This window comes from Arachis hypogaea, chromosome 20 (genome assembly GCF_003086295.3).
Source record: "Arachis hypogaea cultivar Tifrunner chromosome 20, arahy.Tifrunner.gnm2.J5K5, whole genome shotgun sequence".
In the NCBI taxonomy this organism is placed as follows: domain Eukaryota; kingdom Viridiplantae; phylum Streptophyta; class Magnoliopsida; order Fabales; family Fabaceae; genus Arachis; species Arachis hypogaea.
This window is the reverse complement of record NC_092055.1, coordinates 12,299,110-12,371,198: the sequence shown is the minus strand read 5'-3', so window position 1 is coordinate 12,371,198 and position 72,089 is coordinate 12,299,110. Positions and strand designations below refer to the sequence as shown.

The 72,089-nt window shown below is 37.6% G+C and overlaps 3 protein-coding genes and 2 non-coding genes across 6 annotated transcripts in view; 4 read left to right on the top strand and 1 right to left on the bottom strand.

The window, feature by feature from the left end:
- Nucleotides 1-24,115: 24,115 nt before the first annotated feature.
- On the bottom strand, nucleotides 24,116-24,223 carry LOC112788651 (small nucleolar RNA R71). Its single transcript, XR_003196008.1, has one exon. It is a non-coding gene; the product is annotated as a small nucleolar RNA R71 (small nucleolar RNA).
- Nucleotides 24,224-34,128: 9,905 nt separating this feature from the next.
- LOC112785441 (uncharacterized) lies at nucleotides 34,129-35,135 on the top strand. Its single transcript, XM_025828906.1, has 2 exons — nucleotides 34,129-34,532; nucleotides 34,796-35,135. Exons 1-2 carry the CDS (start codon nucleotides 34,129-34,131, stop codon nucleotides 35,133-35,135), a joined length of 744 nt encoding a protein of 247 aa, XP_025684691.1.
- Nucleotides 35,136-42,185: 7,050 nt separating this feature from the next.
- LOC112788537 (small nucleolar RNA R71) lies at nucleotides 42,186-42,293 on the top strand. Its single transcript, XR_003195897.1, has one exon. It is a non-coding gene; the product is annotated as a small nucleolar RNA R71 (small nucleolar RNA).
- Nucleotides 42,294-52,107: 9,814 nt separating this feature from the next.
- LOC140182946 (nuclear intron maturase 1, mitochondrial-like) lies at nucleotides 52,108-52,945 on the top strand. The gene is made up of 2 exons (XM_072230926.1): nucleotides 52,108-52,341; nucleotides 52,457-52,945. The coding sequence occupies exons 1-2, from the start codon at nucleotides 52,108-52,110 to the stop codon at nucleotides 52,943-52,945; spliced, it is 723 nt and encodes a 240-aa protein (XP_072087027.1).
- Nucleotides 52,946-70,849: 17,904 nt separating this feature from the next.
- Nucleotides 70,850-72,089, top strand: part of LOC112783008 (protein ANTAGONIST OF LIKE HETEROCHROMATIN PROTEIN 1-like) — a 7,838-nt gene continuing 6,598 nt past the window's right edge. The window contains exon 1 of one of the 2 annotated variants that reach the window (XM_072229574.1): nucleotides 70,850-72,089. This exon is cut by the window's right edge and continues 1,407 nt beyond it. The gene's annotated coding sequence lies outside the window, so the exon portion shown is untranslated. The other variant, XM_025825727.3, reaches the window with a different exon arrangement.

Genomic DNA, 72,089 nt, shown 5'->3' with positions numbered 1-72,089 from the left:
CATATTCTCCTAAATTTTAATTATCTGGATTTAATGGGATACGTGACATATAATCCTTTTATTTTTGGGTAATTAGAGTTTTTGTGGCATATAAACTGGAATTTGATCATGTAGCTTCTAATTGGAATTAATTGACCAAGGAATTGGCTGTTAATGAATTTTAGAGGAGACTATAAAGGTCTAAGGAATTAGGGTCTAGTCACATATAGTTTGCCATAAATTAAATCCTACATAATTAAAATAGTTAGTAAGAAAAGTAAATCCGGAAAAATAGATAACTCTGAAGCCTTAACTGCTATCTCCAATTTATTTACTTACCTTTCTTCAATATTTTTTATATTGTTTAATGTCTTTTATATTGCCCAAACATTACTTTCTGTTTGCCTAACTAAGTCTATCAAACACTATTGTTGCTTAATCCATCAATCCTCGTGGGATCGACCCTTACTCACGTAAGGTATTACTTGATACGACCCGGTACACTTGCCGGTTAGTCTGTGGTTAGAAAATCCGCACCAAATTTTTGGCGCCGTTGCCGAAAATTGATAATGATGAACAACTATTCGTTGTTTGATTGCTTAAATTAGATAATTTTTACTTTAATTAGATTTTTTTTTCAATTTTTAATTGTTCTTTTTTTTTCTTTATTTCCGTTCACCCCTCCCCTACCCCGTTTTTCTTCTTCTTTCTTTTACTGTCGTTTCTTTTTTATATTTCTTTTCGTTGTGTTTTCTTTTTAAATTTTTTTTTCTTCTTTTCCGTTCAGCATCCCCCTCCCCTTTTTCGTTTTCTGTTTCTTTTCTTTTATTAGTTAGTTTTAAATAAATAAAAAAATAAAAAAATATAATTAAAACAAATAATAAATTTTAAATAAATAAATAGTACTAATATTTTTCTTAAATTTTAAAATTAAGTTTGGTGTTTTTTAGTTAGTTTTATTTTAATTTTTTTTATTTTAATTTTTAGAATTTTGTTCTTTTTTCTTTGCTTTCCTGTTTACTATATGGTGCGTTTAATTCTGTTTGGTGTTTTGTGCTAAGGAAAAATAATGGAGAGGAATCACATGGGTTACTACTCACATCCAAGTAATAATTCATATGATTGTGGATGGAGGAACTACCCGAATTTTGGTTGGAAAAGTCAAAATCAAAGAAACTTCAATGCTCCATGTTCCAACTATCAAGAACCACCATCTTCATATTCATATCAAGAACCACCACCTCTCTATCCATATCAAAAACCATCAACTTTCTACCCATATCAAGAGCCACTATCTCCCTATTTATATCAAGAACCATCATCTTTTTACTCTTATCAAGAATCATCATCTCCTTCTTACCCATATCAAGAGCCACCTCCTTCTTATTCATCTCAAATACCATCAGATCTTGAGCTTCTCATGAAAGAATTCTTACATGATATAAAGACGAGTGTCAAAAATATAGAGAAACATGTGCAGTCGATTATCAAGTCACAAGAAGAAGAGCAAGCAAATTCCTTTCCAAGAGATATAATACAAGATCCTATAGAAGAAAGTGAGAAAATCAATCAAAGGAGTTCATACTCCAGTGAATTAGAGAACTTTTCATCCTCACATATGGAAGAAGAGGAAAATACAAAAACAAAGGAGGAAGATGCACCAACAAAGGAGGAAGATGCACAAACAAAAGAGGTTACAAGGGATGAAAACAATTATGGGAATTTACACTCCAATGAAGCAGAGAGTGGCATAGAGGGTGAGTTGATTGTACCACCACTTTAAGAAGTTCTTGATGAAGGATACACTCTAACCATCACACAACACCCACATGTTGAAATCAAAGAAGTGAAGATAACCAAGGGAAGCATTGAAAAGGGGATTGTGACTGATGAGCGGATAATTTATACGCTTTTTGACATTGTTTTTACATAGTTTTTAGTATGATTTAGTTAGTTTTTAGTATATTTTTATTAGTTTTTAAATAAAAATCACATTTCTAGACTTTACTATGAGTTTGTGTGTTTTTCTGTGATTTCAGGTAATTTCTGGCTGAAATTGAGGGACTTGAGCAAAAATCAGATTCAGAGGCTGAAGAAAGACTACAGATGCTGTTGGATTCTGACCTCCCTGCACTTAAAGTGGATTTTCTGGAGCTACAGAAGTCCAAATGGCACGCTCTTAATTTCGTTGGAAAGTAGACATCCAGAGCTTTCCAGCAATATATAATAGTTCATACTTTACCCGAGTTTAGACGATGCAAACTGGCGTTCAACGCCAGCTTTCTACCCTATTCTGGAGTTAAACACCAGAAACAGGTTGCAAAGCAGAGTTAAATGCCAGAAACAGGTTACAAACTGGCGTTTAACTCCAAGGAAGATCTCTACACGTGAAAGCTTCAATGCTCAGCCCAAGCACACACCAAGTGGGCCCGGAAGTAGATTTCTGCATCATTTACTCATTTCTGTAAACCATAGTTACTAGTTTAGTATAAAAACTACTTTTAGTGATTTATTTCACATCTTTTGATCATTTTTAGATCTCTAGACCTCCATGGGAGGCTGGCCACTCGGCCATGTCTACCCTATTTTCACTTATGTATTTTCAACGGTGGAGTTTCTACACCACATAGATTAAGGTGTGGAGCTCTGCTGTTCCTCATGAATTAATGCAAAGTACTATTATTTTTCTATTCAATTCAAGCTTATTCTTATTCTAAGATATTCATTCGCACCCAAGAATATGATGAATGTGATGATTATGTGACGCTCATCACCATTCTCACTTATGAACGCGTGCCTGACAAACACTTCCGTTCTACATGAAAGCAAGCTTGAATGCATATCTCTTAGCCTCCTGATTTATGATCAGAGTCTTCGTGGTATAGGCTAGAATTATTGGCGGCCATTCTTGAGATCCGGAAAGTCTAAACCTTGTCTGTGGTATTCCGAGTAGGATCTGGAAAGGGATGGCTGTGACGAGCTTCAAACTCGCGAGTACTGGGCATAGTGACAGATGCAAAAGGATTACTGAATCCTATTCCAGCAGGATCGAGAACCGACAGATGATTAGCCGTGCGATGATAGCGCATTTTGGACCATTTTCACTGAGAGGACGGGATGTAGCCATTGACAACAGTGATTCCCAACATACAGCTTGCCATGGAAAGGAGTATGAGTGATTGGATGAAAGCAGCAGGAAAGCAGAGGTTCAGAAGGAACAAAAGCATCTCCATACGCTTATCTGAAATTCTCACCAATGAATTACATAAGTATTCACCATTACTGTTCCGAGGGTTACCTGAAACTGGAGGTCGATCTCGGATGAGATCTTCTGTACTGGTCGGAGATGGCGTGTCCGGCTGGCTGGTGGTGGCCGGAGCTGTTGTGTCTGACTTGTTGGACTTGCTGCACTGCTGATCCTTCGCCACCGAAGGGTGGGGGGTACCTGCAAGAGACTCCGATGCTTAAGTTAGCACGGGTATTAAGCAGGTTTTATGTAGAATCAGAGTATGAGTTATACCTGGGTGCTCCAGTGTATTTATAGTAGTTGTAGAGTGACCTTTTTAGATAAGATAAGTTAGTTATCTTATCTTATCTTATCTTTTTGAGTTGAGGTCAGCTTATCTTCAAGGGAACCGCCTTTATCTCTATAGGCTTGGATTGCCTCTGGATTTGGGTCGTGTTCCTCTATTTGGGGCCCTTTATTGGGCTTTCCTGTCGATTTGGCCGAGCTCTTTAGGAGAGGTCGGGTAGTCTGACCCGAAGAGGTCGGTCGCTTTGTCGCCAATCATCCCGGGTCGGGTAACTCGACCCAGGGTATGAACAGTGCCCCTGCTTGAGCTCGATCTTTTTGTTGAGGTCGAGTCTTTGATTTCGATCGTTCTCTGTTGAAGCCGAACTCAAGCATTTTGTCGATTTCTTCCCTTTGTAGAATCTTTTGAATGTAAAACGTTTTTTTCTAAAGGCGCGCGCTTTTGTATTAGCGCTTTGTCCTGGGGAACGTGCGAGGGTTTAATGCCCTAATTAATTAGTATTAATTTCCCCGTTTTTCCTTTGGCTCTTTATTTTGATTTTCGAAAACTCAGAAACGGTTTCTCTTCTTTGCTCCTTCATAACTTCTTCACCATTTTCCTCCGTTTTTCTCGTTCTCTATTTTTCGCCTACGTTTCTTCCTTCGTTGCGGCGTCGTTTGGCAATTCTTAGGACAACTTTCATTTTTACATCTCCTTTTTTCCTTTGCAGCTTTTCTCTTCTCCAGGTGAGTTCCATTCGTACTTTCTTTCTCTTTCGCTACTTTAGATTTTGTGATTAAGTTGCGATTTTGCTCTGAGGGAAGTTTGGATCTTTCTGCTTTTACTGTGCCTGGTTTACTATCGTAATGCGTGCTCCGAAGTTTCTTCATCCTTTTGTATGAATCTTTTTGTCTTTCCTATTGCTTTATCGTGCTTAGGGCTTCTGTATGTTATTTCTCGTTTGTGCTTTTGATGATAATTTGTTTGATTCTGGAAAAAAGGCTGTGTCTTTGATGATTTCTGTTTTGGTATGCTCGGTGTTGGTGCTTGTTCTTTGCTGACGATTTTTTGCTTGACTTTGAAAAGGTTTGCGCCTTTCTGCTTGGCCATTTCTGACAAACTGTAGAAATAGCGCTTTCCTCTGATAAACTGTATGAGAGTGGACCTTTTGCATTTTCGCTTTCTTTCTAGATCATATTTTGATGAGTGCTTGGATGTAGGCCGTAGAAATAACTTGAAAACCTTGCTTGTTTACTGCCTCCAAGGGATGCCCCAAGACTTTTTTGTCATGAGTCTTGGGGTTTTCCCTTTTTTGTTTATCCGCCCGTCGAGATGTTTTGCCCCCTGTCCGAGATGTTTTTAAGTAATCCGTTCTTCTTTTCTTTTTGTAGGATTTAGTTGACCTCATGTCTTCCCGAAATAACATTGTAGAGATGCCTTCCCAGGTCCCTGCGGGTATGGCCGATTGGGTGGATTCCATGGTTCTCATGTGTGTCTCGCTAGTTGATTCTGAGTTTTGTGCTCAGCTTAGGCAGTTTCATAGTGTCTGTAGTGATTCTAGTGATGAGAAGAACTACGAGCTTGTTCCTCCTTCTTCTGACGAGAGAGTCTGCTTCTCGACTCGATTGTTGACAATCGCCCCTTCTTTTATGCTTACGATTTTTTCTTTGGTCAACTGGGTATTACCCTTCCTTTTACTCCATTTGAAACCGACCTGTTATGGTCTTGTAATGTTGCCCCTTCTCAACTTCACCCCAACTCCTGGGGTTTCATAAAAATTTTCCAATTGCTGTGCGATGGTTTTGGTATTCCTGCTTCCCAATCTCTCTTTTTCTATCTGTTTGTCTTGACTAAGCCCGGTGTGGTAAAAAAGAAGTCGGCCTGGGTCTCCTTTCGTTCTACCCAGGGGAAAAAGGTTTTTTCCATGTTTGACGAGTTGTTCCGTGATATTAAAAACTACTTTTTTAAGGTCCGAGCTGTTGAAGGAGCTCGACCCTTTTTTCTAGATGAGAATGACGAACCTGCTTTTCCCTTGGAATGGCAAAAAGATGTGAGGGTCTCCAGGTATTCGTGGGAAATGTTGGATGAGGCTGAGCAAGCCTTTGTGACTATCTTGGAAGAACGCTGGGGTCAACCTCCCCATCTTGACACAAAGAAATTTTTAACCAATCCTGCTCTTCTTCAAACTGAACTGGGTATCTTGTGTTTCTTTTATTATTTTGTTTATGTTGCTTGTAGCTGTCTTTTTCGACTTATCCAACTTGTAGCTGAGTTTTCTGTTTTGTTTGCAGAGGCCATGAAGAATAATGAATCCATGAAAGCTTATAAGAGGGCGCAGAGGGCGACTGCTGCCAGAAATGCTGCTGCCCAGGCGGCTGGGGAGGGATCCTCCCAAGTGCGCGAGAAGCCATCAGTGCAGAGTTCCGCCGGGGTGAAGAAGGTGATCCCTACACCCCGAGTTCGTTTGGCAGATCCTCACGTCACCTCTGCTGCTCCTTCTGTTGCTCTTCCCAATAAAAAACAAAAGACTGCTGAGCCCTTTGACCTCGATGCTCCAGATTTTAATGCTATTGAGTTCGTGGATCAACAAATCGGTCCTTACGGCACTCTCTCCATGGACGATGTGGCCATCCTCCATCACTTGGAATTCATGGCCTGAAATCATGTGAAGATGGCGTACATGTCGGCTGCCATATATCGGACTGCTCAGAATCTCCCTCTCCACGCTACTAAAGCATTTATGGAGGAGGCAAAACAGGAGTTTGATCGAATGAAGGAGCTGAAGGAGGAGCTCGAGGCGAAGGTTGCCAAGCTGGAGAAGGACTTGAAGAATGAGGAGGCGAGTTCCCAGTCACTGGCGGCTTCTTTGAGATTGGCTGAGGACGCAGTCCTGATGCACAAGGATAGTTATGTTACCTCTTATCGAGAGGTGCTGCGCCTGAGGGAGGAGCTCGACCATGCCCGGGAAGATTATTCTGAGCTTCAGGGTCATCTCGTTGGCAGGGTGATTGCTGCTTACGAGAACTTGAAGGACCAAGTTCGGGTCATTGCTCCCGAGGCCGACCTCACCCTTTTTAGCCTGGATAATATTGTCAGGGATGGCAAGATTGTCCCTGATGATGAGGGTGATGATGATGATGTCGTTCCTCCTGTGTCTTCTACCAAAGTGCCGACCTCTTCGGTTCCCCCTGCTGTGCCTGACCCAGATTGCCAGATCTTGAATCGGGAGGATGGAACTGTGGATACTGTTCCGATCCAGACTCGCCCTCCTTCTCCTTGTCCTGATGCTGCCAAGAAAGCTCCTGATGCTTGTTGATCTTTTCTTAAAATTTTGTGTAGTTGGCCCGGCTTGTGGGCTTTTTAGAACTCTTTTATTTATTTGCTGATACTTCTTAGTTGCTTATCTAGCAACTTTTTATTTTGAAAAACAAACAATAGCCCGCTATCTTTTTGATAGTAGTCTTTGGTGGCCTTTCGAGGCCTTATAACTCTGTAAAAAGTAGTCTTTTGACTAGGCATCTTTTCTGTTTTCTGCTGATGTCGAAATCTTGTGGCTCGACCTTCTTAGGTTGTTTTTGTTATGTTTATTTGTAGCTTGAATCCTTGGAGGTCACTGTTGTAGGGGTCCAACTTGTTTCTTTGGTTTTCTTTGCTTTGTATGCTTTTGTTGGTCCCCTTCTAAGCTATTCTCGTAATCCTGTGTCTTGGACCTTTGCTAGGTCTCCTTCAGGGATTACTTTTATGACTTTCCAGTTGTAGGAGTCTGACTTCATTAGGTCGGTCTTTTTTAAGTTATTTGTAGTCCTCTTTATTGGATCTTTGTCAGATCTCTTTCAGGGACTTCTTTTGATAACTTTTAAGTAGTAGGAGTCCGACTTGGTTATACCGGTCTCCTTTAAGTTATTTTTGTAGTCCTCTTTCTTGGATCTTTGCCATATCTCTTTCAGGGACTATTTTGATAACTTTTAAGTAGTAGGAGTCCGACTTGGTTATACCGGTCTCCTTTAAGTTATTTTTGTAGTCCTCTTTCTTGGATCTTTGTCAGATCTCTTTCAGGGACTATTTTGATAACTTTTAAGTAGTAGGAGTCCGACTTGGTTATACCGGTCTCCTTTAAGTTATTTTTGTAGTCCTCTTTCTTGGATCTTTACCAGATCTCTTTCAGGGACTATTTTGATAACTTTTAAGTAGTAGGAGTCCGACTTGGTTATACCGGTCTCCTTTAAGTTATTTTTGTAGTCCTCTTTCTTGGATCTTTGTCAGATCTCTTTCAGGGACTATTTTGATAACTTTTAAGTAGTAGGAGTCCGACTTGGTTATACCGGTCTCCTTTAAGTTATTTTTGTAGTCCTCTTTCTTGGATCTTTGTCAGATCTCTTTTAGGGACTATTTTGATAACTTTTCATTTTGGGCTGACTTTTTCATGTCGAGCCCTTCTAAGTTAAAGTAATCCTCTTTAATAGGGTTGGCCAGACCTCTTTCCAGGGTTTACTTATAACTTGGGTTGACTTGGTCCGACTTCTCAATGTCGGCCAGTCTTTAAGTTATTATTTTAGCAATCCGTAAGACCTCGTCAGGCTCTTTTTTTAGATCACTTTCGATAACTTCTTACATTATTCTGTGTTCATCTTTGCCGATTTGTAGAAAGTGGTTTTCATCCCTAGATCGTCCTTTGGGTGAATCGCGTTTTCACCTTTATCGGACGGTTGTCTTTGTCGTGATCGTGCAGTGAAATGGTTTTTCACTTTCTGCCGATCTGTTGCTTTATAATCGGACGATGAATACTTCAGATTAATGCGTCTTGAAATCTTTGTAGAATATCTAAAATGTATTTTATTCAAAGAAAGAATGCAAATATATACATATGGGATTGTCTGAGTCTTAACTTGGTGCCTCATTAAAAAACCTTTTCAGGAAAAAGAGTGCGTCCAATGATAAGGTCTTTTATCTTTTCTAACTGTAGTACCTTCTGAGGTTGCAGGCGTGGCATGACCTGGGAAGCTCTCGTCCATCGAGTTCAAACAATTTGTAGTAGCCCTTTCCAAGTACGTCTACCACTCGGTAGGGTTCTTTCCAGTTTGCTGCCAGCTTTCCCGCTCCTGGTCGAGTTGTTCCGATATCATTTCGGATTAGGATGAGATCATTTTCTGTGAAACTTCTCGGCACTACCTTTTGATTATATCTGGAAGCCATTCGGCGTTTTAGAGCTTCTTCCCTGATCCGAGCTCTTTCTTGGATTTCGAGTAACAAGTCGAGCTCTTCTCTCTGAAGTTGGGAGTTTGCTCCCTCATTGTAGTGAACTACTCTGGGCGACCCTTCCTCAATCTCTACTGGAATCATCGCCTCTATTCCGTATGCTAATCGGAAGGGGGATTCCTTCGTGGTGGAATGTGGCGTTGTTCGATATGCCCATAGGACCTGTGGAAGCTCTTCTGCCTAGGCTCCCTTTGCATCTTGTAATCTCTGTTTTAATCCGGCCAATATGACTTTGTTAGCAGCTTCGGCCTGCCCATTGGCTTGTGGATGTTCGACGGAGGTGTACTGGTGCTTTATATTCAAGTCGGCTACTAGTTTTCTGAAGCCTGCATCTGTGAATTGAGTGCCATTGTCTGTGGTTATTGAATATGGAACCCCGAACCTTGTGACAATGTTTCTATATAAGAATTTCCGGCTTCTTTGAGCGGTGGCATTGGCCAGGGGCTCTGCCTCGATCCATTTTGTAAAGTAATCTACCCCTACTATGAGGAATTTAACTTGTCCTGATCCCTGTGGGAATGGGCCGAGAAGATCGAGTCCCCATTTTGCAAACGGCCAAGGCGAGGTCACGCTGATGAGCTCTTCTGGCGGGGCGATGTGAAAGTTGGCATGTTTCTGACATTGTGGGCATGTCTTTACAAATTCTGTGGCTTCTTTCTGTAGAGTTGGCCAATAAAATCCCGCCCGGAGTACTTTTTTGGCGAGAGCTCGTGCTCCGAGATGATTGCCACAAATACCGCCGTGTATTTCTTCTAGCACTTCCTTTGTGTTGGAGGTTGGCACACATTTTAGTAAAGGTGTTGAGATTCCTCTTTTGTACAGGATGTTGTTTATGATGGTGTAGTACTGTGCCTCCCTTTTTAACCTCTTTGCCTCCTTTTCTTCTGTGGGGAGCGTTCCTGTTCTGAGGTAGTTGGCTATAGGGGTCATCCATCCTTGGTCCTGACTTGTTATGGTCAAGACTTTTTCCTCTTCCGAGATTGATGGGTTCTGCAACATTTCCTGGATGAGGCTTCTATTATTGCCCCCTGGTTTGGTGATGGCTAGTTTTAAGAGTGCGTCAGCTCGGGCATTTTGTTCGCGGGGTATGTGGCAGATCTTATATTTCCCTATTTGTCCGAGTTGTTCCTTGGTTTTATCTAAATACTTTTTCATGGTGGGATCTTTGGCTTGGTAGCTCCCTGTTATTTGTGATGTAACCACTTGTGAATCGCTGTAAATGTTGAGTTTTTGAGCTCCGACTTCTTTAGCCAGCTTCAAACCAGCTAATAATGCTTCATATTTCGCCTGGTTGTTTGAGGCGGGGAACCCGAACTTGAGGGAGAGCTCAACTCGGGTTCCTTGGTTGCTTTCTATTATCACGCCCGCACCACTTCCAGTTTTGTTTGAAGAACCGTCCACGTAAAGATTCCATTCTGTGGGGGTTTCTAGGGCATCTGTGAATTCTGCGATAAAATCGGCCAGATACTGTGATTTAATGGCCGTCCGAGCTTCATATTGGAGGTCAAACTCTGACAACTCGACTTCCCATTGTAAAATTCTGCCTGCTAGATCTGTTTTCTGCAATATTCCTTTTATGGGCTGATTAGTTCGAACCTTAATGGTGTGAGCCTGGAAGTACGGGCGGAGTCGTCGAGACGTTAGGATAAGAGTATAGGCAAATTTTTCTATTTTCTGGTAGTTCAGTTCGGATCCCTGTAGTGCCTTGCTAATGAAATAAACGGGTTGTTGCCCATTTTCGTCTTCTCTGACTAGTGCTGAGGCTATTGCCCGACTCCCTACTGCGAGATATAATATGAGCGGTTCTCCTTCTCGTGGTTGAGATAGGATAGGTGGCCGTCCTAAGAATTCCTTGAAGTCTTTGAAGGCTTGCTCACATTCTGTCGTCCATTCGAACTGTTTTCCCTTTCTTAGAGTGGCATAGAAGGGGAGAGATCTTATCGCAGCTCTTGCTAAGAATCGGGATAGGGCGGCCAATCTCCCGTTGAGTTGTTGTATTTCTTTGACACAAGTTGGGGTCTTCATGTTGAGTATGGCTTGACATTTGTCTGGATTTGCTTCAATTCCCCTTTGTGTGAGCATGAAACCTAAGAATTTGCCTGCTTCTACTGCGAAGGTACATTTTGCGGGATTGAGTCGCATGTTGTGTTTCCTTATGGTGTCGAATACTTGAGCCAAGTCGGATAATAATGTATCTTCGGATTGTGTTTTTATCAACATGTCGTCCACATAAACTTCCATAATTTTTCCGATGTGATATGAGAAGACTTCATTCATTAGCCTTTGATAAGTAGCTCCTGCGTTCTTGAGACCGAAAGGCATCACGATGTAGCAGTAGTTTGCCTTTGGTGTTAAGAACAAGGTCTTTTCCTGATCTGGTGGGTACATGGGGATTTGGTTGTATCCTGAGTATGCGTCCATAAACGAGAGATATTTATATCCAGAGGAAGCATCTACCAGGGCGTCAATACTTGGGAGTGGGTATGGATCTTTTGGACAAGCTTTGTTGAGATCGGTGTAATCGGTGCACATCGCCACTTCCCATTTGATTTTTTCACCAAGACGACGTTGGCCAGCCATAGCGGGTATTTAACTTCTCTTATAAATCCGGCTTCGAGTAGTGCTTGTACTTTCTCTTCCACAGCCTGGGATCGCTCTGGCCCAAGCTTTCTTCGTCTCTGCTGTACCGGTCGAGATCCTGGGTAGACCGCCAACTTGTGGCACATTAGCTTAGGGTCTATGCCTGGCATGTCCGCGGCTTTCCATGCAAAGAGGTCGACATTATCTCGTAAGAATTGTATTAGCAATTCTTTTAAATCTCCTTTGAGGATTGTGCCGATATTAGTTGTTTTTTCCGAGGTGTCCCCGATCTGAATTTTTTCTATCTCGCCCTCTGGTTGGGGGCGAAGATCTTCTCGTCGTTGGACCCCGCCCAACTCGATTGCGTGGAACTCTTCTCCCTTACTTCTGAGGTTTAGGCTTTCGTTATAACAGCGACGTGCCATCTTTTGGTCAGCTTTTATCGTGGCTGTCCCTTTTGGAGTTGGGAACTTCATACATAGGTGTGTGGTCGAGACTATTGCGCCGAGTTGGTTGAGTGTTGTCGGACCTATGAGAGCATTGTAAGCTAAACTTACATCGACTACGATGTAGTCTATTTTGAGGGTCCTGGATTGGTCTCCTTTTCCGAAGGTTGTATGTAGTGATATGTATCCTAATGGTCGAACCGGGGTATCTCCTAACCCAAACAGACTGTTTGGATATGCCTTAAGTTCTTTTTCTTCTAAGCCGAGTTTGTCAAAGGCTGTTTTGAATAAGATGTCGGCAGAACTCCCTTGGTCTATTAAGGTGCGGTGTAGGTTGGCGTTTGCCAATATGATGGTGATGACCATGGGATCGTCGTGTCCTGTGATGATGCCGGACGCGTCCTCCTTAGTGAATGTTATCGCTGGGATGTTGAGTGCTTCCTCCTCTCCTTCGACATGATATACTTCTTTGAGATGCCTTTTGCGGGAAGATTTGGAGATCCCTCCTGCTGCGAATCCGCCATGTATCATGTGGACATGTCTTTCTGGTGTCCGTCGTTCTGTTCGCTCGGTATCTTCATCCCTTCGTCTTTTTCTTTGATCATCATCTCGGGTGGCCAGGAATCGATCTAATTTTCCTTCCCTTACCAATTTTTCTATGATATTTTTTAAGTCGAAGCATTCGTTGGTGGCGTGTCCTTTGACCCTATGATATTCACAATATTCCTTCCGATTTCCTCCTCCCCTTTTTCCTTTGAGGGGCCTTTGACAAACCCCATTTGTAGGGTTTATCTTGTATTAATTTTAGGGGATTTTATTACCTTTTACCCACATTTATTCAATGAAATAGCATGGTTTTATAACTTTTCCTTTAATTGTGCTTAAGAGTGAAAACATGCTTTTTAGGTCTTAAAATAGCTAAATTTAATTCACCTTGATTCTATTAGATGCCTTGATATGTTTGTTAAGTGATTTAAGGTTTAGGAGGCAAAGATTGGATCAAGGGAATGAAGAAAGAAAGCATGAAAAGTTGGAGAACTCATGAAGAAATGAAAGAACCGGAAAGCTGTCAAGCCGACCTCTTTGCACTTAAACGACCATAACTTGAGCTACAGAGGTCCAAATGATGCGGTTCCAGTTGCGTTGGAAAGCTAACATCTGGGGCTTCGAAACGATATAAGATTTGCCATAGTTGCATCGCACATAGGGGCGCGCACGCGCACGGTATGCGGACGCGCCGATGGTGGCACATGACCCACTTAATGCAAACGTGGCCAGCGATTTTAGAAGCCTTGTGGGCCCAATCCAACTCATTTCTGATGCTATTTAAGCCAAGGATTGAAGGGGAATCAACATACTTTTCATACCTTTACATACTTGTCATCATTAGTCATAGTTTTAGCTTAGTTTAGTAGTGAGAGTTAGTTTCTAGAGAGAGAAGCTCTCACTTCTCTCTAGAATTAGGATTAGGATTAGGTTTAGTTCTTAGATCTAGGTTTTAATCTTTGCTTTCTTCCACTTCTATCTCTCAATTCTTTGTTGCTACATTCATCTTCTTCTATTCTTTTGTTATAATTTTCTTTATGTTGTTCTTATATTTTGTTGTAGATCTAGTATTGTTCCTTCTACTTTCTTCCAATTCAATAAGAGGTAATTCATAATAATTGTTCTTCTTTGCTTTTCTATTGTTGATCTCTTGCCTTTGTAGTTGTAAATTCCTTTAATTCTTGCAATTAGTAATGTTTACTTCTATTGCACTCTATGTGTTTGTTGAAATGTCTCTTCTAGATATAGTATAGATTTTGTTCCTCTTGGACTAGGTAGAGTAATTAGTGACACTTGAGTTATCTAATTCCTTTGTTGATTGATAATTGGAGAGATTGCTAATTGGTTTGGAGTGCACTAAAGCTAGTCTTTCCTTGGGAGTTGGCTAGGACTTGTGGCTCAAGTCAATTCATCCACTTGACTTTCCTTTAATTAGTAAGGGTTAACTAAGTGGTAGCAATGAACAATTCCCATCACAATTGAGAAGGATAACTAGGATAGGACTTCTAATTTTCATACCTTGCCAAGAGCCTTTTATAGTTGTTAGTTTATTTTCATTGCCATTTACTTTTCTTGTCTCTTATCTCAAAAACCCCAAACACAACTCATAACCAATAATAAGGCACTTTATTGTAATTCCTAGGGAGAACGACCCGAGGTTTGAATACTTCGGTTTATAGATTTTAGGGGTTTGTTACTTGTGACAAACAATCTTTTGTATGAAAGGATTATTGTTTGGTTTAGGAACTATACTTGCAACGAGAATTCATTTGTGAAATTCTATACCATCAAAAATCCGTTCGTCAAAATGGCGCCGTTGCCGGGGAATTGCAATGGTGTTATGTTATTGGTTGTTGTACATATGTGAATAGTGTGAATATCTTGCTTTTTGCTTTATTTGCTAGTTGTAGAATTTTGTTTCTTTTGTTCTCTATTAGCTTTTGTTTTTATTTTATCTTTTTACCATGAATTCTCATTTTGGCTATGAGTGTGATTACAACTATGTTGTAGGTGATGGGAGCTACAATGAAGATGTGTGTCAAGGATGGGATAACCAAAGGTGGGAGGAGCCATATGCTTATGATCAATCCTCTTGGCAACAACCTCCACCAATGCACTATGAAGAAGAGCCATTCTATGATGCATATCAATCCAATGGCTATGGTGAATCTCCTTGTGACTTTCAAGAACCACCACCATATGCCTATGAGTCATATCCTCAACATGAACCTCAACCACACTCACAAGCCTATTTTCAACAAACACCTCCATATGACCATGATCCTTACTCACCATACCAACCTCCTTTTGAACCATATGAACCATACATGGAACCACAATTCCAAGATTACTACTCCCAAGAACCACCTCAATACACACCGCCACCTTACCAAGAAGAACCACCTTCCTATAATGAACTCTTTCTCCAAGACAATGAACCCTCTTATCCACCCCAATTCTCAATGGATAAAATCCTTAGCCTTATACTTCAAGGGCAAGGAGAAATGCAAAGGGAGACACTAGAATTTATGGCTACCTTGACCAAGGTAGTAAGCATTTTAGCCTCCCAATGCTTGAGCACTCAAAGCACTCCCATGGTCACATGTGGAGAACCAATTAAAGAGCATAGCATGAAGGAAAGATTGAAAACTCCGGTGGAAAAGGAGGAATGCGACTTTGTGTTAGAACAATTGGAGGAGCCTATGATTATTAAAGAAAAGGAAGAAGTGGTTGAAGACTTAGGAGATGCGGAACCTCCATGGGAAGCTAAAATCAAAGAAAATCCCTCCAAGAAGAGTAAATTTGATGTTGAGGAGGAATGTGCACAACCTCCGAGGCATATTCTATATGAAGACTTGGAGAGAATGAAGCAAGAATTGAGTTTCCTTGGCGATGAAGATCATGCATCCAATCTTCTTGGTGAAGAATCCTTTGAATTTGAAGAACCTTCTCCTAATAAATTTGAAAGTGATATGAAGGTAGATTTCTCTCAACCTCCCATTTATGACTTGAGTGATGTTGAAGAGTTAGAGGAAGTTGATGAACAAAGGATTGAAAATGAAGAAGTTTATGAAGAGGTGGAGATTGACAAGGAAGAACACAAGGGAGTAAAGCTTGCTAGCACATTGGAGATACCTCTCCCCAAGCCATCACCATCCATTCTCTCATTCAAGTGGGTAAATTCCTTATGCTCAAGCTTTATTATTCCCCTTGAATATGGTTTGCTTAGGACGGATGGTCAACTAAGACATATTTGTGGCTTTAAGAGTAAAAAGGAGATGGTTAGTGGTTTGAAATATCATTCTAGGTTCATTATGGTTGCATGTTCAAAGCTTAATTGCACGGTTTGGTATAGAGCTAGATTGTTTGGGTTTAGGAGAATGTTTGGTCACTTTATTGAGAATTCTAAGGTCATGCCACCCAAATGGAATAATGATAATCAACTTGAAGATGGGTGTGGAAATAAGATATGGGATCCGGGAATACATGAGGATCAATTTTGGGAGCCCCAAGCTTGTGAAGAACTCCATCAAGACTTGGCTCAATCCATGAAGAATCTTGGGGCACAATGGAGAACCAAGCATTGGTGGGAGTTCCAAGATGAATACAAGCACAAGCCACCTTGATGAGGAGCTCCCCATAAGTCCAACTTAAGGACAATAAACAAAAGTGCTAGGTGGGAGACAACCCACCATGGTAAAACCTTTTCATTTTCTCTTTTGTAAATATTGGTAAAATTAGCTTAATTTCATGTTTAGATTAGTTGGTAGAGTTTAATTGGTAGTTTAAGTATATTAAATAAGGTTTTATGGTGTTTTGGTAGCTGTTTGGAGGTTTGGAATGCTTGGATTGGTGCAAAAACATAGAAAAAAAAAATTTTGAAAAATAGAGCACCATCCACGCGTACGCGTACATGGCGCGTACGCGCACTTCCAGCATTTTCGACCATCCACGCGCGCGCGCCATGCGTGCGTACGCGTGGATTGAGAAGTTCCAACCTCCATACATTTCCCAGAGAGTTGTGCCTGCGCCGCGCCAACGTTATGCCTCTGGCACAAACCCCACTTGCGCACACGCGCACACGACGCGTACGCGTCACTCTCGGAATAAGCCATCCGCGCGCGCGCGGCATGCGCGCGTACGCGCGGATTTCCTTTCTTCACCACATTTCTTTTCTTCTCCTCTTTCTATTTCTTTCCTTCTCCTTTCTCCTACCCCCCATCCAACACTTCCAAACACCATTGATAACCATTTATTTTAGTTAGTTAATTAGTTAGTTAGTTAGTTGATTAGTTAGTTTTAGTTTAGTTTCCATTTTATTTTCTCTCTTTTCATCATAAGTGTTGGAGTATTGACTTTGTTTACTATACATTGCTATATCCCTTATTGCCTAAATGCTATTTTAGCATGAATGTTTTTAGATAATTTTTGTTGGATTCTATGATTGAGGTTATATTTTACTACTTGGTTTTGAATTCTTCATGCTTACCTTTTGAAAAATACCAAGTGATGAGAATTGTCTTCGAGCTTATAACTCTTTTGAATTGCATGTTGTAGCTAGCCACCATGTGATTTGAACCGTATTCTTTGATTAGGCAACCTCTTGATGGATGATGTTATGCATTTACCTTAATGCATTGTATTTCATGATTATATCCATCCATATGTTTGGCTTGAATGCTTTTATGCTTCGGTAATGCTTGTTTTACCTTACAAGTTCACTTAAAGCATCTCAAGCACACTAGGATAAGTGAAGTGCATGCTTCTTTTGTGACATAGCTTTTATGCTAATGTGTATTCTAAACCGCGCAATTTAGAATTCACACACCTAATATTTCTTAATGTCACACTAATTCACTCACCTCATTCTAGTGATTTACCTCATTCCAACAATGTATGCTTCCTTGCTTTTATATCTTCTCATCTTATGGTGTTATATTTTTGTTTTTCATAACGAATGCACCACAAGCAACCATGGAAGCGGAAGAAAGAACACATAGCAATCCGGAGAGACGCCGTACCCCCTTGCTCATCTTTGAGTGCACCGAGGACGGTGCAAACTTTTAAGTGTGGGGAGGTCGTCCGACCGTTCGGCAATCTTGGGTGACAAATTTCTAATCCCAACACTTTTGCATTTCATTTTAGGATTTTAGGATTTTTACTTGCATTTTCTTATTTTTGCATATGTATACACAATAAGCTTAGTCAAATAATGAAATTTTTCAAGATTTCTATCTATAGGGCATGTCAATTGATTTGAGTGAAAACTTTTAATAGAACTTGCTTGAATTATATATATTATGGATCATGTTTTGAGCTAAGAACACAAGCTTGTGAGATTTGAGCCTAATGATGTGGTTACATCTTATAACCACGTATTTTTCCTTCTTGTGTGCATTATTCTCTTTCTATGAATGTAATCTTTGATTTGTTTGATTCTTTATGTCCATTATTTTTTGTATTCATGCATTTATATGATTGAGGCCATCATTTCATTAGCTCACTTACCCAAATAGCCTACCTTTTATCTTCCATTATTAGCCAAATTTGAGCCTACGATTAACCCACTTGTTCTTAATTTAGCACATTACAAGCCTTAAAGCGAAAAAACAATAAATGTCCTTACTTGGATCTTTGATTAGCTTAGACTAGAGTGTGTGTATCATTCAAGTGTGGGAAACTTGGGACATTGGGGGAGTAAAAGGGTAGTTTTGTATTTTTGTTGTAAATATTGGGAATTGGGTACATGCTCATGTATTGATTAAATGTATAGACCTTATGCATTGGTACTCTTGTATATAGTTTGAAAGAAAGAAAAAAAATGAGAAAAAAATATATGAAAAGTATAGAAAAAATGGAAAAAGAAAGAAAACGAAAAAGAAAGAAATAAAAAAGGGGACAAAATGCCCCAAAGTGAAGCTCAATAAGATCAATGCATATGAGTTGTGAAATGAAAAGAAAATGCATGAGTATGTGAAAAAGTGAAAAATGGGTAGCTAGATTAGAACTTAATTGTATAGGATGTCATAGGTTAGGTGGGAAGTTTAAGCTTATCAAAGATTCAAATTTCAAGCTCACTTGACCAAATATGCATCCTACCTTGACCCTAGCCCCATTACAACCAATGAAAAGACCTCATGATAATTGTATGCATGCATGAAATAAATGTTGATTGTTAGAAGAAAAACAAATCTTGGAAAGCATGAAATAGAGGAGAATTGAGTGAATCAACCCTAAACCCTTGAGCGAATAGAGTGCAAACACACCCGGTGAGGGTTTGATGCTCAATTACATGTTTTCACCTATGATCATCATTCTTCATGCAAGTTTGTAAAAATATTTAATAGCTCAATTCAATTGTGGATTGGCATGGTTGTCAATACCTTTAGCCCTTGTGCATATATGCATCTTGGGAATTGATTTATTTTGACCAAGCACTTGCATTCATGTAGATAACTGCATATAGTTTAGGTTGCATATAGTCTATTTCCATTGAATAAATGCCATCCCTTACTTCATTCTTGGCTTAAGCATGAGGACATGCTTGGTTTAAGTGTGGGGAGATTGACAAACCCCATTTGTAGGGTTTATCTTGTATTGATTTTAGGGGATTTTATCACCTTTTACCCACATTTATTCAATGAAATAGCATGGTTTTATAACTTCTCCTTTAATTGTGCTTAAGAGTGAAAACATGCTTTTTAGGTCTTAAAATAGCTAAATTTAATTCACCTTGATTCTATTAGATGCCTTGATATGTTTGTTAAGTGATTTAAGGTTTAGGAGGCAAAGATTGGATCAAGGGAATGAAGAAAGAAAGCATGAAAAGTTGGAGAACTCATGAAGAAATGAAAGAACCGGAAAGCTGTCAAGCCGACCTCTTTGCACTTAAACGACCATAACTTGAGCTACAGAGGTCCAAATGATGCGGTTCCAGTTGCGTTGGAAAGCTAACATCTGGGGCTTTGAAACGATATAAGATTTGCCATAGTTGCATCGCGCATAGGGGCGCGCACGCGCACGGTACGCGGACGCGCCGATGGTGGCACATGACCCACTTAATGCAAACATGGCCAGCAATTTTAGAAGCCTTGTGGGCCCAATCCAACTCATTTCTGATGCTATTTAAGCCAAGGATTGAAGGGGAATCAACATACTTTTCATACCTTTACATACTTGTCATCATTAGTCATAGTTTTAGCTTAGTTTAGTAGTGAGAGTTAGTTTCTAGAGAGAGAAGCTCTCACTTCTCTCTAGAATTAGGATTAGGATTAGGTTTAGTTCTTAGATCTAGGTTTTAATCTTTGCTTTCTTCCACTTCTATCTCTCAATTCTTTGTTGCTACATTCATCTTCTTCTATTCTTTTGTTATAATTTCCTTTATGTTGTTCTTATATTTTGTTGTAGATCTAGTATTGTTCCTTCTACTTTCTTCCAATTCAATAAGAGGTAATTCATAATAATTGTTCTTCTTTGCTTTTCTATTGTTGATCTCTTGCCTTTGTAGTTGTAAATTCCTTTAATTCTTGCAATTAGTAATGTTTACTTCTATTGCACTCTATGTGTTTGTTGAAATGTCTCTTCTAGATATAGTATAGATTTTGTTCCTCTTGGCCTAGGTAGAGTAATTAGTGACACTTGAGTTATCTAATTCCTTTGTTGATTGATAATTGGAGAGATTGCTAATTGGTTTGGAGTGCACTAAAGCTAGTCTTTCCTTGGGAGTTGGCTAGGACTTGTGGCTCAAGTCAATTCATCCACTTGACTTTCCTTTAATTAGTAAGGGTTAACTAAGTGGTAGCAATGAACAATTCTCATCACAATTGAGAAGGATAACTAGGATAGGACTTCTAATTTTCATACCTTGCCAAGAGCCTTTTATAGTTGTTAGTTTATTTTCATTGCCATTTACTTTTCTTGTCTCTTATCTCAAAAACCCCAAACACAACTCATAACCAATAATAAGGCACTTTATTGTAATTCCTAGGGAGAACGACCCGAGGTTTGAATACTTCGGTTTATAGATTTTAGGGGTTTGTTACTTGTGACAAACAATCTTTTGTATGAAAGGATTATTGTTTGGTTTAGGAACTATACTTGCAACGAGAATTCATTTGTGAAATTCTATACCATCAAAAATCCGTTCGTCAGCCTTGCTGGGGGAATTTTTTCTGTATGGCAGACTTCTTTGTATATTTCGACTAGGGATGCTCTGAGGGGAGTATAATTATGGTATTTTTTAATTTTCTCCCCTTGCCGGTCTTCTTTTCGTTTATTTTCTTTGTCTTTGTCACGGTAAGAGGCCCCCGATTTTGAGGTCTCTCCTAACCGAGCGTTTTCTTCCATGTTGATGTATTTTTCTGCCCGTTCTTGCACTTCGTCTAAGGAGGTCGGGTACTTTTTTGATATAGACTGGCTGAAAGGTCCCTCTTGTAGGCCGTTGATAAGTCCCATGATGGCGGCCTCTGTGGGTAAGCTTTGTATGCCCATGCATGTTTTGTTGAATCTTTCCATGTAGCTGCGGAGGCTCTCCCGATCTCCTTGCTTGATCCCTAGTAGACTGGGAGCGTGTTTAGCTTTATCTTTCTGGATGGAGAATCTGGCGAGGAACTTTCCGGCCAAATCGTCGAAGTTTGAGATGGACTTGGGAGGTAAGCTGTCGAACCATCTGATCGCCGTCTTCGTGAGGGTTGTTGGAAAAGCTTTGCAGCGAACGGCATCTGAGGCATCGGTAAGGTACATTCTGCTTCTGAAATTGCTGAGATGATGGTTGGGATCGGTGGTGCCGTCGTACAAAATCATATCCGGTAGTTTGAAGTCTTTTGGAATTTTGGTTTTCATAATTTCTCTGGTGAATGGATCCTGTTCTTTGCGTGAGCTTTCCTCAGGAGTGACCCGAGGGGCTTTTAATTTGAGATCGGCTTCTAATTGCTATAACTTGTCTTCCAATTTTCGACGTCGCCGTATCTCTCTTTGTAGATCCTTTCTGACCTCTCGTTGTTGTTGAGTTTCTTTCTCGAGTTGCTTTAAACGGTCTTGAAGTGCGTCTATTATCCCCGGATTTGATGAGTCTTTGTCTCCGTTGGATTCCGGAGTATCCTTTAGCGTGGTGTCCGCGTTCTTGTGCGGTGTTCTGTTTTCCATATCTGAATTGTGGTCGTTGTCATGGCCATCCGCCATGGTGTTGGGATGACTTCCAGTTCCCTGGCAACGGCGCCAATGTTCCGAGGGTTACCTGAAATTGGAGGTCGATCTCGGATGAGATCTTCTGTACTGGTCAGAGATGGCGTGTCCGGCTGGCTGGTGGTGGCCGGAGCTGTTGTGTTCGACTTGTTGGACTTGCTGCATTGCTGATCCTTGGCCACCGGAGGGTGGGGGGTACCTGCAAGAGACTCCGATGCTTAAGTTAGCACGGGTATTAAGCAGGTTTTATGTAGAATCAGAGTATGAGTTATACCTGGGTGCTCCAGTGTATTTATAGTAGTTGTAGAGTGACCTTTTTAGATAAGATAAGTTAGTTATCTTATCTTATCTTATCTTTTTGAGTTGAGGTCAGCTTATCTTCAAGGGAACCGCCTTTATCTCTATAGGCTTGGATTGCCTCTGGATTTGGGTCGTGTTCCTCTATTTGGGGCCCTTTATTGGGCTTTCCTGTCGATTTGGCCGAGCTCTTTAGGAGAGGTCGGGTAGTCTGACCCGAAGAGGTTGGTCGCTTTGTCGCCAATCATCCCGGGTCGGGTAACTCGACCCAGGGTATGAACAATTACCAAGGAACGAACGATCACAATTTCGTGCACCAAGTTTTTGGCGCCGTTGCCGGAGATTGTTCGAGTTTGGACAACTGACGGTTCATCTTGTTGCTCAGATTAGGTAATTTTATTTTAATTTTAAGCTTTTTATTTCTTATTTTCGAAAAATACAAAAAAAAATTTCTTCTTTTTCGTTCTTCCCAAAGTAATTTTCGAAAAAAACAAATTAATAAATCATAAAAACAAAAAATTTTATGCTTCCTGTTTGAGTCTAGTGTCAAATTTTAAGTTTGGTGTCAATTGAATTCTTTTTAATTTTTCTAAAAATTTTTCAAAAAATCCATGCATTGAGTTGTGTTCTTCATAATCTTCAAGTTGTTCTTGATGATTTTCCTTGTTTGATCTTTACATTTTCTTGTTTTGTGTCTTTTCTTGTTTTTCATATGCATTTTTGAATTATTAGTGTCTATAGTTTAAAAATTTTTAAGTTTGGTATCTTGCATATTTTTCTTTTCTTAAAAATTTTCAAAAACATGTTCTTGATGTTCATCTTGACATTCAAAGTATTCTTGGTGTTCATCTTGACATTCAAGGTGTTCTTGCATGCATTTTTATTTTGATCTTAAATTTTTATGTGTGTTTCATTTTTGTTGTTTAATAGAAAAAGAGAAAAACATAAAAATGATATCTTTCCTTTTTTCGCTTTCCTCATTAAAAATTAAAAAAAAATAAAAAATATATCTTTCCTTGTTTTACTCATCAAATCTTTCAAATCTTTTTCAAAAATAAAATCTTTTTCATTTATTTTTACATAATTTTCGAAATTATTTTTTTAAAATTGATTTTCAAAATCTTTTTCTCATTCTTAGTTCATATTTTTGAAAATCTCACTAACATTTAATGTTTTAATTCAAAAAAATTTTTTAGATGTTACTTACCTATTAAAAAAGGTTCAATCATTGAATTTTAAAATCATATCTTTTAGTTTCTTGTTAGTCAAGTAATCAACTTTAATTTCAAAAATTAAATCTTTTTAATTTCCTTTTCAAATCTTTTTCAAATTAAATTTCAAATCATATCTTTTTCAAAAATCAATTTTCGAAATCTTTTCTAACTTCCTATCTTTTCAAATTTGATTTTCAAATCCTTTTTCAATTAACTACCTGAATTTTTGTTTGATTTTAAAAGTTTTCTATTTCAATCATATCTTTTTCAAAACCACCTAACTAATTTTCTCTCTCTAATTTTCGAAAACTCCTTCCCCCTTTTTCAAAATTCTTTTTAATTAACTAATTGTTTTAAATTTTAATTTAATTTTATTTCTCTTTTTAATTTTCCAATTCTAATTAATATTTAAAATAAAAACAAAAATATTTTTATTTTATTTTAATTAATTTTCAAATTTTTCTCTTCTCCTTCTTCTATTCTCCTCTTCTTCTACTCACATAAAGGAATCTCTATACTGTGACATAGAGGATTCCATATTTTCTGTTCTCTTCTTTTTTACATGAGCAGGAGCAAGGATAAGAACATTCTTGTTGAAGCTGATCCGGAACCTGAAAGGACTCTGAAGAGGAAGCTAAGAGAAGCTAAAACACAACACTCTGAAGAGAACTTTACTGAAATTTTCGAAAAAGAAGTAGAGATGGCCGAAACCAATAACAATGGTGGAGGTGCAAGGATGATGCTTGGTGACTTTACTACACCAAATTCCAACTTCCATGAAAGAAGCATCTCAATCCCTGCCATTGGAGCAAACAATTTTGAGCTAAAGCCTCAATTAGTTTCTCTGATGCAACAGAATTGCAAGTTTCATGGACTTCCATCAGAAGATCCTTTTCAGTTCTTAACTGAATTCTTGCAAATCTGTGATACTGTTAAGACCAATGGGGCTGATCCCGAGGTCTACAGGCTTATGCTTTTCCCGTTTGCTGTAAGAGACAGAGCTAGAATATGGTTGGACTCTCAACCTAAAGATAGCATGAACTCTTGGGATAAGCTGGTCACGGCTTTCTTAGCCAAGTTCTTTCCTCCTCAAAAGCTTAGCAAGCTTAGAATGGATGTTCAAACCTTCAAACAGAAAGAAGGTGAATCCCTCTATGAAGCTTGGGAGAGATACAAGCAACTGACCAAAAAGTGTCCTTCTGACATGCTTTCAGAATGGACCATCCTGGATATATTCTATGATGGTCTGTCTGAATTATCAAAGATGTCATTGGACCATTCTGCAGGTGGATCCATTCACCTAAAGAAAACGCCTGCAGAAGCTCAGGAACTCATTGACATGGTTGCAAATAACCAGTTCATGTACACTTCTGAAAGGAATCCTGTGAGTAATGGGACGCCTCAGAAGAAGGGAGTTCTTGAAATTGATACTCTGAATGCCATATTGGCTCAGAACAAAATATTAACTCAACAAGTCAATATGATTTCTCAGAGTCTGAATGGATTGCAAGCTGCATCTAACAGTACTAAAGAAGCATCTTCTGAAGAAGAAGCTTATGATCCTGAGAACCCTGCAATGGCAGAGGTAAATTACATGGGTAAAGCCTATGGAAACACCTATAATCCCTCATGGAGAAATCATCCAAATTTCTCATGGAAGGATCAACAAAAGCCTCAACAAGGCTTTAATAATGGTGGAAGAAACAGGTTTAGTAATAGCAAGCCTTTTCCATCATCCTCTCAGCAACAGATAGAGAATTCTAAGCAGAATCCATCTAGCTTAGCAAATATAGTCTCTGATCTATCTAAGGCCACTTTAAGTTTCATGAATGAAACAAGGTCCTCCATTAGAAATTTGGAGGCACAAGTGGGCCAGCTGAGTAAAAGAGTCACTGAAACTCCTCCTAGTACTCTCCCAGTCAATACAGAAGAGAATCCAAAAAGAGAGTGTAAGGCCATAACCTTACTTGGTGTGGCCGAACCCAGAGAGGAGGAGAAAGACGTGAATCCTAGTGAGGAAGACCTCCTGGGACGTTCACTGACCAATAAGGAGTTTTCCTTTGAGGAACCAAAGGAATCTGAGGCTCATCTAGAGACCATAGAGATTCCATTGAACCTCCTTTTACCATTCATGAGCTCTGATGACTATTCTTCCTCTGAAGAAGATGAAGACATCAGTGAAGAGCAGGTTTCTAAGTATTTAGGAGCCATCATGAAGTTGAATGCCAGTTTATTTGGTAATGATACTTGGGAGGATGAACCCCCTTGTTCACCAATGAACTTAGTGCATTGATAAGGCAGACATTGCCTCAGAAGAAACCGGATCCCGAAAAGTTCTTCATACCTTGTACCATAGGCACCATGACCTTTGAGAAGGCTCTGTGTGACCTTGGGTCAGGGATAAACCTCATGCCACTCTCTGTAATGGAGAAACTGGGAATCTATGAGGTACAAGCTGCAAGAATCTCACTAGAGATGGCAGACAAATCAATGAAACAGGCTTATGGATTAGTAGAGGACTTGTTAGTAAAGGTTGAAGGCCTTTACATCCTTATTGATTTCATAATCCTAGACAATGGGAAGGATGAGGATGAATCCATCATCCTTGGAAGACCCTTCCTAGCCACAGCAAAAGCTGTGATTGATGTGGACAGAGGAGAGTTGGTCTTTCAACTGAATGAGGACAACCTTGTGTTTAAAACTCAAGGATCTCCTTCTGTAACCATGGAGAGGAAGCATGAAAAGCTTCTCTTACTGCAGAGTCAACCGAAGCCCCCACAGTCAAACTCTAAGTTTGGTATTGGGAGGCCACAACCAAACTCTAAGTTTGGTGTTGAACCCCCACATCCAAACTCTAAGTTTGGTGTTGGGAGGTCCCAACAATGATCTGAACATCTGTGAGGCTCCATGAGAGCTCACTGTCAAGCTATTGACATTAAAGAAGCACTTGTTGGGAGGTAACCCAATGTTATTTAATTATATCTATTTATTTTCCATTACTATTTAATGTTTTCTTTAGGTTGATGATCATGTGAAGTCACAAAAACAACTGAAAAAAAAACAGAATGAAAAGCAGCATTAAAAACAGCTCACCCTGGAGGAAGAGCTTACTGGTGTTTAAACGCCAGTAAGAAGCATCAAGCTGGCATTTAACGCCAGAAAGAAGCATCAAGCTGGCGTTAAACGCCAGAAACAAGCATCAGACTGGCGTTTAACGCCAGAACAGAGCATGGAATTGGCGTTAAACGCCAGAAACAAGCAGCAAGCTGGCGTTTAACGCCAGACATGCATTCTAAGGACATTTTGCACGCCTAATTGGAGCAGGAATGCTAAGTCCTTGACCCCACTGGATTTGTGAGCCCCACAGGATCCCCACCTACCCCACCTCTTCTTCTCTCCTCTTCACACCTTTTCATAACTCTCTTCCCCAAATACCCTTAACCACTCACATCAATTCACTCTTCCCCATAAACCCCACCTACCTCCAAAATTCAAATTCTTTTCCCTCCCAAACCCAACCCTAATGGCCGAAACCTACCCTTCTCCCCCACCACTATATAAACCCCTCAACACTACTCCATTTTCACACATTACAACCACCACTTCTCCCCTTTGGCCGAATACACTCTCTCCCTCCATCTCCTCCATTTTCTTCTTCTACTACTACTTTCTTTCTTCTTTTGCTCGAGGACGAGCAAACCTTTTAAGTTTGGTATGGTAAAAGCATTGCTTTTTGTTTTTCCATAACCATCAATGGCATCTAAGGCCAGAGAAACCTCAAGAAAGAGGAAAGGGAAGGCAATTGCTTCCACCTCTGAGTCATGGGAGATGGAGAGATTCATTTCAAAGGTCCATCAAGACCAATTCTATGAAGTTTTGGCCAAGAAAAAGGTGATCCCTGAGGTCCCTTTTAAGCTCAAAAAGAACGAATATCCGGAGATCCGACAAGAGATTAGAAGAAGAGGATGGGAAGTTCTCTCTAATCCTATTCAACAAGTCGGGATCTTAATGGTTCAAGAGTTCTATGCGAACGCATGGATCACTAGGAACCATGATCAAAGTATGAACCCGAATCCAAAGAATTGGCTTACCATGGTTCGGGGGAAATACTTAGATTTCAGTCCGGAAAATGTAAGGTTGGCGTTCAACTTGCCAATGATGCATGAAAACGCACGCCCCTACACTAGAAGGGTCAACTTTGATCAAAGGTTGGACCAAGTCCTCATGGACATATGTGTGGAAGGAGCTCAATGGAAAGTTGACTCAAGAGGCAAGCCGGTTCAATTGAGAAGACTGGACCTTAAGCTTGTAGCTAGAGGATGGTTGGAGTTCATCCAACGCTCAATTATTCCTACTAGCAACCGGTCTGAAGTTACTGTAGACCGGGCTATCATGATCCACAGTATCATGATTGGGGAGGAAGTGAAAGTTCATGAGATTATACCTCAAGAACTCTACAAGGTGGCTGACAAGTCCTCCACTTTGGCAAGGTTAGCCTTTCCTCACCTCATTTGCCACCTCTGCAATTCGGCTGGAATTGACATAGAGGGAGACATCCTCATTGATGAGGACAAGCCCATCACTAAGAAAAGGATGGAGCAAACAAGTGATCATGGACCTCAACAAGAGCATGAGGAAATTCCTCACCATGAAATCCCTGAGATACCCCAAGGGATGCATTTCCCTCCACAAAACTATTGGGAGCAAATCAACACCTCCCTATGAGAATTAAGTTCCAACATGGGACAACTAAGGATGGAACACCAAGAGCACTCCATCATTCTCCATGAGATTAGAGAAGATCAAAGAGCTATAAGGGAGGAGCAACAAAGACAAGGAAGAGACATAGAGGAGCTCAAGAGCACCATTGGTTCTTCAAGAAGAGGAAGACGCCACCCTCACTAAGGTGGACTCGTTCCTTAATCTCCTTGTTCTTATTTTCCTTTTTTTCGGTTTTGAGCCTTATGTTTTATTTATGTTTGTGTCTTTACTATATGATCATTAGTGTTTAAGTGTCTATGTCTTAAAGCTATGAATGTCCTATGAATCCATCACCTCTCTTAAATGAAAAATGCTTTTAATCACAAAAGAACAAGAAGTACATGATTTCGAATTCATCCTTGAAATTAGTTTAATTATTTTGATGTGGTAACCATACTTTTTGTTTCTCTGAATGAATGCTTGAACAGTGCATATGTCTTGAATTTATTGTTTATGAATGTTAAAATTGTTGGCTCTTGAAAGAATGATGAAAAAGGAGAAATGTTATTTGATAATCTGAAAAATCATAAAATTGATTCTTGAAGCAAGAAAAAGCAGTGAAAAGCAAAAGCTTGCGAAAAAAATGGCGAAAAAAAAAAGAAAGAAAAAGAAAAAGCAAGCAGAAAAAGTCAGTAACCCTTTAAACCAAAAGGCAAGGGTAATAGAAAGGATCCAAGGCTTTGAGCATCAGTGGATAGGAGGGCCCAAAGGAATAAAATCCTGGCCTAAGCGGGTAAACCAAGTTGTCCCTAACCATGTGTTTGTGGCGTGAAGGTGTCAAGCCAAAAGCTTGAGATTGAGCGGTTAAAGTCGAGGTCCAAAGCAAAAACAGAGTGTGCTTACGAACCCTGGACACCTCTAATTGGGGACTTTAGCAAAGCTGAGTCACAATCTGAAAAGGTTCACCCAATTATGTGTCTGTGGCATTTATGTATCCGGTGGTAATACTGGAAAACAAAGTGATTAGGACCACGGCCAAGACTCATAAAGTAGCTGTGTTCAAGAATCAACATACTGAACTAGGAGAATTAATAACACTATCTGAATTCTGAGTTCATATAGATGCCAATCATTCTGAACTTCAAAGGATAAAGTGAGATGCCAAAACTGTTCAGAGGCAAAAAGCTACTAGTCCCGCTCATCTAATTGGAGCTAAGTTTCATTGATATTTGAAATTTATAGTATATTCTCTTCTTTTTATCCTATTTGATTTTTAGTTGCTTGGGGACAAGCAACAATTTAAGTTTGGTGTTGTGATGAGTGGATAATTTATACGCTTTTTGGCATTGTTTTTACATAGTTTTTAGTATGATTTAGTTAGTTTTTAGTATATTTTTATTAGTTTTTAAATAAAAATCACATTTCTGGACTTTACTATGAGTTTGTGTATTTTTCTGTGATTTCAGGTAATTACTGGCTGAAATTGAGGGACTTGAGCAAAAATCATATTCAGAGGCTGAAGAAGGACTGCATATGCTGTTGGATTCTGATCTCCCTGCACTTAAAGTGGATTTTCTGGAGCTACGAAAGTCCAAATGGTGCGCTCTCAGATGCGTTAGAAAGTAGACATCCAGGGCTTTCCAGAAATATATAATAGTCCATACTTTGCCCGAGTTTAGATGACGTAAACTGGCGTTCAACGCCAGCTTTCTGCCATATTCTAGAGTTAAACGCCAGAAACAGGTTGCAAAGCAGAGTTAAACGCCAGAAACAAGTTACAAACTGGCGTTTAACTCCAAGGAAGACCTCTACATGTGAAAGCTTCAATGCTCAGTCTAAGCACACACCAAGTGGGCTCGGAAGTGGATTTCTGCATTATTTACTCATTTCTGTAAATCCTAGTTACTAGTTTAGTATAAAAACTACTTTTAGTGATTTATTTCACATTTTTTATCATTTTTAAATCTCTAGACCTCCATGGGAGGCTGGCCACTCGGCCATGTCTACCCTATTTTCACTTATGTATTTTCAACGGTGGAGTTTTTACACCACATAGATTAAGGTGTGGAGCTCTGTTGTTCCTCATGAATTAATGCAAAGTACTATTATTTTTCTATTCAATTCAAGCTTATTCTTATTCTAAGATATTCATTCACACCCAAGAATATGATGAATGTGATGATTATGTGACGCTCATCACCATTCTCACTTATGAACGCGTGCCTGACAAACACTTCCGTTCTACATGAAAGCAAGTTTGAATGCATATCTCTTGGCCTTCTGATTTACGATCAGAGTCTTCGTGGTATAAGCTAGAATTATTGGCGGCCATTCTTGAGATCCGGAAAGTCTAAACCTTGTCTGTGGTATTCCGAGTAGGATCTGGGAAGGGATGGCTGTGACGAGCTTCAAACTCGGGAGTGCTGGGCGTAGTGACAGATGCAAAAGGATTACTGAATCCTATTCCAGCAGGATCGAGAACCGATAGATGATTAGCCGTGCGATGACAGCGCATTTTGGACCATTTTCACTGAGAGGACGGGATGTAGCCATTGACAACGGTGATTCCCAACATACAGCTTGCCATGGAAAGGAGTATGAGTGATTGGATGAAAGCAGCAGGAAAGCAGAGGTTCAGAAGGAACAAAAGCATCTCCATACGCTTATTTGAAATTCTCACCAATGAATTACATAAGTATTTCTATCCTATTTTATATTTTAATTATATTTTAATTATCAAATCTCCATAACCAATTGAATCTGCCTGACTGAGATTTACAAGGTGACCATAGCTTGCTTCAAGCCGACAATCTCCGTGGGATTGATCCTTACTCACGTAAGGTTTATTACTTGGACGACCCAGTGCACTTGCTGGTTAGTTGTGCGAAGTTGTGACAAAGAACTAAGATTATGAACGTGCGTATTAAGTTTTCAGTGCCGTTACCAAGGAATGAACGATCACAATTTCGTGCACCACTGACCAAGAAACAGAAGAAAATATCCATAAAGAAGAAAAGGTCAGAAAAAAACAATCCAACCTCTACCCCAACAAGCAAGGTGAATCAAGCCAATCACAATAAAAGAAAACTTGTTAGGAGAAATTTATATCAGGGGGCACTAATTTTCACCTCTCCCCCCTTGGAGACATTTCTTTTAACCAACTGGAAGAAGAGGAAGAAACTTCAATAATCAAGTGCCAAACTAGTGACGTTAAAGAAGTGCTTGTCGGGAGGCAACCCGATAATTTCGTATCCTTAGTTATTCTTCGTAGTAGTAGCTTTCTTACTTATTTGATTTTTATTGAGTTTTTATTATTTTTCTGATCATGCAACTATTTTAGAATAGGAACCAGAGATTCCTCTTACTATTTGTTTTTATTTTCAGTTCTTCTTTGCTTGAGGACAAGCAAACCTTTAAGTTTGGTGTTGACGCTTCGCTTAAGGGTTTTCTGTTTATTTTTTTTGCACTAAGGGAGGTGAATCATCTTCACAAAGGAGCACAACCTGAAGAATAAAATGACCGCTCGGATAACTAAGGTGGTTGAGTTCCTTTCATTTTTTATTCCTTCCCGCTTTTATTATGTTATGTTCCGATTTTCTGCTATTTTGCTTTGTTTGTTGCATGATCCTTTATTAGTTAGAATCCTAGGTCTAGTTTAGTTTTCTCTTAATTGATTTAATTCCGAAAAGATGTCTCATGTATTACTCACTGAGCTTGAAATTCAAATAAAAAAAAAATATACAGAAGTGATGTATTGCATGAGAAAGTGAGTCTATATTGAAGAATAGTCTTTTTTACTTAGATGTGGTGGTACTTTCTGTGATTCTGAATGCATGACTTAAACAGTGCATATTTTTTATAGTGAAGTTTATGAATGTTAAAATTGTTGGCTCTTGAAAGAATGATGAAAAAAGAGAAATGTTATTGATAATCTGAAAAATCATAAAATTGATTCTTGAAGCAAGAAAAAGTAGTGAAAAACACGAAGCTTGCGAAAAAAAATTATTATATAAAATAAAGAAAAAAAGAAAAAAAAGAAAAGCAAGCAGAAAAAGTCAATAACCTTTCAAACTAAAAGGCAAAGGGTAAAAAGGATCCAAGGCTTTGAGCATTAATGGATAGAAGGGCCCAAAGGAATAAAATCCTGGCCTAAGCGGCTAAAATCAAGCTGTCCCTAACCATATGCTTGTGGCGTGAAGGTGTCAAGTGAAAAGCTTGAGACTGAGCGGTTAAAGTCGTGGTCCAAAGCAAATAGAGTGTGCTTAAGAGCTCTGGGCACCTCTAACTGGGGACTTTAGCAAAGCTGAGTCACAATCTGAAAAGGTTCACCCAGCTATGTGTCTGTGGCATTTATGTATCCAGTGGTAATACTGGAAAACAAAATGCTTAGGGTCACAGCCAAGACTCATAAAGTAGCTGTGTTCAAGAATCAACATACTGAACTAGGAGAATCAATAACACTATCTGAATTCTGAGTTCCTATAGATGCCAATCATTCTGAACTTCAAAGGATAAAGTGAGATGCCAAAACTATTCAGGATTGCAGTTGTAAACCCCACTATAAGAAGAGACATGAGCTTAAGCGAACTCTCATTCTCATGCAAATTCACATCCTAAGCTTATATTAGTTTTGGTTGCTTGAGGACAAGCAACAATTCAAGTTTGGTGTTGTGATGCGTGAGCATCTTTCCTATCTTTTCCTAGTGAATTTGCATCTAAATTGTTGAGTTTAATAAAGAATTAATTATCTTTTAGCCAATATGTATGCTACTTTGAATCTTGTGCAATTTTGTTTATTTTAGGTAGCATTCAGCTGGATTTGATGGAGTTTCTGCAGAAGAAGAGATGAAGGCGAATGATGCTGTCAACCCTGACCTCTCTGCACTCAAACCTAAATAACTTGAGCTACAGAGGTCCAATGGATGTGATTCCAGTGGCGTTGGAAAGCTAACTTTCAGAGCTTTTCAACAATATATAATAGTACATACTTATTCTCCGAACTCGCTGCCAAGGCTGCGCCTAACTTGAGATTTCTTAAGTTTGGCGCAAGACACAACAACAATACGCGAGATTGGTCCTGCCCACTTCAAGTTAGGCGCACTAAAGCCCAAGTTAGGCGCAGCTTCACTCAACTAAACTCCAATTCATACTGCCAAGCCCAAGTTAGGCGTGGATCCTAGTGAAGCCAAGTGGTTCCCATCCATCAATTGAAGATTTGCTGATTGCTATAATTAATTCTAATTTAAATTCAAATTTTAAAAATAGGAAAAGATATTATTTTAGTTTTAAAGATAGATTTTAAATTAATTAGAATTAGATATAAATAGGGGGATACCACCTCAACATTATTCAATTCCAGACTTCCAATTCTATTCTAATTTACAATCCTTATTTTCTCTGAACCATGAGCAACTAAACTTCCATTGTTAAGGTTAGGAGCTCTGTCTATTTGTATGGATTGATTTTATTGCTTTATCTATTTTAATTCATGTATGGATTTATAATTTAAGAATTGTTTTCGCTCTTTATCTTATAAATTTGGGTGGAACGGAAGTATGACCCTCTTTCTATTTGAGTTCTTGTATAACTTGGAAAAGCTCTTTACTTGAACAACAGCTTGAAAACATATTCTCCTAAATTTTAATTATCTGGATTTAACGGGATACATGACATATAATCCTTTTATTTTTGGGTAATTAGAGTTTTTGTGGCATATAAACTGGAATTTGATCATGTAGCTTCTAATTGGAATTAATTGACCAAGGAATTGGCAGTTAATGAATTTTAGAGGAGACTATAAAGGTCTAAGGAATTAGGGTCTAGTCACATATAGTTTGCCATAAATTAAATCCTACATAATTAAAATAGTTAGTAAGAAAAGTAAATCCGGAAAAATAGATAACTCTGAAGCCTTAACTGCTATCTCCAATTTATTTACTTGCCTTTCTTCAATATTTTTTATATTGTTTAATGTCTTTTATATTGCCCAAACATTACTTTCTGTTTGCCTAACTAAGCCTATCAAACACTATTGTTGCTTAATCCATCAATCCTCGTGGGATCGACCCTTACTCACGTAAGGTATTACTTGGTACGACCCGGTACACTTGCCGGTTAGTCTGTGGTTAGAAAATCTGCACCAAATTTTTGGCGCCGTTGGCAGAGATTGATAATGATTAAATCAAGGGGGAGTACCAGGTAAAAGATCCTTTGTTAGAGAAATATTGGCTCATAACAAAGGATCTCATCTCAAAGTTCAATAAATTTGATATTATTCATGTAAACCGAGAACAAAACACTAGAGCCGATGTGTTATCCAAGTTAGCCACCACAAGGCAGGCGGAGAACACACCGGCCCTATCACAACTAACACTCACCAAGCTGAGTTTCGAGCAGGGCACAATCTTAAACATCATGCAGGTACCAGATTGGAGAACACATTTTCTCAATTACATCAACACAGGTGCCGTGCCTAAAGAGGAGCCGAACTTGCCACTCTTCCGAAGAAGAGCAAGTTTTTATAAAGTTCTCGGAAATACCCTGTACAGACGAGGACACTCCCAACCACTCCTCAAATGCATCAGCAATGACGAAGCCGAGGATGTCATGGCAGAAACGCACGAAGGGGTTTGTGGAAACCATATCGGTGGCCGAGCATTGGCTGCGAAGATATTGCGAACAGGATACTATTGGCCGATGATAAAAAAGGACTGTATTTCAAAAGTCAAGGCATGTGATAATTGTCAAAAACACGCCACCCTTTCAGAGATCCCGGCCGAGGAGCTCCACACCATAGAGGTAAGCTGGCCTTTCGATAGGTGGGGATTGGATATCCTAGGACCTTTTCCGAAAGCGCCAGGCTAGGTAAAGTTCCTTTTAGTATCAATAGACTATTTCTCTAAGTGGATAGAAGCACATCCACTAGCACATATAACGACAGAGAAAATACGGTCTTTCTTATGGAAAATATTATATGTAGATACGATATCCTAAGAGAGATAATCTCGGATAACGGAAAATAATTTACGGATCATAAACTCGCTGCCTTTCTAACAAATTTTAACATTAAACATCATTTCAGTTCAGTCGAGCACCCGCAAACCAACGGACAAGTTGAATCAGCCAACAGAATTATCTTGCAGGGATTAAAGAGAAAGCTCGGTGAGGCTAAAGGAGAGTGGGCCGACCTCATCCCAGAAGTCCTATGGAGCTACAATACTAGCATTCAATCTGCTACAGGAGAAACTCCCTTCAAACTAGTATATGGTGCAGAGGCACTGATCCCAGTAGAGGTCAGCGTCCCAACATTAAGGGCCGAGCTTTATGATCAAACGAATAACTTGCAAGCTCGAACAGCCGAGCTGGATCTTGTAGAAGAAGAAAGAGACATCTCAGCCATAAAGCAACAAGCCAGAAAGTAGTACATAGAGCGAAGACACAACAAAAGAGTAGTTCATAGGTCCTTCAATAAAGGAGACCTCGTACTTAGAGGAACAGAAGAAGCTCGGAAACCTCCAACACATGGCAAGTTAGCAGCAAATTAGGAAGGACCCTTCCGAGTTCTTCAGAACCTCGAAAAGGGGGCTTACAAGCTAGAAACCCTTAAAGGAGATTAACTTCCAGGAACATGGAATGTCTCCTCACTAAGGGAATACCAATCATGACACATGCCGTATATCCGCGAATGATGGTACTCTTTTTCCCCTTCGAAGGTTTTTTCCCGGAACACATGGGTTTTACTCGGAGAGGGTTTTAATGAGGCCGGACGCCATAAATCATTACACCATTGTAACTTACTGGTGCACGAAATTGTGATCTCAGGCAACGGCGCCAGAAACTCTGTACGCACGTCTTAATAAATAATTTTTCATTCACAACTTCGATACAGCTAACCAGCAAGTGCACTGGGTCGTCCAAGTAATAAACCTTACGTGAGTAAGGGTCGATCCTACGGAGATTGTTGGTATGAAGCAAGCTATGGTCACCTTGTAGATCTCAGTCAGGCAGATATAAAATAGTTATGGAGTTTTCGAAAATATATAATAAAATAAGGATAGAAGATAAGGATAGAAACACTTATGTAGATCATTGGTGAGAATTTCAGATAAGCATATAGAGATGCATTCGTTCCTCTGAACCTCTGCTTTCCTGCTGTCTTCATCCAATCAATCTTACTCCTTTCCATGGCTGGCTTTATGTAAGGACATCACCGTAGTCAATGGCTACTTTTAATCCTCTCTGGAAAATGGTCCGATGCGCTGTCACTGCATGGCTAATCATCTGGAGGCATCACCCTTGTCAATGGCTGCATCCTATCCTCTTGTGAAAATGGTCCAAATGCTCTGTCACAGCACGACTAATCATCTGAGGTTCTCGATCATACTAGAATAGGATTCACCCTCCTTTTGTGTCTGTCACTATGCCCAGCACTCGCGAGTTTGAAGTTCGTCACAGTCATTCAATCCCAGAGTCCTACTCGGAATACCACAGACAAGGTTTAGACTTTCCGGACTCTCATGAATGCCACCATCAATCTAGCTTATACCACGAAGATTTTGATTAAGAGATCCAAGAGATACTCATTCAATCGAAGTTAGAACGGAAGTGGTTGTCAGGCACGCGTTCATAGGGAATGATGATGATTGTCACGTTCATCATATTCAGGTTGAAGTGTGAATGAATATCTTAGAAATGGAATAAGTTGAATTGAATAGAAAAACAGTAGTACTTTGCATTAATCTTTGAGGAACAGCAGAGCTCCACACCTTAATCTATGGAGTGCAGAAACTCTACTGTTTGAAAATACATAAGTGAAAGGTTCAGGCATGGCTGAATGGCCAGCCCCCAAAATGTGATCACAGGATCAAAAATACAATCCAGGATGTCAAATACAATAGTAAAAAGTCCTATTTATACTAAACTAGTTACTAGGATTTACAGAAGTAAGTAATTGATGCATAAATCTACTTCCGGGGCCCACTTGGTGTGTGCTTGGGCTGAGCTTGAATGTTACACGTGTAGAGGTCAATCTTGGAGTTGAACGCCAGTTTGTAACGTATTTCTGGCGTTCAACTCTGGCTTGTGACGTGTTTCTGGCGTTTAACTCCAGACAGCAGCGTAGAACTGGCGTTCAACGCCCTTTTATGTCGTCTAAACTCGGCCAAAGTATGGACTATTATATATTGCTGGAAAGCCCTGGATGTCTACTTTCTAACGCAATTGTAAGAGCGCCATTTTGAGTTCTGTAGCTCCAGAAAATCCACTTTGAGTGCAGGGAGGTCAGAATCCAACAGCATCAGCAGTCCTTCTTCTACCTCTGAATCTGATTGTTGCTCAAGTCCCTCAATTTCAGCCAGAAAATACCTGAAATCACAGAAAAACACACAAACTCATAGTAAAGTCCAGAAATGTGAATTTAACATAAAAACTAATGAAAACATTCCTAAAAGTAACTAGATTCTACTAAAAACATACTAAAAACAATGCCAAAAAGCGTATAAATTATCCGCTCATCACAACACCAAACTTAAATTGTTGCTTGTCCCCAAGCAACTGAAAATCAAATAGGATAAAAAGAAGAGAATATACTATAAATTCCAAACTATCAATGAAACATAGCTCCAATCAGATGAGCGGGACTTGTAGCTTTTTGCCTCTTGAATAGTTTTGGCATCTCACTTTATCCATTGAAGTTCAGAATGATTAGCATCTATAGGAACTCAGAGTTCAGATAGTGTTATTGATTCTCCTAGTTCAGTATGATGATTCTTGAACACAGCTATTTTATGAGTCTTGGCCGTGGCCCTAAGCACTTTGTTTTCCAGTATTACCACCGGATACATAAATGCCACAGACACATAATTGGGTGAACTATTTTCAGATTGTGACTTAGCTTTGCTAAAGTCCCCAATTAGAGGTGTCCAGGGTTCTTAAGCACACTCTTTTTTTTTTTTTTGCTTTGGACCTTGACTTTAACCGCTCAGTCTCAAGTTTTTACTTGACACCTGCACGCCACAAGCACATGGTTAGGGACAGCTTGGTTTAGCCGCTTAGGCCAGGATTTTATTCCTTTAGGCCCTCCTATCCACTGATGCTCAAAGCCTTGGGATCCTTTTTATTACCCTTGCCTTTTGGTTTTAAGGGTTATTGGCTTTTTGCTCTTTCCTCTTGGTTTTAAGAGCTTTGGCTTTTTCTGCTTGCTTTTTCTCTCTTTTTTTTTGCTATTTTTTTTTCTGCAAGCTTTGTTCTTTGCTGCTTTTTCTTGCTTCAAGAATCATTTTTATAATTTTTCAGATTACCAAATAACATGTCTCCTTGTCATCATTCTTTCAAGAGCCAACATATTTAACATTCTTAAACAACAACTTCAAAAGACATATGCACTGTTCAAGCATTCATTCAGAAAACGAAGAAGCATTGTCACCACATTAATATAATTAAACTAAGTTCAAGGATAAATTCGAAACTCATGTACTTCTTGTTCTTTTGAATTAAAACATTTTTCATTTAAGAGAGGTGATGGATTCATAGGACATTCATAACTTTAAGACAAAGTTACTAAATACTAATGATCATGTAATGAAGACACAAACATAGATAAGCACTTAACATAGAAAACAAAAAACAGAGAAAGTAAGAACAAGGAATGAGTCCACCTTAGTGATGGTGGCGTTTCCTTCTTGAGGAACCAATGATGTCCTTGAGCTCTTCTATGTCTCTTCCTTGTCTTTGTTGCTCCTCCCTCATTACTTTTTTGATCTTCTCTAATTTCATGAAGGATGATGGAGTGCTCTTGATGTTCCACCCTTAGTTGTCCCATGTTGGAACTTAATTCTCCTAGGGAGGTGTTGATTTGCTCCCAATAGTTTTGTGGAGGAAAATGCATTTGAGGCATCTCCGGGATCTCATGGTGATGAGCTTCATGCGCCTCTTGAGCTCCATGAATGGGCTCTCTTGCTTGCTCCATCCTTTTCTTAGTGATGGGCTTCTCTTCCTCAATGGGAATGTCTCCTTCTATGAAAGCTCCAGCTGAGTAACATAGATGGCAAATAAGATGAGGAAAAGCTAGTCTTGCCCCAGGAGAGGGCTTTTCGGCTATTTTGTAGAATTCAAGGGAGATGAATTCATGAACTTATACTTCTTCTCCAATCATGATGCTATGGATCATGATGGCCCGATCCACAGTAACTTCAGATCGGTTGCTAGTGGGGATGATGGAGCGTTGGATGAACTCCAACCATCCTCTAGCTACAGGCTTGAGGTCCAATCTTCTTAATTGAACCGGCTTGCCTTTGGAGTCAATCTTCCATTGAGCTCCTTCCACACATATGTCCATGAGGACTTGGTCCAACCTTTGATTAAAGTTGACCCTTCTAGTGTAGGAGCGTGCATCTCCTTGCATCATAGGCAAGTTAAACGCCAATCTCACATTTTCCGGACTAAAATCTAAGTATTTTCCCCGAACCATGGTGAGATAATTCTTTGGATTCGGGTTCTTACTTTGATCATGGTTCCTAGTGATCCATGCATTGGCATAGAACTCTTGAACCATTAGGATGCCGACTTGTTGGATGGGTTTTGTTAGAACTTCCCATCCTCTTCTTTGGATTTCATGTCGGATCTCCAGATACTCATTTCTCTTGAGCTTGAAAGGGACCTCGGGGATCACCTTCTTCTTGGCCACAACATCATAGAAGTGGTCTTGATGGGCTTTGGAGATGAACCTTTCCATCTCCCATGACTCGGAAGTGGAAGCTTTTGTCTTCCCTTTCCCTTTTCTAGAGGATTCTCCGGTCTTAGGTGCCATCAATGGTAATGGAAAAACAAAAAGCTTATGCTTTTACCACACCAAACTTAGAATATTGCTCGCCCTCGAGCAAAAGAAGAAAGAATAGTAGAAGAAGAAGAAGAAAATATGGAGGGGAGAAAGAGATGTGTTTCGGCCAAGAAGGGGAAGAGAGGGTTGTTTTGTGTGAAAATGAAGAAGAAAGGAGGGCTTTATATAGGGAAGGGAGGGGGGTAAGGTTCGGCCATATAGGGTTGGTTTAGGTGGGAAATTGATTTTGAATTTTGAAGGTAGGTGGAGTTTATGAGGTAGGTTTATGGGGAAGAGTGGATGGATGTGAGTGGTGAAGTGGTGATAGGGAAGAGAGATTGAGGTGATTGGTGAAGAGTTTTGGGGAAGAGTGTTTATGGGATTGTGTGAAAGAGGGGTGAGAAGAAGTGAGTGGAGGTAGGTGGGGATCCTGTGGGGTCCACAGATCCTGAGGTGTTCAAGGATTTACAACCTTGCACCAAATTAGGCATGCAAAATGCCCTTGCACACAACTCTGGGCGTTCAGCGCCAGATTGGTGCTTGTTCTGGGCGTTGAACGCCCATTTGTTGCCCATTTCTGGCGTTGAACGCCAGAACCATGCTTGTTCTAGGCGTTCAGCGCCAGCTCTTCTCCAGGGTGCAATTCTGGCGTTCAAACGCCCAGATGCTGCCCATTTTGGGCGTTCAACGCCAGAACCATGCTTTGTTTTAGCGTTGAACGCCAGCCAGATGCTTCTTACTGGCGTTTAAACGCCAGTAAGGTCTTCCTCCAGGGTGTGATTTTTCTTCGGTTGTTTTTGATTCCGTTTTCAATTTTTATATTTATTTTGTGACTCCACATGATCATGAACCTAATAAAACATGAAAGAACAAGAAGAATAAAATTAGATAAATAAAAATTGGGTTGCCTCCCAACAAGCGCTTCTTTAATGTCAATAGCTTGACAGTGGGCTCTCATGGAGCCTCACAGATGTTCAGAGCATTGTTGAGACTTCCCAACACCAAACTTAGAGTTTGGATATGGGAGTTCAACACCAAACTTAGAGTTTGGTTGTGGCCTCCCAACACCAAACTTAGAGTTTGACTGTGGGGGCTCTGGTTGACTCTGTTTTGAGAGAAGCTTTTTATGCTTCCTCTCCATGTTTACAGAAGAATGACCTCGAGTTTTAAGCACAAGGGAGTCCTCATTCAATTGAAGGACTAGTTCGCCTCTGTCAACATCAATCACAGCTCTTGCTGTGGCTAGGAAGGGTCTTCCAAGGATGATGGATTCATCCTCATCCTTCCCAGTATCTAGGACTATGAAATCAGCAGGGATGTAAAGGCCTTCAACCTTTACTAACACATCCTCTACTTGTCCATAAGCCTATTTTCTTGAATTGTCTGCCATCTCTAATGAGATTTTAGCAGCTTGCACCCCAAAGATTCCCAGTTTCTCTATTACAGAGAGGGGCATGAGGTTTATCCCTGAACCAAGGTCACATAGAGCCTTATCAAAGATCATGTTGCCTATGGTACAGGGTATTATGAACTTTCCAGGATCCTGTTTCTTCTGAGGCAATGTCAGTTGATCCAGATCACTTAGTTCATTAGTGAACAAGGGAGGTTCATCTTCCCAAGTCTCAATACCAAATAGTTTGGCATTCAGCTTCATGATTACACCAAGGTACTTGGTAACTTGCTCTTCAGTAACATCCTCATTCTCTTCAGAAGAGGAATACTCATCAGAGCTCATGAATGGCATAAGGAGGTTTAATGGAATCTCTATGGTCTCTAGATGAGCCTCAGATTCCTTTGGTTCCTCAAAGGGAAACTTCTTATTGATCACTGGACGTCCCAGGAGGTCTTCCTCACTGGGATTCACGTCCTCTCCTTCCCTTACAGGTTCGGCCATGGTGATTAATTTAATGGCCTTGCACTCTCCTTTTGGATTTTCTTCTGTATTGCTCGGGAGAGTACTAGGAGGGATTTCAGTGATCCTTTTACTCAGCTGGCCCACTTGTGCCTCCAAATTTCTAATGGAGGACCTTGTTTCATTCATGAAACTTACAGTGGCCTTAGATAGATCAGAGACTAAGTTTGCTAAATTAGAGGTATTTTGTTCAGAGTTCTCTGTCTGTTGCTGAGTGGATGATGGAAAAGGTTTACTATTGCTAAACCTGTTTCTTCCACCATTATTAAAGCCTTATTGAGGCTTTTGTTGATCCTTCCATGAGAAATTTGGATGATTTCTCCATGATGAGTTATAGATGTTTCCATAAGGTTCACCTAAGTAATTTACCTCTGCTATTGCAGGGTTCTCAGGATCATAGGCCTCTTCTTCAGAAGGCGCCTCTTGAGTACTGTTGGATGCAGCTTGCATTCCATTCAGACTCTGAGAAATCATATTGACTTGCTGAGTCAATATTTTATTCTGAGCCAATATAGTATTCAGAGTATCAATTTCAAGAACTCCCTTCTTCATAGGCATCCCATTACTCACGGGATTCCTCTCAGAAGTGTACATGAACTGGTTATTAGCAACCATGTCAATGAGTTCTTGAGCTTCTGCAGGCGTTTTCTTTAGGTGAATGGATCCACCTGCAGAAGTATCCAATGACATCTTAGATAACTCAGACAGACCATCATAGAATATATCCAGGATGGTCCATTCTGAAAGCATGTCAGAAGGACACTTTTTGGTCAGTCCTTTGTATCTCTCCCAAGCTTCATAGAGGGATTCACCTTCTTTCTGTCTGAAGGTTTGAACATCCACTCTAAGCTTACTCAGCTTTTGAGGAGGAAAGAACTTGGCTAAGAAAGCCTTGACCAGCTTATCCCAAGAGTTCAGGCTATCCTTAGGTTGAGAGTCCAACCATATTCTAGCTCTGTCTCTCACAACAAAAGGAAAAAGCATGAGCCTGTAGACTTCAGGATCTACTCCATTAGTCTTAACAGTATCACATATCTACAAGAATTCAGTTAAGAACTGAAAAGGATCTTCAGATGGAAGTCCATGAAACTTGCAGTTTTGCTGCATCAGAGAAACTAATTGAGGTTTCAGCTAAAAATTGTTTGCTCCAATGGTAGGGATGGAGATGCTTCTTCCATGTAAATTGGAATTAGGTGCAGTAAAGTCACCAAGCATCCTCCTTGCATTATTATTATTTTTGGCTGCCATCTCCTCTTCCTGTTCGAAAATTTCTGAAAGGTGCTTTGCTGGATTGTTGTAATTTAGCTCCTCTTAGTTTCCTCTTCAGAGTCCTTTCAGGTTCTGGATCTGCTTCAACAAGAATGTTCTTGTCCTTGCTCCTGCTCATATAAAAAAGAGGGACAGAAAAATAATAATAGTAGGGGTCCTTTTTACCACAGTATAGAGGTCCTTGTGTGAGTAGAAGAAAAGAAGAAGAAAAAATTAGAACACAGATGGAAGAGGGGGTTCGAATTTGGGTGAGATGAAGTGTTAGTAGATGAATAAATAAATAGAAGGAGATAAGAGAGAGAGAGAGAGAATTTTCGAAAATAATTTTTGAAAAAAATTGGTGATTTTCGAAAATAGTTTTTGAAAAAGGTTAGTAATTTTTCGAAAATTAAAATCAAAAATTAAAATAATTAGTTAATTGAAAAGAAATTTTGAAAAAGAGGGAGATATTTTCGAAAATTAGAGAGAGAGAATTAGTTAGGTAGTTTTGAAAAAGATAAGAAACAAACAAAAAGTTAGTTAGTTAGTTGAAACAAATTTGAAAATCAATTTTGAAAAGATAAGAAGATAAGAAGTTAGAAAGGATATTTTGAAATCAAATTTTGAAAAAGATAAGATAAAGATATATTTTTGAAAAGATATGATTGAAATTAGTTTTGAAAAAGATTTGATTTTTAAAATCAGAATTAATGACTTGATTCACAAGAAATCACAAGATATGATTCTAGAACTCAAAGTTTGAATCTTTCTTAACAAGCAAGTAACAAACTTGAAATTTTTGAATCAAAACATTAATTGATGATGTTATTTTCGAAAATTAGGAGATAAAGATAAGAAAAAGATTTTTGAAAAATATTTTTAAAATTTTCGAAAATAACTAAGAAAAATGAAAAAGATTTGATTTTTGAAAAAGGTTTTGAAAAAGATAAGATTTTTAAATTGAAAATTTGATTTGACTCATAAAAACAACTTGATTTTAAAAATTTTTGAAAAAGTCAACTCAAATTTTTGAAATTTATGAGTGAAAAAGGGAAAGATATTTTTTTGATTTTTGAATTTTTAATGATGAGAGGGAAAAACATGAAAAAGACTCAATGCATGAAAATGTTGGATCAAAACAATGAATGCATGCAAGAATGCTATGAATGTCAAGATGAACACCAAGAACACTATGAAGATCATGATGAACATCAAGAACATATTTTTGAAAAATTTTTTAATGCAAAGAAAACATGCAAGACACCAAACTTAAAAATTTTTCATGTATAGACACTATGAATGCAAGAATGCATATGAAAAATAAGAAAAGACACAAATCATGAAAACATCAAGATCAAACAAGAAGACTTACCAAGAACAACTTGAAGATCATGAAGAACATTATGAATGCATGAATTTTTCGAAAAATGCAAGATGAATATGCAATTGACACCAAACTTTCAACTTGACTCAAGACTCAAACAAGAAACATGAAATATTTTTTTGATTTTTATGATTTTATAATTTTTTTGTATTTTCTTTTAATTTTTTCGAAAATCATTTAAAAAAGAAAAATAAGGACTCCAAAATTTTTAATATGAATTCCAGGAATCTTGCACTCTTATTCTAAAGCTCCAATCAAAGGGTCAGGCATGGCTTAATAGCCAGCCAAGCTTTAGTATGTAACTCAAATATGACACACCTGACATTCCCTATCCAGAAGAATTAGACATGGCTTTACAGCCAGCCAGGCTTCAACATGCTTCATGAAACACTAGAACTCATTCTTAAAAATTCTGAGGAAAAATGTATTTTTGAAAACATTTTTATTTTAAAATTTTTTTTTTCGAAAACAAAGGAAAAATTTTTGAAAGATTTTTGAAAAAATTTTTGAAAATAAAACAAAAGAAAATTACATAATCTGAGCAACAAGATGAACCGTCAGTTGTCCAAACTCAAACAATCCCCGGCAACGGCGCCAAAAACTTGGTGCACGAAATTGTGATCTCAGGCAACGGCGCCAGAAACTCTGTACGCACGTCTTAATAAATCATTTTTCATTCACAACTTCGATACAACTAACCAGCAAGTGCACTGGGTCGTCCAAGTAATAAACCTTACGTGAGTAAGGGTCGATCCCACGGAGATTGTTGGTATAAAGCAAGCTATGGTCACCTTGTAGATCTCAGTCAGGCGGATATAAAATAGTTATGGAGTTTTCGAAAATATATAATAAAATAAGGATAGAAGATAAGGATAGAAGCACTTATGTAGATCATTGGTGAGAATTTCAGATAAGCGTATAGAGATGCATTCGTTCCTCTGAACCTCTGCTTTCCTGCTGTCTTCATCCAATCAATCTTACTCCTTTCCATGGCTGGCTTTATGTAAGGACATCACCGTAGTCAATGGCTACTTTTAATCCTCTATGGAAAATGGTCCGATGCGCTGTCACTGCATGGCTAATCGTCTGGAGGCATCACCCTTGTCAATGGCTGCATCCTATCCTCTTGTGAAAATGGTCCAAATGCTCTGTCACAGCACGGCTAATCATCTGAGGTTCTCGATCATACTGGAATAGGATTCACCCTCCTTTTGCGTCTGTCACTACGCCCAGCACTCGCGAGTTTGAAGTTCGTCACAGTCATTCAATCCCAGAGTCCTACTCGGAATACCACAGACAAGGTTTAGACTTTCCGGACTCTCATGAATGCCGCCATCAATCTAGCTTATACCACGAAGATTCTGATTAAGAGATCCAAGAGATACTTATTCAATCAAAGTTAGAACAGAAGTGGTTGTCAGGCACGCGTTCATAGGGAATGATGATGATTGTCACGTTCATCACATTCAGGTTGAAGTGCGAATGAATATCTTAGAAGCGGAATAAGTTGAATTGAATAGAAAAACAGTAGTACTTTGCATTAATCTTTGAGGAACAGCAGAGCTCCACACCTTAATCTATGGAGTGCAAAAACTCTACCGTTTGAAAATACATAAGTGAAAGGTTCAGGCATGGCCGAATGGCCAGCCCCCAAAACGTGATCACAGGATCAAAAATACAATCCAGGATGTCAAATACAATAGTAAAAAGTCCTATTTATACTAAACTAGTTACTAGGGTTTACAGAAGTAAGTAATTGATGCATAAATCCACTTCCGGGGCCCACTTAGTGTGTGCTTGGGCTGAGCTTGAATGTTACACGTGTAGAGGTCAATCTTGGAGTTGAACGCCAGTTTGTAACGTATTTCTGGCGTTCAACTCTGGCTTGTGACGTGTTTCTGGCGTTTAACTCCAGACAGCAGCGTAGAACTGGCGTTCAATGCCCTTTTACGTCATCTAAACACGGCCAAAGTATGGACTATTATATATTGCTGGAAAGCCCTGGATGTCTACTTTCTACCGCAATTAGAAGAGCGCCATTTTGAGTTCTGTAGCTCCAGAAAATCCACTTTGAGTGCAGGGAGGTCAGAATCCAACAACATCAGCAGTCCTTCTTCTACCTCTGAATCTGATTGTTGCTCAAGTCCCTCAATTTCAGCCAGAAAATACCTGAAATCACAGAAAAACACACAAACTCATAGTAAAGTCCAGAAATGTGAATTTAACATAAAAACTAATGAAAACATCCCTAAAAGTAACTAGATTCTACTAAAAACATACTAAAAACAATGCCAAAAAGCGTATAAATTATCCGCTCATCACTTACATTGCAAGCAAAATATTTTGTATCATGACAGTTAGCATATATTTCAGTCAACAAACATTCAAAATAATCCGAGTTTCATACTTGGAAACCAAAATACGTACGCCGAGCATATTACTCGGAGAAATACAAACAAACAAAAGAAAATCAAATTCTCTAAACGAACCCTAAGGGCTCACTCCGCCCTACCCCCTATATTAGAGCTACCGCTCTCCTTATTGATAACGTGATCATCCAAAAAATGGCAACCGACAGCCATTTTCGATACGTACACATTATTGCTATAAACAACACATTACTATTATCATAACTTTGCAAAAGTATTATACCTTATAAAAAGGCTAAAACAGTCACCATCAAACCGAGCTCTATACTTGGAACCATGAAAATCACAACCGAGAACAATACTCGGAAGTATCCAAAAAACTAAACAAGTCAAATACAAGTCTAGAAATCAAAAGTACCATATACAGAGCCCACAAAATAAAAAATAAACTAAAGGCCTAATCTGCCTTATCACCAATGCTGGACCCCTCGCTATCACTTCTAGCAGCAGCCTCGTCATCCACAAGCTGACCATTCACGACCACCTTCATAACATCAAACCTCGAAGGATCAGCTTCCGGGTAAAGCACCTTGACCTGAGAAATGGCACGATCAAAACCTTGAGCAAAAGCCTTGTAGATTCCACTTTCCAATTCTTTGATCTGAGCAGAAATTTGATCATTCTCGGACCCCATGACCTTCAGCTTTTTAGAAGATGTCTTGTGCAGTTTCCTCTCATCAGCCAATTCCAGCTCTTTCTTCTCCAAGGAAGAAGAGAGCTCAACAATCTTTCTCTTCTTCTCCTGGATGACGCCAGACAGCTCCTCTACACGGGAAGCCTCCTTCTCCTCTCGGCCCAAGGCAAGCTCCTGTGCCCTAGCAATGGCCACAATACGAGCACTAATCACCTACAAAGAGAAAAACAAATCAATGGGCGACATTAACAGAAAACTATATACAGCACTACAGCAAGAACCTGTACTTGAAGAAATCGGCTAACACCAGCTCGGCCAACTTCGTCAATCATCTTTATGTCATCTGGAAAACAGCAAAGTTCATCAGCCATGGTACTAAAAGGATACAGCTTTGCCCACAGAGATCTAGCATGTTCATTTTCATCATATCCATGGAGCCTTTTCTATGATTCATATGCAGACTCAACCATCTGCAGAATCATAGACGACTCCCCTTTACCTTCTAAGACCTCGGCAAAGTTACCTTGAACTTGTCCTCTCTTCCTCTTATGCTTCTGCCCAGGACCATACTGAACTAAGGCAGCAGGACCTTTCCCAACATTAGAAGAAACCTCTTTCTCACCTTTCTTGCGTTGATTGAAGTAAGATTTCAAACCTGCAGTAGTGATGGCAGGAGCTTTCTCGACTGCAAATTACAAACAACCAAATCAGAAACAACAGGTCAAAACAGAAAAGGAAACAAACATAGTAAAACAAATTACCTATGTGATCATACACAGCCTGCCTATCGGTATCCCATCTCAACATTTCAGCAACTGACAACAAACCTTTCGGACCCAAAGACTTAAACAAAAAATCCATCACAATATCATCATCAAGAAGCCTATCATCTACATCCAGTGCTTGATACGGCTCGGCACACCAAAATAAAGGGAACCTTTCCACTAAATGCACATTCAAATAGAAGGGAAAATCCTCGGGTACACTCCGAACCTTTACAAACATAGATTTGAAGTCCTTAAACAAGGACTTATATAGACCAAATATAGCCCGACGGGGATAGCTGATAAGGTTTACCCACAAGCCCCTATTCACCCCTTTCGCCTGAAATAATGAGAAAAACAGCCTAAGAGACGGCGGATGGTCTAGCAGTTCCATCAATATCTCGAACGCCCGAACAAAACCCCAGGAGTTAGGGTGGAACTGAGTTGGGGCGCAATTCAACCAATACAAAACCCCACACTCAAACTTGATAAAGGGAAGTCTCACACCCAGCTCAGTGAACAGACACCTATACATATAGAAGAAGGACCAATCATCTAATCGATCACAGACCCGGTCATCCCTCCCACAAGGTAATAACTCTATCCTAACATTACTACCATTTCTGACCCAAATATTCGACCCCAACAGCCTCACCGACTCCTCATCGTCAAACTGAGACACACGCTCTCTTACCCTAGCATCAATCCAATCATATGGGTCACCCACATTACAGTTCTCCATCAAGGGCAAGGAAAGAAAAAGCAAGAAAACAAAGAAGAAAGGCAAGAAAGAATCAAAACTGACCTTGCTTACTCATTTTTCAGACACGAAGAGAAAAATAAACTTTTTTTTCCAAAACTTAGCAGTTTGAAAGAAAAAGAAGTATAAGCAAAAGATAACTCCTATAAAGCAAACGGTTACCAAACCTATGCATTTAATCCAGATTGCCAAAAAAGAGAGAAGCATTAAAACCACTACTAAAACCAACGGACATGGGCGCCTAGAAAAACGGGACAGTTTCACATCAATCATGTCATGATGGCGCGCAGAACAAAGCCACCACTACAAAACCGTTTTGAATTCTGCACAGAACCAAGCCGAGCTTGGGGCTGTAAGGAGCATACACGACAATAACTCAACGACCGAGGATTGCGGTATCCCTGGTTCGAAAAGCTCGCCTTAGTCCTGTCCAAACCAAGGCAAGCTTGGGGGCTATGATACGTCACATCTATCCTCGGCCGCCCGGAAAGCTCGGCACGTGAGCAGATAAGCTCGGCCTCACTCATTTGAAAATAAGAAACGTGCTCAACAAACCTAATCAGCAAAACAGAATATGATAACCAACCTACAAACTAGGACTTATCCACAGTAAACGGGTAAAACAACTCCTATAAAGCCGAACTAATATTCTCGGCTAAGGATCAGGTTCCATTCTCAGTTCTCTATTCTTTACTTAACTGATTCACTAAAAGATCATTATTAACTTGAGCGTCGGAGTATCTTTTATAGGTATTCCCGCCGCGGTGTTCGATCCAGGCCGACGTATAGCTCTTCCTCTCCGACAACCGCCTGCTCGGAGTCGCTAAAGCTCGGCCACCCCAGTGCTAGGACAAAACAATTATATTCAACAATAAAAAAAGATAAGTATAAAAAATTCAAATATTCAGAGTTAGATTAGTTTGAAATATATAAAATAATAGAAAAATATAATTCTGATTCTTTTAACATAAAACTAAATAAATAAGACAGAAACTCATAATTAACAACTAATAATAATAATTAGTCGATATAAAATTTAAAAGTATAATCCTAATTAAAATATAAAAAACAATTATCACAAAACAATTAAACCAATATCACAATAAAAAAACTCTGTAATTCAATAACAACGGGAGTATTAAAAGGTTTTATCAGCAACTGCTCATATGTACCAATTTTCAAACGTGTAATTAATGCTGTAGGTGTTAGTTCAATGCGTATAAATCTATATGTATTTTACGAATTAACATGTACTTATCCATGTCAAGAAGAACAACACAAACTAAACGAAGAAGAAATTGTAAAAGAAAAAATATATATATATAACCAAATCATAAAAATAGGAAAAGAAAATCAAAACTATCTCCAACCATCGAAGCAAAAATCAAGACACAAAGTTTTTACATTTCAACTATAAAACTAAAGAAAAATCGAAAAACAACGAAAGAATCATATCAAATAGACAAATCAAAATATTCCCACAACTGCGAATAAAGAATAACACCACAAACAAAATTGAAATTGAAGGTAGTACGTTACGTGTCTTGGTCATTGTGTGTGTGTTCTCACAAATCAACCCTGCAAAATCACAAAAATATTTTTTTGGACCAACCTCTTCCTTTTATTTTGTTATCATATATTCATACACTTTGAAATCATAAATCCTAAACCCATAAATATAAAACTCGAATTCAAAAATCACTAAAATCCAAAATTCTAAATCTAAAATCCTAAAACTCAAAATCATAAAACCTCAATCTTAAATTCTAAATGCAAAACTATACATTCAAAATTTTAAATTTTAAAAACTCTAAATACTAAAATATTCAGTTTATATATATAGAATAAAAAAAAGACAATAATTGAGTTCACGACTTATTACTTATACATATTTAATTTGTCATATATATAGTTATAATTTAAGTTACTATATGAAATAATGAAAGAATAAAACAAATTCTTGCTCTCAACTGATGAACCTTTAATTTAAATTTTTATCGCTAAGTGAACTACGGTAAATACTAATGAAGAATTTCGAAATAACTAAAAGTTAAAGTTGTAATGTATGAGAAATATATCGAGATAAGCCTCAAAGTGGTCCCTGAAGTTACCCTCAAGCCTCACAGTGATTCCTGAAGTTAAAAATTACTCACATTCATCCCTGAAGTTGCACTCCGGGACTCAGACTCATCCTTCCGGCCAATTTCGTCCAGCTGGCGCAACCGAAAAACTGAGTTGGACTCGTTGGTGACACGCTGTTAGTACATCGGCAAGTTGACGTGGCGACATAAACTGTTTTGATTCAATTTGATCCCTAAATTGAGGTTAAAAACCTTAATCCCCAATTGAGTCTCTTCTCCTCTCTTTTCTATCGCACCAGAGGTGACTCTCTTCTGTTGCTTCTCCTACAGTGTCTTCTCCATCTTCAAAAACTACACGGTTCCTGGCAAAAGCACCAATGAACACTTATCCTAGTATGACAAAATGGTTCCTGGCATGCCACGGAGCTTGACAATGTTAATGAAAAATAACTCAGCAGTTAACATAGCATTGTAATCACCTTTAAGCAGTAGAACGTGTGCATATTTGGAGAGTTGATCAACTACTACTAGCACGGTAGCACCACTGTAAAACCATGTGAATTTGGAAATCCTGTGATAAACTCCAGACTTACATCTTTGCAAACATTTTTTCAGGAATCAGTAGGTAGTGGTTGTAATAATATGGAATTCACATGGGCATCTTACTTTTAAGTATTGTATGATAATTTTATCTAATAAAATTGTGTAGAGTACGATATAAATTCTTATATTCTTGCAGTCTTACTTTGGTGCATCAAGCGGTTTATTACTATTAATATTTTTGTAGATATCTTATGTCTGGAGATATATTTGGTAAGGCACCTCACATGCAATTACTTTCTAGGTTATTTCAAATTATAGGGCGTTTTGGTTATTTCCCCATTACTTTTGTGAGTTGTGTTATCATGAATTGTAACTAGTGTCTTACCTTTTTTCCCTTCTTTTATTAGAAACTTGAAAAAATTTATATCTCATGGCTATCAGGTTTTAGATTTTTTGGCAAGGCAAATGAAGTGCATAGATACTTGTTTTTTGAGCTTATAATCATGGAAACTTCTGCAATGGCTTTATTATCTTATAATTTTTTATTTTCTTTGTGATGGCATTTTTTTTTGGTGGTTTTGACTATTGATTTACAAGATATGTGATAGTTTGTATAAGTAATTTATATCCTTCATTTTCATTTTTAGGTAGCAGATGTAAATTCAATAATAGGCGCAATAATGTCATTGCGAAAATTCATTAAACACCTTTGGTCATGCCGCCAATCTCTGTCCAGCACACTCTTCTTCTCCACTCTTTCCACCCAAACTCCAAAAAGTCACCACCATCGTAGATTCTTGATACTGTGGATCAGAATGTGGTCATGGTGTGTCTTAAAATAGGTACAAAGGATAGAAAAATATCGGGTTTGATAAAATCTGCACTTAAAGAGCATCCTTTGAAGTGTGTGTATAAAAATGATGAGGAGAAGAAAGAGTTGAGGAAGGTTAAGAAGAGGAGGGCTACTAAGAAGAGGATTCTCAATGAGAATGAGCCAAAGTCGGACCCATATTGGTTGAAGAATTTCTTCGGTTTCGCGTCAGAGGAGGCTGCTAAGGTACCTGATTATGGTTATTGTGGGATTTTAAGTCCATTGATTGCTAATATCTGCCTTAATGAATTGGATCACATGATGGACGGGATGATTGTTGAGTTTTTTTAGGCCTTGTAAGTTTGATTCAATATGGCGGTATTCAATTGATGATGGTTGTCATAACCCTGCATGGCCGGACTTTGTTCCAGCCAGTGGAAAGGAGAAGGCTAGGAAGATGGATTACATAAGATATGGGGGTCACTTTTTAATTGGAATTAGAGGGCCTAGGGAGGATGCAATGGAAGTTAGGAAAAAAATTATTGAGTTTTGTGAGAGTACTTTTGGATTAAGGTTGGATAATTCGAAACTAGAGATTGAGCATATTTCAAGAGCGATCCAATTCTTGGATCATGTAATATGCCGGAGGGTGATATACCCAACATTGTATTACACTGGTTTTGGAGGTAACATTGTGAGTGAAAAGGGTGTTGAAACCTTGCTTTCGGTTACTGCTAGTTTGTCGCAATGCATTTGTCAATTTAGGCATCTAGAACTGGTGAAGGGTATGAAAAAGAGAGGAGAAGAGACTCAATTGAATCAAAACAGTTTATGTTGCCACGTCAGCTAGCCGTTGTGCTGACAGCGTGTCACCAACGAATCCAACTCAGCTTTTCGGTTGCGCCAGTTGGACGAAATTGGCTGGAAGGACGAGTCTGAATCCCGGAGTGCAACTTAAGGAATGAATATGAGTAATTTTTAACTTCAAAAATCACTGTGAGACTCGAGGGTAATTTTAGGGACCACTTTAAAACTTACTTCAAAATATATCACAGCAAAAAGTTATTACAATAAAACTAAAAAGACCACAAATATACAAAATAATAGAAGAATGAAAAAATCAACCTCTTATTCTCAATAGTTAAATCTTAAAGTTTCAATCCCTAAACTAAGCACCGTAAATACTAATAAGAATTGCTTTTTAGTATATTTAATTATTGATTGTATATCCTAAATGTAGAAACACTTTATACTTATATCTTAAGTTAATATAACGTAAACAGTATTTTATATATATAATATTTGTAAAAAAAAAATACAAATATTAGTGTGATCTTAATTGGATATTCAATGATTTAGTTAAAAAATTAATAAAATCATATTGACAAAACAAATGATTTATCAAAAAAATTATTAATATAATAAAAATATTATAAATGAACAAGAATCATTTATAACTTTTTAAACCAAAAAATTAAAATTAGAATTGTACAATTATACAATAATAACTTTTTTTGGGCGGTGCTTCATAGTATATTAAATCATACATCTTAATAAATAAAAAAATTAATTATTTATAATTATATCTTAAAGTATTATACAAAATAATAAAAAAATATACAAACTTTTGATTTTAAGTAGGAAACCCTTGAGTTTCTATCGCTAAGCTAATCACCGTAAACACTAACTAAGAATTTAGAAATAACTAAAAATTAAAGTCGTAACTTATGAAAAATTTATTACAGTGAAAAGTCGTATAAACTGAAAAGATCACAAATATATAAAACAATAAAAGAATTATACAAATTTTGTTCTCAACTAATGAACCCTAAAATTTACATCGCTAAGCTAACCACCATAAACACTAATAACACTTGTTTCTTATCATATTTAATTATTGATTGTATACTCTAATAGTAAAAAGTTAACATTATATATTTATATATTAAGTTAATATACCAAAAATATTAATCTATATAATATTTATAAAAAAATATAAATATTAAGTGTACTATGAAGATGATATTCGATGATTTTTAGTTAAAAATTAATTAAATAATATTAACGAAGTAAATGATATATCTAAAAGTATTGAGTGCTTTTTTAAAATTATATAACTCAAAAAAATTACACAATCATAATAAAAATATTATAAATTAATAAAAATCATTTATAACTTTTTAACTGAAGGAGATTAACATTAAAATTATACAATTATACAAAATTGTACAATTAAAACTATAAAAACTAATCCTAAATCTCAAATTATATATATAAACCATAAATATTAAATGTTAAACACCAAATTTAAATTCTAACCTGTAAATCTTAAAATCAAAATAAAAAATTCTAAACACTGAATCTTAAACCAAAAAAAAAAAAAATTATAAACCCAAAAATAATAAACGATCAAACATAAATCCAAATCCCTAAACAAAAAACTATATGACTAAAATCCTAAAACACTAAATCCAAAATCCAAAACAATAAAACCATAAACCCAGACCCCTAGGCCTTAAAACCTTATCCAACCCAAAACAATAAATACCTAAATATTAAAGTAATAAGTTTGTATAAAATAAAAAAGGGCGAACTTAATTTATAATAATATAAATAAATAAAATACTAAAAGAAAACTTTAACGAAATAATTCACGACTTATAAACTATACATATTTAACTTGTCATATTTATTAGATGAATAAGCATAAAAAAACATCCGAACTATTTTGATCGATAAAGCTGAACAATGAACTTACTTGGCAACCACCAGCAGGGACGGACATACGGGATAAGTGAAGACTTCGGCTCTCCTAACTTTTTTTTTAAAAAAATTAATAATAATAAATTATTAAATATAATTTAATTTTTTAAAAAATTTATTTAATATTTAATTTAATATAAATAAAAATTCAATTTAACTTAAATATTAATAATTTTAATATCTAATAAATAAATAATAATATTAAAAATTTGAAAAAAATATTATTATTAATATTTTTTAATTAAATAAAATCTTTTAAATTTTATAAAGTGAATTTTTTTTATGATCATCTTTTTTTATTCATTTAGTATTAAATTTTTTTATTTCAATTATTATAATTGAAAGATCTTTTTTAGTTATGAATGTTGTGAAGAATGACTCAAAAACAAAATAAAAGATGAATTTCTTATTAATTGTCTTTTAATTATATTGAAAAAAAATTGTTAAAAAATTTGACACAAATTCTATACGAAAAATAGACCACTTTGTTAGTAAAAAGTATATACATATTTTTTATACTTTAAAATATATTCTCTATTAGTATATTTTTATAATATATCTTACATTATATAATTTTTTGCATAATTTTTAATATTATATATATTATTGGCCTTCCTTAATAATATTTTTGGATCCATCCCTTTGCAACTAGTCTACCACACATATCCGACAGAAATTATTTTTGATATGGAAATAGAGATGGTATTTTGGTTGAATATTGACATTTGAAGTGTATTACAGTATTGTGGAAGTCATTCAACATGCCCCCTATATGTTTCAACACGCCCCTCACGTGTTGGCCAAAATGTTGCCACCTGTCCAACACGCCCCCACTTGTTGCAATACGCCTCCATGTGTTGACTTCCTACCTACAAAATCTACATACATATAATTACACCAAATAATCCAATTTTTAACAAAAACACGATATTTTTTCTATATTAAAAAAAATCAGCCCATATCCGAAGACAGCAGAACAATTGACGATAATAGAGCAAGTGACTCAGAAAAGTTTGGATATTTCTAAAACCAAAAACAAAGAATACATCATACATCATTATAGAAAGGGCAGAAAATATTTTACGGATATATATTTCTTACGCATTTATTTATAATCACGGTTGTGAGAACCGAATCGATCATTAAATCAGTCGAGTAACTAGTTTAATGATTTAATAGCTCAACCGGAGTCGAATTATGATTAAACCGGTTTAATTAAATATACAGTAAAATTATAAAAAAATTTAATATATAATTTTAAATATTTAAATTTAATAATTTCTAAACTAATAAAATTTAAAATTTAACAATTTAACACAATAAATTATCCATAATTTATCATTAAAATAAAAATTAATAAACAGTTTTAAATATAAAATTTTACAACTAAAAAAGAAAATCAAAACGCACAATAAATTGCTTTTTCAGATTTCAACAAATTCAAATTATCTACTTTCTTTAGTTACTATTATTTAATAACACTTAGAGTAATGCAAGAATACAGTGTACTCATTCTATCTAGAACACTTCACCATTCCATCCTAATACTTCAACAATGCATGTTATTGTTACTAATGCACTTTTAATGGTAGAATTACATACACCAGTTATTACAATAATTACAGCAATTTAGAATCCAAATTATATCAATTTTGTCCAGAATCTAAAATTATATCAAAATTCTATATAGCATTCAAAATTCAGAATCCAAACTTAAACTTATATCCAAATTATATTCAGTAAAATTCAGAATTACAGAATGATTAACCAAATAAAAAAATCAACTCAATTCAAATCAGTGGACTAAACTCATAAAAACATATTACGAAAAAGCAGAAGAACTGCATCAATTCATATAATTAACCAAATACAAAAAAAATTAACTGAATTCAAATCAGTGGACTAAATTCCTCACTCCAGCAACCAACAATTCATATAGCTAATTAACAAAAAAAATTATTTGAAAAACCATTAAAACTCACGGTGGCAGAAGTGCAGAACAGACGAGCAGACGACATTGACAGAGAAATTTCCGACGACCAAACGAGCAGATGACGTCGACCGCGGAAGCTTCGGACTTCAGACGACCAGACGACGGAGGAATGAAACAAGCGGCGAGAAAGGAACGAAACTCAACTGCCGGCGGCGATGGCACCTACCCTCTGGCTGAAGAGAAGAGTTTGACAATAGCTTCTGGCTACTACTACTGCTGGCTGAGAGAGAGGGGCAGTGGGTTTTCAGCGACCGGAGCAAGCGGCGGGTGGAAAGAGATTTAGGGTTGGGTTGGCGTCACACAAAGAGTCAGAGAGAAAGGGGTGGTGTGGGGACGACGACGGAGAGGAAGATTGCAGTGCTGGGTAGGAGACGGCTGGGAGAAGAAGAAAATGATTTCAGAAGGGAGAGGGTTAGTGGGTTACGCGTTAGGGTTGATTTGGGACTGGGTGAGTGCAAGTGCATTTTGTTCTTTTTTTTTGGCGTAAAAATTTTGAGCAAGAAAACAAAACCGGACCTTTAAAAAACCTGGCCGGTTCGTCCGGTTCACTGGTTAACCACCGATTTGGCCGATTTTTTAACCTTTTTTGCAAGACGGTTTTGTATATGGACCGGACTGGTCAGCTGATCAGTTCTCGGTTAATCCGGTTGAACCGGTCGGTCCAGTCCGATTTTCAAAACCTTGTTTATAATACAATCAAACAACTCGAAAAAAGGGCATATACCAACCCCAAGGAGACGAAAGGAACGGCAAGAGTAGCAAATGAGACCAGTGCAAAAACAAAGAAACCAACTAAGATAAATAATCAACATTATCAAGCAGACACCAACGAAGCATAATCAAAATCCATACTACCACTATATGAAAACAAGGAGAATAAAGACCGAGAAACTTAAAACCTAATAATAGAACTTGATGCAACCAAGAAGCTCCCCAAACGAAGATCAAGAAACAAAATAACCAAATCAAAATATCGGCTAATAAAAAAATTAGGAGAAAAATAAACTCAGATACCAACATAGGCGGAGTAAAGAGGCAAATAAGAGGGGCCATAGGACTAGAAAATAGAAGCCAGAAAAGAGACGAAGCACAAAAGAAGCGATAGTAAGAGGCAGAGAAGATAGGTCGATTCGATGACAAGCGACATACCGAGAGAAGAAATTGATCCACCACCTACAATCAGCTACCACAAGCAACACCCAACACAGACTCAAATTTTGGATTAGAGAGTAGGAGAAGAATTAAAAAACAAAGAGTAATACTCCAAATAGGTCCCAAAGAATTCACAGGCAGATTTGTCCCCAATAAAATTTAACTAAAATTTTGGCCTTGACGTTTTTAGTTATACACCAGATACATTTCCATGGCAGTTTGACTCGGTCAGAACGTCCTACGTGGAGGTTAACTGGCTGACGTGTCAGGTTAACTACCACGTGTCACCTTCAGGACAATTTGGTCCCCATCCAAGCTGGACAAAACGACGTCGTATTGGATCATGAGGCGAACGACGCCGTTTCGTGGAGGACAAATTCGTCCTCACCATGGAAGGCAGAGTTGCGAAACGGCGACGTTTTAAATGGGGAACCTATCTGCCTGTTCGAGGGACCTATCTGCCCAATGATTATGCTTCTATAGGGACCTATTCGTCTTTTAACCTAATGTTTGGGGACTTATTGACGGAGAAAAAATGTCGGTAAAGATTTTCACAAAAATATCGCGTTGCAAGTATAGTTCTAAACCAACAAATAATCCTCGGCCAACGTTTAGATTGTTGTCACAAATACAAACCCAATAAAATTAACCGAAGTATTCAAACCTCGGGTCGTCTCTCAAGGAATTGTAGGGAAGTGTATTTATTATTGGTTATGAAAAAGTACATTTTTGGGTTTTGTAATAAGAAACAAGAAAGTAAAATGGCGAGAAAATAAAATAATAACTAAGAAAGCTCTTAGCAAGGAAAGATAATTAGAAGTTCTATCCTCATTATCATCGTCAATTGTGATGGTAAATGTGAATTGCCTTCACTTAGTTAACCTCTAACCAATGGAGGAAGGCCAAATGCATACAATCAACTTGAGTTCACAAGTCCTAGTCAACTCATAGTGAGAGACTAGCTTTGGTGAAATTCAAGCTAACCGGCAATCTTCAATCACCAATCAACAAAAGACTTTTGATAAAAGAGTCTCTAAATAATCAATCCAAGTCAAGAACATAAAAATATAAATTAAAATCCACCCAAATATTTTATCAAACACTTGGAAGGCACAAAATAAAAGCATAGAAAAGTAATAAGAGAATGTAAAATCTAAGCCCAACAATTGCAAGGAATCAATAATAACAAATGAAGAAAGAAGCAATAAATATGAAATACCTCAAATTGCATTAATATGGATTAAAGGAAACAAGAAGAATTCATAAACTAAATTGGCAACATAAAGAAATCAACAAGAAAAGTAGATAAACTAAAGTACTAGAACAAATAAAAGTAGAAGAAAACTAAATTAAAGCAAGGTAGAAATCTGAATTTGAGAAGGAACAAGACTAAAAATCTTAAAACCTAGAGAGAGGAGAGAGTCTCTCTCTAGAAACCTACATCTAAAACCTAAAAATGTGTATGAATGAAAAATGAATGATTCCTCCATTCTGCTCCACTCCCCAGCCTCTAATATGTATTTTCGGGCCTGAAACTGGGTCAAAAGCAGCCCAGAAATCGCCCCCAGCATTTTCTGTTAATTGCAGCACGTGATGCTCGTCACGCATACGCGTCAGCCACGCGTACGCGTCGCTGAACGAATTCCTGGTCACGCGTACGCGTCATCCATGCGTACGCGTCGCTACCAGCTTCTGAAATTCTCAATTTTTTGTATTCCTTCCACTTTTGCATGCTTCCTTTCCATCCTCTAAGCCATTCCTGTGCTATAAACCCTGAAAACACTTAGCAAACATATCATGGCATCGAATGGTAATAAGAGAGGACTAAAAATTTGCGATTTTAAGGCCTAAGAAGCATGTTTTCAATCATAGCACAAAATTAGGAAGGATTTATAAAACCATGCAATTTATATGAATAAATGTATGAATAATTGATAAAATCCACTCAATTCAATATAAAATAAACCGTAAAATAGTGGTTTATCACCTATCTGACCTATAATTGGTGACATTACCTTCAAATATATTCATTGTTTTTTTTTTTTTTGTTTCATTGAAAACACAAGCTGATGTATCTGGACCTGGTAACTTGCAAAATTCTAATCCTCCCTCTCATGACACTCAAATTGAAGATTCTCCTTCAGATGTCATAAAAAATGTCTCAAGCAATCCCAAAGTATGCTAATTTTGAATGACTTAATGCGTATGTTGAAATCTGTATGAAACATCCTCATAATAATTTTGTTAATTCTAGGCTCAGCAACCTTTTAGACGTCCAAAGAAAATAGTAATCAGGTCCAAGGCTCAGAAGAGTGTTAGTGTTGAGACCATGGCAGCTACAACCAGTGGCACAACATTGTTTAAATTTATTCCAACACCGGAATTGAAGTAGTCTACAAAGAAATGATGCTTTTAAGGATTCCAACACCATATTTTGTTACGTTGGAGGAAATAGACCTTTTGTTGTTTGGTTTGGTTTGTTTTAGTCTATATCAAAGGAAATAAATATTCTTTTGTGAGATTTGCTTTATGTTGCTACTAAACTTAGCTACTTGTGTGGTTATAATATTCTGATTATCAGTTATGTAACCATTTTGATAAATGGATGAAACAAACCAAAAGCAATGTGTTTTTTTTATACTATTTCACCACAATTGATTTCATGCATATCCATCTAAATATAATGAGACATTTCAATCTAACAATTTGATAATCAACATAGATTAAAACTTGCCTAAACAGCCACCACATACATACAAAACACAACTACAACTATCAATGCCTCCAATTATTATACCCCTAAACAAAGCAAAAATAGTATGCTTCTTCACAACTTGGCTATCCTCATTCTACTTCAACAACAGATTCTCCAACTGCTTCACTCTCTCCTCCAAGTCATCGTTCAACATACGTATTAAGTCATTCAAAATTAGCATACTTCGGTATTGCCTGAGACATTTTTTTGTGGCATGTGAAGGAGAATCTTCAATTTGAGTATCATGAGAGGGAGGATTAAAATTTTGCATGCTACTAGGTCCAGATACATCAGCCTGTGTTTTTAATGAAACTAAAAAAGGGCAATGAATATATTCGAGGGTAATGCCACCAATTATAGGTAAGATAGGTCCCTAAACATTAGGTTATCAGACAAATAAGTCCCTATAGAAGCATAATCATCGGACAGATAGGTCCCCTCGAATAGGCAGATAGGTCTCCCATTTAAAACGTTGCTGTTTCGCAACTCTGCCTTCCATGGTGGGGACGAATTTTTTCTCCACGAAACGACGTCGTTTTATCCAGCTTGGATGGGGACCAAATTGTCCTAGAGGTGACACGTGGCAGTTAACCTGACACGTCAGCCCATTAACCTCCACGTAAGATGTCCTGACCGGGTCAAACTGTCATGGGGACGTATCTGGTGTATAACTAAAAACATCAGGGTCAAAATTTTGTTGGGGACAAATCTGTCCGACCGTAAATTCTTTGGGAACCTATTTGGAGTATTACTAAAAAATAAATATGGAGAGAGAATCACGAATCCCATTTAAATTTATTTGGATTGAACAAAAAGGTATGGTATTAATGAGAGAATTGATTTGTTTTCGCCGAGCTATAGCGGTTCCTCCAAGCAATGTGTTGCTTGTACATACAGGAGAGCTATATGTCGGCCTGGTTCGAATACTGTGGCGAAAATACCTACACAAGATACTCCGACACAAGTGAGAAGAAGTCTTTTAAAAAAAAATACCAAAGAGTATTCAAATAAATCTGATAGAACCTATCTTTGCCGAGCTTGAATTCTCGTTTATACAGATGATTAGTTTACTGATTGTTGGAATTTGTTCGATATTTTAGGTAAGATCGTGGGTGTCATTTTTTATGGTAACGGTTTTATGATAATATTTGATTAGCTGTGTATTGTAACCGACTTTATTTGATTCTTCCGAGTTATATGATTTGTTACTGTTTGATTCCTTAGCCGAGGTATAGGGTGCGTATCATAGCCCCCAAGCTTGCCTTGTATTTCGGGAAAAACAAAGGCGAGCTTTAGATTGGTCACATACCTCGGTCGTCGATATTGTGTCGTATGCATGTAGTCCCTGAGCTTGCCTTGGTTTCTTCCGGAATACAAAACGGCTCCTCAATTAATGCACGCTTAATTTTCTGCGCCCAGTGATTTGATTGATTGAAAACGTGGCGCAAGTTTTGGTGTGCCCCTGGCCATTGGATGAAGGGTTTTATTGGATGGTGAAATTTTTGAAACGGTTACCAAAACATTAAAAAATTGTTTCACTTCTGTACACTTTATTACCTTGGATGGGCTTGGTTATTACCTTGTTTTGTTAGCAGTGGAATAGAAAGAAAGTGTCACTTCTTTCATTGTCAGAGAATGAGCAAGAAAGGTTGGTGAAAAAATTTTTTCCTAGTGTCTTTGCTTTTGTTCTTTGTTTCCTTTGAAAAACGGAAAAAGCTAAAGTGGACATTCAGGAGGATGATCCTTGTAGCCGGGTTAATGTAAAAGTAAAAAAACTGTTTTCTCGGTTTAATGATGTTGAGTCGGTTAAGGTTCTGGGTTCTGATGTATGGGTTAGGGATGGTAGTCAGATAGGAATAGAATTGTTGCCTTGTGGGGAACAGGATCGTGTATGTGAGTGGATTAGGGACTAATCATATTTTTACCTATATAGCTGTTTGTTGACAGAATTAGGTGTTAGGCTCCTTTTTACAGAATTTGAGTGTGGGATTTTGTATTGGTTGAATTGTGCTCCTTCTCAGCTTCATCCCAACTCCTGGGGGTTCATTCGGACGTTTGAAGTCTTGATGGAGGTATTAGAGCATCCTTCGTCACTTAGGCTTTTCTTTTTCCTTTTTCAAGCCAAGGGGTTAGGCGTGGTTTGTGGGTGAACTTGAGCAGTCACCAGGGTCGGTCCATCTTTGCCCTATATAAATCGTCTTTTAAGGATTTCAAGACTATGTTTGTAAAGGTTAGAAGTGTAGTGGAAGAGTTTCCTTTTTATGTGAATGAATTTCTGGAGGTGATACGTACCCTATACCTCGGCCACCAAATAATTAACTAACCTCATAACTCAGAATGCAACAGAAAGATTGACCACAAAATTTAAATAAATTAAAGTCTATCAACAAAACAACCTCTCCACTAACGGAACTCACCCCACGAATCACGGAATACTCCAACTAATCAAGCAACCAAATCATCTATATAATTAATAGCCCACACTCAACAAAGGACAGGTTCCATTTTTAGCTTACTTAAGATATTTAATTAACATCTCTTTCTTAATCTTTCGCTCACTTGAGCGTCGGAGTATCTTCTGCAGGTATTCCCGCCGCGGTATTCAAACCAAGCCGACCTATAGCTCTTCGAGGCAAGTAGTACATCGCTTGGAAGAGATTGCAACAGTTTGGCTGCTTCACACAAGACGGAACATTTGGCGCCCACCGTGGGCCCAAAAAATAAAGACCCCACTAAGTTTAACCTTCTTTTCTAGCTTTGTGCTCTCTCTTTTCAGGATTGCTAAATCTTGAAGATGGCTAAGAACGGAGTCCAGCAACCCACACAAGCAGATCTCTTAGCTCAGATTGCCGAACTTCAGGTGGAAGTTCGAAGGATAGCTGAATTGACGGTCAACAACCAAGCTGGGAAACATGGTAAGGGAGACCCCAAAAGCCCAACCCAGAGCAACACGGAATCCTAAAAGCTCACCCCGCCGAAAGAGAAGCTGACCATAGACAACCCTTTCTCGGATGAAATCACCAAATTTCAAATGCCAAAGAACTTTGTGCTGCCTACTGCCCTTGAACCATACAAGGAGTTCGGTGATCCTCGTGCCCATATTAAGAAATTTCAATCTATGATGTTCTTTAATGTTTCCTCTGAACCTACACTCTCTCGAGCTTTTCCTACTTATCTAGATGGTGCTGCATTACTCTGGTTTTCTAAGTTGTCTACAGGTTTAATCTCTTCTTTTGAAGAATTGGCGAGATCCTTCATCGATTACTTCGCTGCATCAAGAATATATGTACATGGGTCAGACTACCTAAGCGCCATCAAGCAGGGAAAGCATGAGAGCCTAAAGGACTACATGACACGGTTCACCGAGGCGACCATGGAGATTCCGGATCTAAACCCAGAAGTCCACTTACACACCCTCAAAGGCGGCCTCCAACCTGGCAAGTTCCAAGAGACAATCGCAGTAACAAAACCAAAAACTTTGGATGAATTCCGAGAAAAGGCTGCTGGACAAATGGAGATCGAAGAACTCTGTGAAACTCGGAAGACGGACCAACTCCAACCTAGAAGGGAAGAAGAAAAATCCTTTAGACCACCCAACAACAAAGAACCAAAGAAACCTTTCAAACTCGCCCCAAAGTTTGATACCTACACTAGATTCAACACCAAGAGGGAGAACATTGTAACACCCTACCACTCAGAACCTTATGCTTAAGTCATAAGACATATGTGGTGAGGTATTACGACCTCTAAAAGTAAAATTATATATATATATATATAGTGAAAAAGATCTATAACTAGGAGCCTTTGAAGAAAAAGGTTAAGCAAAATCGTTAAATCAAAAAGCGCAACTCCCACGAAGCGATAAAGTAACCAGAGCAGCGTAAAAGTAAGCTAACATGGATATAAATAAAAGAGAGTTCCAAAGTACAAATATCAAAGCTCAAGACTCGGCTCGCGAAGGCTAAACCGGCCAGAGCACATAAGTGTATATGCATATATATATATAAGAGAACCCAAAAGAAACCCAAAATACAGAGTTACAGAACCTGTTTCTCCAAAATAACCTCTAAGAGGAGTTAATACAGTATATATATAAATAGTGGAGATAATAAGTATCTATATAAATACATATAACCAAAATAAAGCCCCGAGAGATAAGGGTCTTCGCTAAATCAGAAGCTTCCAGCATGCCTCAGCGAGGAGCCTCACGTCTTGCATCTGAAAATCACAAAATCTGCATGCGGGTCTCAGCATGATAACAGTGCCCACATATCTAACATATAATGTCATGGGAAAGTCGAAGGCAATCCTAGAACTTCCAACATATAATTAAAGCTTATAAACATAACTAAACCATGAAAAAGTAATAGGCAACTAGCTAAGGGTCTTCGATCTCTCTAAAACTCCCCTTTTCCAACTCCTTCGAATCTCCCAACCGCCACCAGAACCAGTTGTTACAAACACCTTTATTACAGATAAGGAAATCACAGGTAGAAATCATATACAACAGATAAACAATTAGCAAGTAGTTATGCAGTCAATTAGGCATTCCAAACAAAATACACCAAACAAACATATAGATGCATATGATGCATGCCTATCCTAGTGGCTGATGAGTCTCATCTGTCGATTATCAAGTCAATCCGATGTGTCCGGTAGCTAACCCGGGCACAATATCTCTCTTGCACCTTAATACCATTAGAGAGAATCCGTGCCCTGTCACTAGTAGAGGGTATCTGTGCCCTGTCACCATTAGAGGGTATCTGTGTCCTATCACCATTAGAGGGTATTTGTGCCCTGTCACCATTAGAGGGTTTCTGTTCCCTGTCACCATTAGAGGGTATCGGTGCCCTGTCACCCTTATAACCAGAGAGAAAACACAAGCATACTCACATTCAACATTTTCCATCATGATTCATTTACCAATGCATCTCCGATATACTTGCCACATTTTCACGCTTCCTCAATTAATCATAATCATTTAATCATCAAGTATATACATATACATACTCAGCCATAAATCAATATTTATCACAGCCATCTGGCATCATAACATAATCCATAACCAGCCATAATTCATTATCAAATACAGCCATTCGGCTCATGGCATACACAACACTCCCACCATCATCCTCAACAACTCATACAATTATCATTAATCATGATTCATCATTAATTCTCCCCTTACTTCATCCACAAGGTATCACCTTTCCTAACTTCATCTCATTACTAGGCATATTATTGGGATTTAGGGCTAAAAGGATGATAATAGAGGCTTAGGGGTTTGGAATTTGGTTTTAAAAACACAAAACTCATATTTGCTGAAAACAGGCTCACGCGTACGTGTGAGTACGCGTTTGGACCATGTCGCGTACGCATCACCCTTCCTGCATACGCACACGTGCCAGACAAAAATGACTGGCCGCGTATGAGGGAGTTCGCGTACGCAAAAACCCCAGGTCACGCGTACGCGTGAGCGTATATTTTTGCCCATTTCACGTACACGGCTCCATTCCCACGTACGCACGCGCACCAGGCAAAAATGCATGGCCGTGTATGGTATGTATGCGTACGCATACAATGTAGCAGCTCCAAAAAGATGCTAAGTCCAGAATTTTCAGTTTGCACACCAAACTTTGATTGAGCATAACTTTCTCATTTTAAAATATTTTTCCTCCGTTCTTCAAACGGCATAAACATCTCGAACAGAATTTTATTTCTAAATAAATTTGACACAAATCGGAGGTCCAGAGACCAAGTTATGCTCTACTAAAATTGGGTCAAAATCACAATTTTTACAAAACCAAACAAACCTCAATTTCTAAAACATACACTTTCCAAACCCTTTTAAATTCAACCAAAACCTTACCAATTCAGCCTCAATCACATTCTAACTTCCTTAGTCAATCCACAACACATCAATTCTCTATTTTCACCAATATTAACTCAATAATCCAAGTCCAACAATACACAATATACATTCATCATCTTACCAATCCTCCATTCCATCAAACTTCAAAACCAATACTTCTAATTCCACAATGTTCAACATACAAGACCAATTATCCACATCAAGCACAATTTTAACTTCAAATCAACCTTTACAATTACCAATCATCATCATCATATACAATTCACATGCATCATTTACCAAGAACATCAATTACACCCTCCAAAACCAATAATCACATAATCAATACTATCCATTTCAACCAATTAACAATCATCACAAATTCAATTTCTATCCTAGGGTCACTAGCCTAAGTTTTCACATTACATTATATTTTAGATACAGGAAACCGAAACCATACCTTAGCCAATTCCCCGTTCAACTCGGACCACCTCCAATTCAACTTTCCTCAAACTTTCAAGACTCAAACACCTCCAAAAACATATTTCTAGCTTGCAATTCACTTCAAGCTCCCAAAATCTCCATCAAGCTTCAATCCACTTACATACATATATTGCCTAATACATATAATATACACCCACGCATACAAACTCAATAACTAATCACAACAAATCAAGTATTTCACTAGGGTTGAGAATTCTTTTCAAACCCAAGGATCAAAGGAGTGAGATTAAGTCTTTCTCTCAAACTAATTGAATCTTATAACATCAAAGAACTCAAAATCTCAACACCTTTACCCAAAAATTTCAAAATCAAGGGCTGGGAAAACAAGTAAGAAAACGTGGCTTACCTCTTACATAACCTTGTGGACTTTGTAGAGTTCGACGCCACAGTCACGTGGCCGCAAACGGTGCGGCAATCGGAGCTCTGGACCAAAAGTTACAAGGATTTGAATCAAGGGCAAGGGTTTGCTTCTTTTTCTCTTCTCCCATGGCTGCTTCAACATGTTCAGCAGGAAAAATGGGGAGAGAGAGATCTGAATTCACTTTATTAAGTGAGTGGGTTGGGTCCATGGGTTCGGTTTGGGCTCGGTTCGATCGGTTCGGCCTGTTTGGCCTAATCTTGGGCCAAATTCTTTAAAATTAGTGTCAAAATTCTTGTTTTAATTAGCTCTATCCCCATTAAACTATAAAATTTTATCTTCTAATTTTTTAGATTAATAATTAATTATTGGCTAATTATTTACTAATTTCTCGGGTTTTACAAACATAATCAAGGAGATCCTCCACGCCAAAATAATCAAACCCCCCTCCCGAGCAGGGAGCTACTAGGACCAAAGATTCGTGGACAAAAAGACAAAGGAAAATGGACAACTCCTGATCCACCAAGAGGCATAATAAACTGCATATCAGGAGGATACGTAGGGGGCAGCGAAACAATCTCGTTAAGAAAATGAATTTATCGAAAAATGCTAGCAATTGAAGGAACAACACATTCAAAAAAGGGAAATACGACAAGCACGGCGATAACCTTCACCTTGTCCGACCTCAATTCTATAAGACCAAACCTCGACGACCGGGTAGTAATCTCCATCCAAATTGGAGAACTGTTGGTAAAAAAAAACTTTTTTTAGACCCAGGCAGCAGTGCCGATATCTTATTTTACTCTACTTTCAAGAAAATAAAATTGTGCGAAAAAGTCATATATCCCTCCTCTGGAGAGCTAGTTGGGTTCTCTGGAGAAAGAGTCCCCATTCTGGGGCACATATGGCTAAAGACGACAATAAGAGAAAGCTCTTTGTCAAGAAAAAGATGAGGAGGAGGAAGATGAAGTGTTTTGAATTATGCAGAACTTATCAGAATAAAAATACACCGAAATTTATTAATAAATACACATAAATTTCTTAGTTTTTACACCAAAACTTTGCTACAAAAATATAAAAATGTCTTCTTCAATGTTGTATTTTTTTCTTCTTTTTTTTTCTTAGGGTAAAGTATATTTTTTTGTCCCTGAAGTTTAGCAAAAATTTTTAAAATATCCCTAAGTTTTATCTTGTTTCAATTTTATCCAAAAAGTTTTCGATTTACATTAAATATACCCTTGACAGCTAAATTTTTAGAAAATTTAAGACCAATCTAACAATAATGCATGAAAATTATGCTTGATTTGCTTGTGTGAGGGTTGTTCTTATGAAATTATTTTTTAATTGGTCTTAATTTTTTTAAAAAATTAGCTGTCAAGGGTATATTTGATGCAAATCGGAAACTTTTGGGACAAAATTGAAATAAAATAAAACTTAGGCGTATTTTTGAAACTTTTGTCAAACTTCAGGGACAAAAAATATACTTTATCCTTTTTCTTATTTCTTTTAGTTGAATGAATGTAGGTTTATCATCTTTCTAGTAATTTTGTAGCATTATGTGTTTCTTCTTTTTCTTTGTTTGATTTTTTATTTTTATTCTTTTTAAGAGAGTAAAACAAGAAGAAACTTGAGAAAATAAAACAAGAAAGAAAAGATGAATAAGGAAAAAAAGAAGATGATGATGAAAAAGAAGAAGAAGAAGCAGCAGCAGAACATGAGGAGGAAGAGAAATAATTTTGAATTATGCAGAATTTATCAAAATAAAATTACACCAAAATTTTGTAACAAATTCACATAAATTTCTTAGTTTTTACACCGAAATTTTACTACAAAAGCACAAAAATGTCTTCTTTAATGCTGCATTTTTTGTCTTCTTCTTTTTTTATTTTCTTTTAGTTGAATGAATGTAGGTTCATTGTTTTTATTCTTGTTAAGAGAGTAAAACAATAAGAAACTTGAGAAGGTAAAACAAGAAGGAAAAGATGAATAAAATAAGATGACGATGATGAAAAAAAAGAAGAAAAAGCAGTTGCAAGACCTAAAATAATTTATCATGGCGTAACGCAAGTAGTTATGGAATGATTAACACTTTAGTATTGCGACATCTCATTAGCAAGTTAATGTGCAGTAATATTCTTCCTCACCTTGAAGAAGAAAGGGTTGGACCCCTCATCATTGTGCTGAGTTTTGAATTATGCAGAACCTATCAGAAATCAAATACACCGAAATTTCTTAACATATACACATAAATTTTTTAGTTTTTAAACTGAAATTATTTAATGATTGCAACACGCAAAGTCAGTTCGAAAACAAGCACACAAACAATACTGAATCATAAACAAAAACACATCCAAATTAATTTTGGAGAAGGCAACGTTATTAATATGACAAAAATTCAATGATAACGATAATAATAACGACGATAATGATAAAGAAGATGACGATGACGATAACAATGATGACAATGATGATGATGATGATGATGATAGTGAAGGAGGAAGAGGAAAACGAATTAAAGGAAGAAATCAAATGAAAAAAGGGAAGAGGAAGAGGAGAAATTAGTGATGGTGGTGGTGACGATGATAAAGAAAGAAAAAAAAAAGAGAAGAAAAGATGTTAGTAAGAGGAGGAGGAGGAGGAATTTCTAAGAGAAAATCTTTTTTTCAAGTTATCTTTTTTCAAAAGATCTTATATAAAAGTAAAAGTAATTTTATGTTTGGATATCTCATGCAAAAAGATCTTTTTATTTATCAATTATGTTTAGATATAACTATATAAAAATACTTTTTAGTTATTTGTTACGTAAAAATAATTTTTTTAAAGAAAAGATATTAAAAAAACATAAATTGTAACTTCTTAAAAAAGATATTTTTTTTATTTTTTTAGTATTTTTATTTTTATTACTAAAAATTTACCAAACAAGCTAAAAACCAAAAAGAGATTTTTTATTAAAAAAAGATTTTTTTTATCAATTTAATGGCGTCCAAACAAATACTAAGATGTAGAGTTTTATTCATATTTTATTCTTAAGTGTTGTTTGGATTTATGAAAAATAAGAGGGAAAAAATAAAAAAAAAGGTGAAAAAGTAAATTTTTTATTATTTAAATAAGAAATGAAAATTGAGTAGAAAGAAGAAATATGATATGAATCCTATAATTTTTTTTTTCATAAATAAGATAAAAATAGAAGGAAAATGAATAAAAATTAATAAAATTATAAATTTATCCTTTAATTAATAAAAAAATAAAATACTTAAAAAATATTAATATAATTTTATATTATTATAATTTTTTTTATTCTCAAAATTTTCATTTCATTAAAACAAAAAAAAAAATCTTTATTTTTTTTATTAATTTTCTCTTATCCAATCAACACACAAATCACTCTGCATTTGTTTCCATTTTCTTTCTTCTAATTTTCTTTTTTGGAACTATCGAATTCTTTGCCTACATATTGCACAGGAGAGGCTGGAGACTTGAGAGTGCTATAAAAGGAGGGCAAGCGAGAATATACAAAAACAAGGGTTTGCAAAGTGGTGAGGGGTGGTGACTCGGGAGAGGTGCGGTGATTGCTGGGAGCGGCAAGGAAGGAGCATGTCATGTGGACAAGAAAACCAAGCTATGTGATTATCATATCCATGATCCTCTCTTATTATATAGTTTTCAATCTGAATCAATGCTCTCTCCTTCTTGCTTGCAATATTATTTTCACTCCTCCGTCTTCCCCATTCACCAGGTTGCATAATCCCTCGAGCCTTATGATGATAATCTTAATCTGAAGGTTCTAAATCTTCCATTACTTTATGCTTCGTTTCATTCTCACTCTCAATTTCCTTTTCTTATTCGTTATTAGAAAAAGACATCACCGTAGTGGGTTTTGCTAGTGCACATGAACTGTTTGATAAATTGCTTTCGGTCTTGCATAGGTGTTCTAAACTGAGTTGTTTTTGGAAACAAATACTTCTTATGATGTAATACATTATATGAAAGTTTTCTAAGATTTGGTCTACATACTATCATTATTTATTCTTGTTTGGAAGTGATGAAGAGAATATCCATCCCCACAAGGGACAATTATTCCATAGAAATATTCTCTTTTCCCATTTTCTTTCAAAAATGTCTTTTTGTTACTTGTTTTATGATTTTGTAAGTATGGGAAGAATGAGTTTTCTCCAACCAAGGTAGGGCTGGAACATAACATCTCTTTTATGAATTTATACTAGGTTTTTTTTTTATCTATTTTTATATAACTGAAAATGCCCTTCCTACAAGGTATGCCTGGAAGTACTTTATGAATGGATCTATGATGCCTAGTTAGGAACGTATGCGTGTTTGATTGTCACCATTGAATGTGAACCCCACTGATGAACCAGTTCAGTTATAGCCGGATGATGCGTGGTTCATGAAATATTTTAACATCTAAGAAAATTTCATAAAAACGTTCTAATGTAAGATATCTAGTATAGAAGTTTCACGAAGTAAAAACATTTCATTTATCCCCCGAAATGTGAATGTGTCTGCAAAATACAAACTAGATTAACCAAAGAGGTATGGTTTGTGTTTCGATTGGGAATGGAAATAAAAAATTGTTGATGTTTATGCAAAGTAAAAAGTGGAA

Bases quoted from the DNA above. Each gene is read 5' to 3' on its own strand.
- LOC112785441 (XM_025828906.1), top strand. From the start codon at position 34,129: ATGCAGGTACCAGATTGGAGAACACATTTTCTCAATTACATCAACACA. The intron at 34,533-34,795 runs GTGGGGATTGGA...ACATCATTTCAG, and splicing joins GTAAGCTGGCCTTTCGATAG to TTCAGTCGAGCACCCGCAAA.
- LOC140182946 (XM_072230926.1), top strand. From the start codon at position 52,108: ATGGTGTGTCTTAAAATAGGTACAAAGGATAGAAAAATATCGGGTTTG. The intron at 52,342-52,456 runs GTACCTGATTAT...AGGCCTTGTAAG, and splicing joins CGTCAGAGGAGGCTGCTAAG to TTTGATTCAATATGGCGGTA.